Source organism: Anabrus simplex, chromosome 3, assembly GCF_040414725.1.
Source record: "Anabrus simplex isolate iqAnaSimp1 chromosome 3, ASM4041472v1, whole genome shotgun sequence".
Classification (NCBI taxonomy): Eukaryota; Metazoa; Arthropoda; class Insecta; order Orthoptera; family Tettigoniidae; genus Anabrus; species Anabrus simplex.
In genome coordinates, this window is record NC_090267.1 from 343005461 (window position 1) to 343077549 (window position 72089).

General features: G+C 41.0%; 1 protein-coding gene across 2 annotated transcripts; it reads right to left on the reverse strand.

Moving 5' to 3' along the window:
- Positions 1–19815: 19815 nt before the first annotated feature.
- Positions 19816–42845, reverse strand: LOC137498911 (uncharacterized). Of its 2 annotated transcripts, XM_068226707.1 has the most exons (6): positions 42763–42845; positions 37987–38068; positions 34625–34677; positions 26050–26206; positions 24239–24306; positions 19816–19991 (listed from the first exon to the last, which is right to left on the reverse strand). In XM_068226707.1, the coding sequence occupies exons 1-6, from the start codon at positions 42838–42840 to the stop codon at positions 19959–19961; spliced, it is 471 nt and encodes a 156-aa protein (XP_068082808.1). In that variant the 5' UTR covers positions 42841–42845; the 3' UTR covers positions 19816–19958. The 2 variants fall into 2 exon arrangements, with proteins under 2 accessions (XP_068082808.1, XP_068082809.1); XM_068226708.1 differs by lacking the exon at positions 24239–24306.
- Between the last annotated feature and the right edge of the window lie 29244 nt (positions 42846–72089).

Below are 72089 nucleotides of genomic sequence, written 5' to 3' on the forward strand. Positions count from 1 at the left end.
TTAGGAACATCCCGAGTGTCACTATTCATCCCAGCGACTCGCAAAAATATGGATTAGACACTATTTTGGTTTTGTATTACTGACCTCCTCGCCCCCCGGCCCTAAGGGTTCCTAGGCTGTCTTGCCCCCAGGCGGTTTGTCTCCTGATACTAATTGATAAGTGTACCAAGCTTGGTGAAATTGCTCCGGTGGTTTAGGAGGAGATGTGTCATTTATACACCCACGCACACAAATACATCCATTGTATATATAGTAAGAAGCAGAAAAAGGAGATAAGGTTTTTATATATAGTTTTTCGATTATTTTCATATATCTGGCCCCACTTGGACCTGTGAAAAATCCGGAGTATTACTATTCATCTCAGCGACCCCGAAAACTATGAATTCGACACTTCTCGATTATTTTTATAACTAACCCCTGACCCCCTCCCTTAAGGGTGCTATAGATGGCTTACCTCCACAGTGCTCGTCTCCCGATAGTAAGTAATACGTGTACAAAGTTTGGTTGAAATTGCTCCAGTGGTTTAGGAGGAGGTGTGTCATTGACTCACACACACACGCGCGCGCGCGCGCACACACGTCCATTTTTATATAGTAAGGTAAAATTTTTATACATCACCCCCTTTCCATGCCCACCCAAAGGAGTCCTATGAATGCCGTACACAACAGTATATTTCTTCCAGATAGTAAGTCTTACATGTACCAATTTTGGTTGGTAGCTATGCCCAAACGTACATTCATAATCTCGTTGCTCTAGAATCCTGGAGCTGACTTTGCCATGGTTACGGCAGTTCATTTCATTTATTCGACTCCTAGAGCAGGGGTAGTGTGGTGCCAGTATCTCCGTAACTGTTGGTATTACGGCCTTAAAACATGGTTTTCGGGCCCATCGGGCTTACCGAGTTTTGTTCTTTGCGTCAAGAGGATTAAATTGAGCTTTGTCTCGTCCTTATACGACAAAATCATTATTTTGTCTATATTAGCCTATTATTTTTGTATCTCACACAACCCCCCCCCCCGCCGTGCCACACGCCTCGAATTGTTTTTTTAATAAAATGCAGCTCATGTTACTCACTGGCAATGTAGCTTTCTATAGGTGAAGACATTTTTAAAATCTGTTGCGTAGTTTTTGAGTCTATTCGTTACAAACAAACATACAAATTTTTCCTCTTTATAATGTTAGTATAGATTTATTATTATTATTATTATTATTATTATTATTATTATATTATTATTATATTATTATTATTATTAGTAGTAGTAGTAGTAGTAGTAGTAGTATTAGTATTATTGAAAATATTTTACGAAGGCTATCATTGCTTTCGTCACATTTTACTGCCATATCTTAAGGTACGTATTAAACATATTGTAATATATTTTACGGTCTCATTAGACAGTAGTAATGTCATAATTAACATGCCATACATTTTAAATGACATTTTACAGTCGCATACTCAGCGATGTTTTAACGTATAGAGTGACATTATAACGTATACAGTGTCAAATCTAATGTCAGTTTTTTTGTCATATTTAACATTACATATTTTAATGTCACATTACACAGCCATGTTTTAACGTATACAGTGTCATAGTATGATGTCATATTTTCTTGTTACATTTTACTGCCAAATGTACACAATGTCATGTTCCGTCATGAGATATTATTAACTGTCATATTTTACTGTAAATTTTCGAAGAATACAATGTTAGGTGTTATTGTCATATTCTGTGGTTACATTTAATACGACATATTGCTATCACATTTTACTGTCACGTTTTAAGGTACCTATACAATGATATACCAGGCAGTCTAATTCTTCATATTTTTTTACGGCTTTTACCCACACCTGTGGGATCGTGGTTGCGAACTGTGTAGCATATGTGATTTGGCCCTGTTTTCCGGCCGGACGCCCTTCCTAACGCCAACCCTATATTGAGGGATGGAATCACTATTGAGTGTTTCCTGGGTGGTTGGTAGTGTGGTATGTTGCCTGAATATGATGAGGAGAATGTTGGAATGGGTACCCAATCCCCGAGATAGAAGAATTAATCAGAAGCGATTAAAATATCCGACCCGACCGGGAATCGAATCGGGGACTCTCTGAATCGAAGGCCAGTACGCTGAGCATTCAACCAACGAGTCGGATATCTAGTTTTATGCAACCTGCAGCTTTTATTGCATGTCTGGAACATATCGGTCCCTATCTTTAAATCGAGGTGATATTACGAGATGTGTGGTTGCCGGCGAGAATACAGCAGGTATAATGAGCGCCACTATTAATTCATTATGGGTACCTCGAATGAAACCGTAAAACTAGAACAGATACGAGGAACACGTACCATGTAACATGTGGTGCACACATAGACCTGAAACAGGTATCGTATACGCCGGTAACTCACCGTTGCATGTCAAGCTGCGCAATAGCTAACTTTTCGAGGACGCGTTCAGAGATGTGATAATGGAGAGCGCCCGAGGTTCGAATCCAAGGTAAGTAATTTTTCTTTTACCGCCTATTACCTGGGATGTGGCAACATTGCATACTTAATAGTTTCCACGGACTGATTTTTTTATTTAGCCCTGTAAAGGGCCGTTGGTATCCTGCCATAGGGTGTGGAGCAGGGGCGGAGGAGGATGAGGAGGTGATGGATTCCTTTCGTCACTTTTTTAGAGCCATGTTTTAATGTAGACAATGTGATATTTGATTGTCATATTAAACTAAACCTAATTTTATTGAAACGCTTTATTGCCATGTTTTAATGTATGCAATGTCCGACTCATTGGCTGAATGGTCAGCGTACTGGCCTTCGGTTCAGAGGGTCCCGGGTTCGATTCCCGGCCGGGTCGGGGATTTTAACCTTCATTGGTTAATTCCAGTGGCCCGGGGGCTGGGTGTTTGTGGCGTCCCCAACATCCCTGCAACTCAAACACCACACATAACACTATCCTCCACCACAATTACACGCAGTTACCTTCACATGGCAGATGCCGCCCACCCTCGTCGGAGGATCTGCCTTACAAGGACTGCACTCGGCTAGAAATAGCCATACGAAATTATTATTATTAATGTATACAATGTCATAGTGTGATATCATATTTTTTTACTTAATCCGTTCACCCTACAGGGTTTGTTTTTCCCTCGGGCTCAGAGTGGGTTTCCACCTCTACAGCCTGAAGGGGAGTATTTTAGAGCGTGAGAATTTTGGGACGGGGAATTAAACTGGAAAGGAGAACCAGTAACTCGCCGAGGCGGCCTCATTTGGTATGCTGAACAGGGCCCTTTTGGAAGGATGGGAAGAATGGAAGGAAAGAGAAGGAAGAAGGAAGGAAGCGGTCGTGGCCTTAAATTAGGTACCATCCCGATATTTGCCTGGCGCGGAAGTGGAAAACCACGGAAAAACCCCTCTACTCAGTTGAACTCCCGAGGCTGAGTGTACCCCGTTCCAGCCCTCTTAAAACTTTCCAAATATTGTGGCAGAGCCCGGAATCGAACCAAGGCCTCCGTGGGTGGCAGCTAATCACACTAACCACACAACACAGAGCTGGAGCATATTTTATTGTCGTGTTCAAAATGATATATTTTACTGGCATATTTTATTGCCTTGTTTAACATGCAAGCACACGTTTGATTGTTATAATCAGCGCCATATTTTCTGTCAGTTGCCTTGTATTGCCATTATTGCTGTGGTTCATTGTCAATCTCTACTTGATATATTTACGTCACGTTTAACTTCCATTTTTAAAGTATATTACGTCAGATGTTTACTGAAATGCTGTACGAAGTCTCTTCGTATAAATGTATTCGTTGAATTCACACATTGTGATCGTGGAATCTTTTGATTCTCAGAGCCACAGAGGATGGTTGCCTAGTTGTACTTCCTCTTAAAACAATAATCACCACCATGACTAATCTCTCAGAGCCACAGCTGGGTCAGGCATTGCTTACACTTACAGTACTTGAACCGTGTACCTGTCTTTCATCTTCCCTTTCCGCCCTCTCCAGGGTCATCATGTCTTGTTTCCCACACCTTTCAACGCTCTTCCTCTTCTTTTAGCTGCAACATTCATTCCACAAATAATCTGACTTCCTACTTATGCTTACCGCTAAGAGAAGCTGAATACGGTATTGTTTTTGAATTTCCAACAGTCACCAACGTGACCACTCATTATCACTATCCTATATGCCATGTCACATTGCTTCTTGGTAATTATCTCCTTTTTTAAAATTCTAAACTGCATTTCCGCTATCCGGTCTATTGTTTCTGCGTTTTATCGATACGAGTATTGTCTTTAGTTATGTTAATGTTGTTATCTTTGACGGCCACGTCGTAAATTGCTTTTGTAACTCGTGAGACATCAGACCTATCTTTTGAGTTAATGTCGTATGAGTCCACTATCTCTCTCTCTCTTCTCTCTCTTTCTCTCTCTCTCTCTCTCTCTCTCTACCTCGGATCAAGGAAGGGTGCATCAGTTCTCTTGGTGTGTATTCGAAACGTCGGTAACCGGTACATCGAGTACAAAAACTAACCAGTCGGTCGAATCAGAAGGAAGAAAGTGGAATTGGCAAAAGACCAAGGATCACCATCTCTACGCTCTGTCCTCATTTCACCTACAACTTCCTTTTATTCCTGGTGGTGGCTAGGACCAAGAGTAGTTCCTGCCACTAATCACTGAGTGTGTATGTCGATTAATACAGTGCCAAGTGCCTATCTCGTTGCAATATGGATCGACTTAATTTATACTAAACCATATCCGATTGAAGGTGTCAATATTTTGAGCTAAACACCTTTGAATCTCTAATAGTTTAACATTATAATTAGTATGGTTCGTATGGTATGGTAAACGCTATGTAAATTGTATTATGTAATATTTGGCACGAACGATAAAACGTAACTTCATTCAGAACGTACCATCTTATCCTATATAGTTCGTTCGCCATATTATTTTACAAAGCGTACCAACCGAGATAATTCGAAAAGTAGTATTCCAAGTATATGCGTAGTCAAACGTCGCATAATGATATTGATTTTTACTTTTTTTAATAGAAAATTTGGTGGTAGCGGTGGTGGCTATGTAAGATGAAAGTGAGGAGTCCGGTACAAGCAAATGGAAGCAACGCCAGGCTGCGCTATGGACTGCGTATCGCCAGTCCACATTCGCAATTTGAGAATCGTTGGGAGTTCACCATTTTAGTCGTCTCTTATGACAGGCCAGGGATACCGTAGGTGTATTCTGCAGACCCCACCAACAGTGGAAATAATAAGGTTAAAAAGACGGGATAATCGGCACCTATTGCCAGTAATCGTGATGGAAACATGAAGAAGTTCGATGAACGAAGATACCGGGCAAAGAAACTCGAAAGGTAATGAGAGGTGCGAAAGTGAAAGATACTCCCGACTTCGCAAACTTTGTACCTTTAGGGTTGTAGGAGAGGAACAGTGGACCAAGGAAGTTCGTGAGGATACTAACAAAAGAACTGGAAGCATTTCAGCAAGATATTTTATGGTCGCTATCTCACTCCCTCAGATTGAAAGAGCGGGACTGAGTGGCTCAGGAGGTAGGCACTGGCTTTCTGAGCCCAAGTTGGCAGGTTCAAGGCTAACATAGAAAGCAAACTTTGTGCCTTTGTAATCAACTGAGGTGACGTAGATCGCTAACCCTGTAATTCCCTGTGTGCACCATCTCACCCCGTGGGACCGTGGCTTCCTCACCGAGGCGCCGCTCTGTGGAATAGTACGAAATGTCCTCCTTTTTTTCCTTCATTTTCCTGAGCAATGCAATAGAATGTCTCATACAGCAGTTCTGTCATCGCCCAGTGATTCAAATTGTGAATGACTCTCCTAAAGCCGCTACTAGATGGCTTTCTTCAATAATTGTATATATTTCTGTTTTCTTCCAGAAGCTTACCAAACATCCGCTGTACGGTTTATTTGTAGAAACATAGTTATTTCCACGTGGTGCAGAGTTAGTGTTCAAAACAGTAAGTCATTGATGATTAATCCGGCACTATGGCTAAATGGTTAGCGTGCTTGCTTTTGGTCACAGTAGTCCCGGGTTCGATTCACGGAGGGGTCAGGAATTTTACCCATAATTGTTTAATTTCGCTGACACGGGGCCAGGGTGTATGTGTAGTCTTCATCATCATGTCATTCTCATTACGACGCGCAGGTCGCCTACGGGGGTCAAATCAAAAGACCTGCATCTGGCGAGCCGAACTTGTCCTCGGACTCTCCCGGCACTAAGAGCCATACGCATTTTCATTTTTTTTTTCATTAGTGATTAGAGAGGCTTAACAAAACTTTTAGTCAATTAAGTGGTGTTCTGATTAAACATATTGCAAAGTCAGCTAATATTACAGATAACCATTGTTGGATTTTTAAAACGGAATGGCCTTCATTGGACAATAATAAAATCCACAGTTCTAGCCCTTCAGACAAGCAACTCGATGTTAAAAACATCCCCAACTATGTTGGTACTTATATTATCTTGCCTTACGTTGTTGGTACTATCGTGAAACACTACCACTTTCTCCTTACCCTCCTCCTTCTCTTCTACATTTCTCAGCATCTGCCTCAGCCTAATTCCTGGATAACTTTCTACCCTGGTTTCCTTTCCTCAACACACTTTCCCCACGTGTCTAACGATGGAATCCCCCATGATCAGAGCCTCAACACTACCCAACTCATTTGATCCCCTCCCTTGCTGGTCAGCCCTATGTTTCCTGATAGCTGCAGAAGCTACTTCCTCCTCCTTATTCTCCCTCCCATGACCCTGTTCCACCTGTCTTTTCCTACCCTCTACTGTACATTTCCCTTTCCTACCTTTTCTCTTCCTTCTTACTTGCGCGAAGCTTGATATTTGCGGTCGCAAGTGTTAAACAGTATCAAGTGAGTTAGTTGATTACTTGTTTCGAGAACTTAAAGAGACAACAAGGAAATCAACACGACATGTTCTGGGCGATTTCCGACAAACAAGTAAAGTTACGAAAATGTTACAACCATTGGGTTGGGAATACTCGGGGGTAAGGGGACTAGCTGCTCGACTAAGCGGTTTAACGTCGCACTAACACATCGAAGGTATTCGGCGACGCAAAAAATGGGAGAGGGCAGGAATATGGAAGGAAGCGTCCGTAGCCTTAATTAAGGTACAGCCCCAGCATTTGGCTGGTGTGGAAACAGGAAACCACTGATCTTCAGGGCTGCAGATGGTAGGTTTCCAACTCGCCATCCACCGAATGCAAGCTCAAGCCACGCGGCACTAGCGGCAGGGCCAATTAACTTATTAAAGAGAAAAGGAAATGCTGGGGAAGTTTCACATATATATTGCAGAAGGATATTAAAGGGAAGTAAGAAGACCTGTGGATTGATTAACAGGTAAAAATGAAAGAGTATACATAATTTGTAGAGACAAAAGCAGGGCAAATTTTGACATAGAAACAGGAAATACCATTACTTTCGGACGAAAAATGTTTTCTTCAACATTACCAAATATTAGATTCACAGAACTAGCTGGGGGGAAGATAGCATGAAAATATGAAGTTCGAAGAAGAACTAGAGCAAAACAGAACGATGCTAGATATAGAAACAGTTGCAAGGAAGACAAGATGCGGTAAAGCACCCTAACTAGATAAGGCAGTGGGCCCATTGGGAGTACTGTACTGTAGTTGTATAGTCTATTAATTGGGATATGGATGAAGAAAGATTTCCTAGAAGATTGGAGTACGTGTCTAATAAACTCATTGTGCAAAACAGGTGACAGCAATGAATGAAATAACTGCAGATAAATATCCTTACTTCACATGTAGTCAGGATATTCGAGAGGATACTAGAAGTCTTAGGATGGAATTATATAAGAAAATGTAAGAAGTACAGTATGAATAACATTACATCCCGCTTTTCATATTCAAAAAGCCAATATATTTTATTTACCCCGTCTGTCTGTTGCTACGTGAGCATCCATGTTTCCCGTTATAACCACTTCCTTGTCCGACCCGTTGGCTGAATGGTCAGCGTACTGGCCTTCGGTTCAAAGGGTCTTGGGCTCAATTCCCCGCCGGGTCGGCGATTTTAACCTTCATTGGTTAATTCCAGTGGCTCGGGGGCTGGGTGTGTGAGTGCTGTCCCCAACATCCCTGCAACTCACACATACCACACATAACACTATCCACCACCACAATAGCGCGCAGTTACTTACCCATGGCAGATGCCGCCCACACTCATTGGATGGTCTGCCTTACAGAGGCTGCACCCGGCTAGAAATAGCCACACGATAAAAGAAACACCACTTCCGTGCCCTCCATGCGCCGCTCTATTTCCTCCAAAAACACTCTTGAACACTCTGTTGCAGTAGCCATCTACGGTGCATACACCTGTAAGAAATATGTTCCACTCCCAAATTGAAGTCTGATTTTACGTAATTATTATGTCGTTTATCGGGTTAATTTTACAACATACCACACTAGGTTTTCTCTCAGAATAACACTACTATCACCGTTGCCTCCACACTTCTACTCCAGTACATACTACATCCTTTCTTCAAACGTTTTTCATCCCCTCCTCTCCGCTTAGTCTCGCTCACTCCCATCATATATTTATTGTACGTATCTTTCTTTTCCGCATAATCCATCAATTTCTCTGCCTTGTCCGTGAGAGGCGATACATTAACTATTGCAGTTGTTGTGGGATCTGGTCACAGTTCCCTCAGGACGCCGCGAACTGCGCGTCGCCTTCTGGGGACGTCATAGCATTTTCCGAGTCCTTGGTTCACCAACATTCCATCATATAGGCTATTAGTTCGATGGGCCCAACACACCTAAACATATTTTAGCGACCGCTAGCAGCTGATCAGGCTGCTCCTAACACGGAGGACAGAAGCTACTCGAAGCTGCCGCTAACAGATGCTGCTTCGTGGGTTCCAGAGGTATTTCCTACAATTAGGAGACCATCACTCCACGTATTGCAACTCGACCTCATACGCCCAAAGCCGTTGGTCTCCTCATGTGGTTGGGTTATTTACCGCTGCCCAGCATTCAACGATGAGACGCTGACAGAACGGTCTAATAAATTACCATAGCGGGGTAACTGGCCAGATCACCCTAGGCTTCGCATATCTAATAGGTCAGCTGGAAGAGAACAGTAATTGACCAAGGAAGGTCGGAAAAAGCTGATATCGAGGAACATGGCACAAGTAAGCACAAGCAATTCCAGAGTAAGGCAAGGCTCCTTTAGTGGATAACTCAGGCTCCCAGTTTCCTCTTCGCATCACCTCTTACGAGAGGCAGAATACCAATATTGTGAACATATACTATAAATCCCTTCCACGGAGTAGGAGTTAAGGAGAATCCGACACAAGAGAATAATGCACTCGACCATGCATAGTAAGAGAAGCAGAGGAAGACCAAGCTAAGGATGGTTATACTCAGTTTTTTTATCATCGACAGTTTACAGTTGTGTGACTAAACGAGAGGGAGCGTTAGTTGCGAGCACATGATGGGGAAAACAGATAATTCACGAAGGATCGTCGACTGAACACTGAAATGCTTAGCAGCCAATAATAAAAATGAATATCACACAGGATCCCCGCACAGTTCTCAGAGTCATCAGACTCGGAATCATTCATCATTTCTCGGAAAACACAATTTCTGTAATCTGTACTGAAAGGAAAACTCAAACCCGTGCCATACAACCTGAAGTCAACAGCAAAGATTCCTGTGTATCACTTCTGTACACTTCCAGTCCATTACGTTTGCAGAGTACACAGGACTGGAATCTCGTGCACTTCCCTTGTAAGTCGCGGAACGTTGTATTATCACCGGTCCTCTCGTAAACTCATTTCAGGTTTGAGAGCGATGGAGACATGAACTCAGCCCACGTGCTGCTACAGACAACACAAAGAGCAATAGTTTTCTTACTTATTTAGTTCATATTACCAGATGATAATAGAAATCAAGGGCTATGACTAAGGACGAATTATCCAAAAAATTATAAGTCAGGGCTATACTTCGTCTCCACCCCACCCCATTCTTTTCAATATTCTATTTTGAACAGGCGGTCAAGGAATCAAAGATGAATTTGTAAATGAAATCAAAATTTAACGTTGAAAAGTCAAAACGAGCGGATTTGTCGATCATATTTTTTTATTCTACCGAAGATATCTAAAAAATTTTTTTGGTATGGGCAGAATCTTTGATAATAAGCACATTAAAAGAAATAAACCAAAAACAGAAGTAATAGAACGCAGGAAATTGTGGATTAGGAAGTAAATAAATACTGTCACTTGGGTATCAGAGTAACTGACGGTAGCAGAAATAAAGTGGACATAGAATGCAGAGTAACGCAAGCCCGGAAAACGTTTATTTGTTCTTTCAAAGCTGTAAATCAGGAAGATCTTTGTGTAGAACGTGACATTGTATGAAAATGAAGCATGTACAATAACTAGTACGGAAAGAAAGGGAATAGAATATTTTGAAATGTGGTGTTACTAAACAATGTTGAAGATGAGACGGGCTTATGGAATCACAAATGAGATATGGAATCAAGTTAGTCAGAGGATAATGATTTGTGGAAATTTAAGTTTAGTCTAATTCTAGGAAGTGGGAGTAATGTAGAAGAGTAACGAAGGCTGGTCTGGCTCAGAAGTTAAAAGTTTATCTATTACGATAATGGAGGAGCCATTCTTCATCATATGTGAGCCAGACAAGCCCTTGGATACAGAAGACACCTCAGATGTTGTAAGTGTTGCTAAATAGTCTTCAATTCGAAGAGTGGAATCTATTATTTCAGCTGAAACTTTGTTGCGGTTGGTGATTGTGTCTATGCGACGATTGCTGCCATCATCTGCTATGCAATGGACTTCCCCCGTGTCTCCAGCCCGCTTGACGCTCAATTGTCACGCGCTGGACACTGACAAGATGTATGTTTGGGCTGGCATAAAGCACGTACATTTTCACTTCACCATATCAGTTCAGGGATCTGCATGTCTAACACAAACGTAGGCACTTTTTACTTGTTTTTACATAAATATTAGAATGCCCCAAGACCAGTTTTAAACCTTAACATTCAACACAGCTCAAAAATTAGAATTCTGCACTCAGTGAATAGTACTCTATTTGCATAATGTGATAGGATTTTAACACTGTAAAATTTTCCTCAAGAAAGAAAAGGAAAAAGTTTTTTAGCCAACAACAAGAAATAGAACTATTGAGATTTATATTTGTTTTAAGGTAGATATTTTATTTTAAGGTATTATGTATTGTAAATTCGATCAGTACGCCTCTGGGTGTAGTGGTTTGTGGGGATTAGCTGCCACACCCGGAGCCCCAGTTCGATTCCCGGCTCAGACACAAATTTTGAAAAATGGTACGAGAGCTGGAACAGGGTCAACTCAGCTTCGGGAGGTCAACTGAGTAGAAGGGGTGTTCGATTCCCACCTCAGCTATTATCGAAGTGGTTTTCCGTGTTTTCCCACTATCTCTCCAGGCAAATGCCAGTATGGCTCCTAACTAAAGGCCCGATCAGCTTCCTTCCCTTTTCCTTTTGTCTATCCCTTCCGATCTTCCCATCCCCGTACAAGCTCCCTGTTCAGAATAGCAGGTGAAACCGCCAGAGGCCTCCCCAGTTTTATGCCTCCGACCCAAAGTCTCACCCTCCAGGACACTGCCCTTGAGGTGGTATAGGTGGGGTCCTTAGCTGAGTCCGAAGAAAAGACTAACCCTGGAAGGTAATCGTATAAGAGAGAAAGAAAGAAATTTATGCATCTCCGTAGGGATTTTGATTTTTTTCAATTATCGCTGAAGACGAGAATTTGCGATGGTTTATTAGTTAAATTATTAAACAGTGTATACTAATTGGATTATAAATTGTACTGGCAGACGGAACTTTCTTAGCCCTGTTTTTCACAGGTTGGTGATTCATTAATAGTCAATGCGGATGTAATAAAAACCGAAAATGGTCAAGTTCATTCATAGTAATAATCATTATCACATCTGTTGAATCTCTTGTCAAAATAGTGCAGTAAGCAGAAGATTGTTTCAGTTTTCGACAATTGTATGACAAGAGACTTGAGATAGGGACGGGTAATTTCGTCGAAAAAGACGTTTTGGAATGTCTTTGAGATGTTATAGGTATGTGAGTAATATTTTTCTGTTTCGTTATTGATTTTAAAGGGAATTATCAGAGGAAACAGCATGAGTTTGTGTAGGCAAAGTTTCTATAGTTTAATCATCGTTTAAAGGGAACTGAATTATCAGAGGAATAGCCAAAATTTGTACAGTTGAATCATCGTATTCAGAATTGTGAAGCTTATTTGAATTAATTGTTTTTGAATAATGCATGATTATTTATATTTTTATTTATATTTTGTACCCATTTCAGATCAGTCAGTTTGTATTTTCATTATAGAAAAGGGAAAACTTCTGTGGACTTGATAATTTGAGGGTAGGAACTGATGAATTTCAGTTATTTTATGGATAGACTTTGTGTAGGTTTGGTGAAAGGAATGGCTGTATTGTTAATGTGTGGACGGGTGTTATTTTTTTTGCTAGTTGTTTTACGTCGCACTGACACAGATAGGTCTTATGGCGACGATGGGGTAGGAAAGGGCTAGGAGTAGGAAGGAAGCGGCCGTGGCCTTAATTAAGGAACAGCCCCAGCATTTGCCTGGTGTGAAAATGGGAAACCACCGAAAACCATCTTCAGGGCTGCCGACAGTCGGGTTCGAACCTACTATCTCCCGAATACTGGATACTGCCCGCACTTAAGCGACTGCAGCTATCGAGCTCGGTACGAGTGTTATTAGATATACATATATTGTTTTGGATTCATATTCACTTCGGGTTTTGTGTTGTTAATTTTGTAACAGAATAGGTACATATTTATAGTAACAGGAAGGACAATCTGGAACGATTGATGAAAAGTAGAATAAGGGGTAACATTGTGGACTTCCGATAAGTCCGTAGTTGACGGATGGAAGTGATTTAGTATAAAACGAACAAACCCCACGGCACAACAGCCCGGTAGGTCCATGGTTAACCAAGCGACCACTGCTCAGCCAGAAGGCCTGCAGATTTTGAGGTGTCGTGTGGTCAGCACACCTTATCCCCACGGCCGTTATTCTGGGCTTTCTAGAACGGGGCCACCATCTCACCGTCAGATAGCTTCTCAATTGTAATCACGTAAGCTGAGTTGACATCGAATCAGCCTTCATATCCAGATAAAAATCCGTAATCTGGCCGAATATGGAACACGGACCCTCCGGGTTGGGAGCAGGCACGCTACCCCTACACCGCGGGGCCGGCGGTGATTTAGTATAGTAAAAACATATTCTTTTTAATCTTTGTCGGTAGGTTTTGGATGATTAATGCTTTACTGTATCTTCAATTTAATTATTTTGATCCAAAACTGGTCCAGGAATATAAAGAAAAATTTGCATTCTTTCATTGAATTATCAGGAATTGGAGTCGGTGGTAAAATCATAAAAGCGTTTGCGTTAGTGGTACATGAGGCAGTGTAGAATGGTTTGTCTATAAGGGATACACTTAAATGTTCAGAAAGAAGGCAAAGGGGACTGGAGCCTGTAATTTCAAGAATAGATTTATAAGAAGGAGACTTAAGTTTGAACATGACATTTCCGGGTGTTTTCCCAGCTAGGAACGTAAGAGTCGTCACTGGACATTTATGGAATAAATATTAGGAATGTGATGGAATATATTTATGTTTATTGCGAAATAATAATAGTACCATCTGCCATCTGTGGCAAAGGTTGTAGTGAAGTTGTGCTGCATAATATATCGAACTAAATGCAAGAAGTATGCTTCTGTTGTGATTTCTGTTGGCTGTTTATGGCTTATTTTGATGTGCTGACCTAGTGTTGGTGTTATTTAGTAGTTTTACGATCTCTATTTGCTGTTATTAGGGTTATATTTGTGAAAGTTTTACGCCCTAAGTGACAGCCATATTGGATTTCCCACAATCATTCCATAGATAACACTAGATAGAACGGCAATTTATTAAATCTATCTATAGTCTCTTGCCCTAAGTGTCAGCCATCTTGTCCGATTCAGCATAATTGCCATAGAAACCACGATTCACACAGGAACTTCACACTACATATCCGGTGTTACCTAGACCACAGAATCTGTTATGATATATGGAGTAGACCGTACAGCTAGTGTCTCAACGCCGAATGTTGGGCGGCGGGAAATAACCCGACCTTTAGGGAGGGATATGGCCCTCAGTGGAGGAAATGCCACTGGAATCCATAATGACGGAGGGCAGCAGCTTCGCCATTAGTGCACGTTGGCGTCAGCCAAGGTACCGGCTGATACGGTGATGTGACACACATTTGGGAGCGTAACCATAGTGGTGTAAGCGGTCTCAAAACTGCGCGAGGAAGGCAACGGGAAACCACCTCGTATTTAATCCCCAGGAAAATCTTTAGCATGACTGGAAAACATGAAACCAAGGCCCCCAGTCTCCGGCAGCCCTTCAGTGGGCAGGGGGTGCTAAGAATCTCCGGGCCAGTCATGAGAAGGATAGCAACGTGGAATGTTCGCAGCTTGTTTCAAAGTGGAAAGACTCATAACGCCATCAGAGAGATGGAGAGACTCAAGATCGACGTTCTTGGCATTAGCGAAATGCGTTGGCCTCATTCAGGAAAGTGTGTGGTCAGTGGTTATCAAGTATACTATTCTGGTAATGACGATCCTCGCCATCTTAATGGCGTGGGTTTCATTGTACATCGAGATATCAGTAAGTCTGTGAAAAATTTTATTCCAGTATCAGATAGGGTATGTTTAATACAGCTTAATGCACGACCAATTTTAGTGAATATCATCCAAGTATATGCTCCAACATGTGATGCGTCAGACGTTGATGTCGAAGATTTTTACACGAAAATCGAAGCAGCCCTGTCATATACCAAACCATCTGAGATAAACATTGTGATGGGCGATTTCAATGCTAAAGTCGGCCATGGTCGACGGGCTGATGTAGTCGGTGACTACGGATTAGGAACAAGCAATACTCGAGGTGATCGACTGGTCCAGATGTGCCAAGAGCAGAGCCTTATTATAGCAAACACGTATTTTCAGCTACCTCCACGTCGCCTCTATACGTGGACCTCTAATGCTGACAACAGTATTAGGAACCAGATTGATTCCATCACAATTAACAAGCGGTTCAGAAATTCCATCAAATGTGTGAAAACATATCCAGGTGCTGATATCAACTCAGACCATAGCCTACTGTTTGCTTCCATGAATCTCAGGCTGAAGAAATGTCATTTAAAGGGGAGTTTTAGTCGGATTGAGATTCAGAAGCTTCAAGATCAAGCACTGAAGGATGAAGTTCAGTCAGCTCTACGTGTAAAACTTGCGGAAGTTCAAAACAGCGTTAATATAAATGATGTTGAAGGCACTTGGAATCACATCAAATGTGCAATTAACGACGTAAGTCAAGTAAAATTAATGAATGCTGGAAGAAGGAAAAACAAGCCATGGATGACAGAAGAAATCCTGAAACTGATGGACCAGAAAAGGTCTTTTAAAAACAAAGATCCTGTAAAGTACAAAAGTTTGCAGAATTTAATACGACAAAGAATAAGGAACGCAAAAGAACAACAATTCTCTGAGGAATGCAACGAAATAGAATTAATGAATTCCAAACATGATTTTTTTAACATGTACAAGAAAGTGAAACAAGTAACTGGTGCATATAACAGGAAGGGTAGTGGAGTCCTCCTTAATAAGAATGGTGACATCTTAGCGAGCACAGAAGAGAAACTTAAGGAATGGATGGAATATGTACAAAATCTCTTCTTGGATCGCAGAAATGTGGATCATGGTGTTTGGGCAGACGATGGTGTGGAAATCACACGTGCAGAAGTAGAATATGCCATAAGAACAGCGAAGAATGGGAAGGCTCCAGGCCCTGATGAGATGTATGCCGAGATACTGAAACTCCTTGAGAAAGAAAAATCCCTTTCATTATTAGTTGACCTATTCAACAGTATCCACCGCAGTGGAACCATTCCTCGAGACTGGCTCAAATCGACTTTCGTAATATTGCCTAAGAGAGCCAATGCAAAATTCTGCAATGAATATAGAACAATTAGTTTGATGAGCCACGTTCTGAAAGTATTCCTAAAAGTCTTGCATGCGAGAATTTATCATAAATGTGAGGAGAATATCGGAACCTCGCAGTTTGGCTTCAGGCATGGTTTTGGTACTAGAGAGGCATTATTCAGTCTGCAGATATTAGTCCAACGGTGCCGAGATGTCAATGTCGATGTTTTTGCTTGTTTCATCGATTACGAGAAGGCTTTCGATACAGTCCGCCATGATGAACTTATGAACATTCTTCGGGAATTAGGACTTGATGGACGGGACATTCGTATTATTGGTAATCTCTACTGGAACCAGTGTGCTGGCATAAGAGTTGATGGTCGTGTCTCGGAAGAAGTCTCAATTATGAAAGGAGTTCGCCAAGGCTGTATTCTTTCCCCCATGCTTTTCAACATCTATTCAGAAAAGATTTTTCGAGATGCTCTTTACGGAAAGACTCAAGGAATTGTGGTTAATGGTTTCATCATAAATAACATCAGGTACGCCGATGACACTGTGCTACTTGCAACCAATCTCCAGGATCTACAGGAACTACTTAATGCTGTCACTGAAGCCAGCAGCGCAATGGGCTTGAAGCTTAATGTAAAGAAGACCAAGTGGATGGTTATAAGTAGGAATGAAGATGGCATTCGAGGTAATCTCACAACAGCGAAGGAACAGATCGCGAGAGTGGCAACATTTAAATACCTGGGATGTCACATCAATGATGACTGGGACCTTACTCACGAGATCCGATGCAGAATTGAGCAGGCCAGAACTTCTTTTCAGAGACTTAGGAAACTTTTGACAAGCCGTGACCTTTCCATTTCACTACGGACACGACTACTCCGGTGCTACGTTTTCAGCATTCTGTTGTACGGCGTTGAGGCATGGACACTAACTGAGACCATGTGCAAGAGATTGCAAGCATTTGAAATGTGGACGTACCGAAGGATGCTTAAGATACCTTGGACAGCTAAAATGACCAATATAGACGTTTTGCACCGTATGAACAAAGAACCAGAAATTCTCACTACCATCAAGAGAAGGAAACTAGAATACTTTGGTCATATGATGCGGAACTCTAAATACCACCTTCTGCAAGTAATACTCCAAGGGAAAATTAATGGAAAACGTGGTCCGGGGAGAAGTAGGACATCATGGCTCGGCAACTTGAGCCAGTGGTTTGGGGTGACAAAGCTTACTCTGTTCAGAACAGCTATGAACAAACAATAGATCATGCTACTGATCGCCAACGTTCTGCGAGGACATGGCACATGAAGAAGAAGAATAGTAATAATTCTTATTGCATTAAACTCAATGGCTGGGGTGGGGATATTTGTCAATGAAAACTATTTGAAAGGAAAAGACTGGTAAATTTGTCTTTAGCAGAAGGAGATAAGGTTGTAGTGAAGGCACGATATACCAGTTTACCAAGTAGGCCTATTGCGAAATTAAATAATTTTTATATTAATGATTGGCTGAGTAAATCTGCTCTGGCTGGCTTGCTGGGCTCGCTCAGTGTTGTAGCTGTTAGCCGTGCGACACGACGATTACAGTACCTCAAGATGGCAGCATTACTGCATCTCCTGATACCGAGGTCACACAATGGTTTTTCCTCTTGGTAATGAGGTATTGAACACTGTCATCTCGTGTGTTGTGTAGATATATATTTTGTACTTACCTTCATGGTTTTGCTAAGCACCCCGGTCCAAGTACGGTACCGAAACTACAGGCTTATGCTTCTTCAAAACAATAAAACATAACATGAACACATGTGCTACTTACCCAATCGTGTAAGTGAGCTCACTGCTGGTAGAGTGAATAATTATACCTCAGAAAGCTGCTGCATCAGTCTATTGGAGAATGAGACAGATGAAAGCAACTTGAGGAGAATCCTACAACTCTGCGAACATTGCACTTGCGGTTACCAAAGGTTTTAATGAGAATACTGTTAAAACTTTTTTTTAAAGGAAGTAAATTAGAACTACATCAAGTTTAGGAATTCTAGAAAAGAAAACATAATAATATTTGAATTAAATAAAAGTGGAAATGTGGAGGAATCTCGGTTGTAACTAGCTTTTTATTCAATTCCAATATTATAGCTACTTTTTCGCATAAAAGGGAAAAAGAACAGAGTTGTTTAAGCTACAAATGCAATTCATTAAAACAATTTAAAATTCCTTACATCCATTTGATGCTTGTTACTTTTCTGTCGTAAGGACTGTAAATTCGATGTATTTACTGATCAACTCGTTTACCCATTCCTAGCAGCAGGTTTTGAGGTGTGAGTGAAGTAGGTCTAGCATGAGACTCAACCTGCGATCTGTTAACGTAAACTGTGGCTTCGTTTTATTCTTTAATACTTTCGCTGCTATTGTTACACTGTTGACATTAAGTGTGAGTGCGTCACGCGTCACCGATGTCTCATACCGTACTTCGCTGGGGTGCGTCACGAGGCACATGTGATTCGTCCTACGGAAGAAGTTTTGCGGGCTGACGGTGGATGGCGAAAGTATGATATTACTTCGAAATAATTTGATTGCCAGCTGGAAGTCATGTTAAGTTCTCACGTTCCTCAGCAGGAGGATCCACCAGCGCTCAGTTTAGCGGCAATAATTATTTTAGTCCACGAGTCACCCGTGCCTAGCGTAACAAGGAGCAGAGCGTTAACACCCCTTTCTGCATGCTGGTAAAGGTTGATTTACATGAGCATAAATGCATTTTTACACAAACAATAATTGTATATCCTGTGGTTACCTCAAAGATGTCTTTGCTGGCGAGATGTAGTGTTTATAGTTTTCTGGTATTGGCTATATCAAATTAGTTACTTTCATTGACCTGTCACAGTCTCATCCTTGGCTTTGACAATATGGAAGTGACTGAGGTAGGAGAGATGCTAGTAATACCATTGCTTATGCAGCCACTCCCCGCTATGAATGGTGTGAAAATATATCTCATAGTGTCGTTTCGTGCATACATTTCAGTGGGCTTGGCAGACATATGTAATAGCAAGAGCTGGCTCAGTGAGAAAGCAACGGGAAACTACCTCACTCCTCATTTCCCTAGTAGGCTTCTTCAGTGACGCCTTGGCTATGTATGACAGCTGTTGCCGGAGCTGCAGGTGATCAAACCAGCCTTGGGGCTGAATACCCAATATATAAACACCTCACAAGATGACAAGGTTATCCACACGCTGTCACAACAGATTTCCACCAGCCTACAATGACGGCTACAGCACGATAATACTTGTTCAACAATGTATACAATGTATAGCCGCTATTGTCCACTTCAGTTGAGCGGGACGTCTAGTAAAACTGCGAGGCACTGGTGACTTGTATACCAAATAGTAAAAGCGGCATCACATCCATGCGTCATGACTCACCCGTGCCTCGTGGTGTAAGGTAGTTGTTAAACGTACACCTATGCCATAGAACAACATAGATACCACCTGTGACTCGATGACGTACTGTTACGCAAAATTTATCATGGTAGCAGCATAGGAATAAAATGTGTAATTTTGTCCAGCACCACATTTATGTGCTGTACGAGTCACATGCGACTCGCAAAGCAGGGAACGTGTTAATTCTATTTATTTGGTAGTTCACCGTCCGGGCACCAACATTTATTGTACATTTTGTAGGGTCACACCGTCTACCTGCAGTTGTACTTACAACTTTATGTTACAGGAATCTGAATAATCAGTAATGACAGACTCGTTTCACAATTCAATCACAAAAATATTTATTCATATTTAGGATACATTGGTTTTAGTTAATTAAAAGTGTTCACAAGAATTAAGGTGTCTTGCCAGGATCTCTTCAATATTTTCTTCTCAGGATGCACGTTCATATTCGGGCATTTAACTTCTGGAGTCGTACACAAGGTTGAAGCTCTAAAACATCAAAAATTACATATAAAACTTAGTTTTTCAATTTTGGATTTCTTATACACTGAAGATCAATGTTTACAGAAATGGATTATCGTTGGGAATAATAAAATAGGATTTTGAACATAAATAATACAATCACAATCCACTGACGAACAATTGGTGTAATATTTTAATATGCAGTGTTACTGTAGGTTATACACCATGTACACCTGTGGTTGGTTTCCATAAATGCTGAGGACATAATACTGTTGAGGTCCTATTACTGGAACTGAATATAATATTCCTGAGTTTTGAATTTGAAGACATTCTTGAGATCATCAATAATAATAATTATCATTATTATAACGTGTGGCCTCTAGAGAGTCCAGGTGTAGGTTTTTCGACTAGACGCCCTGTAGGTGAACTGTTAATCTATGAGGATGAGGCCCTACCTCCGAGCCATCGGAATTAACCAATGAAAGTTAAAATCCTTCAACCGGTCATGAATCGAACCCAGAACCGTTTGGACTCAATTTAATCATGGAGCCGAACTGTAAGATAGTTATTCTTTACAATTTGACCTCAGATACTAGGACTCAGAGATTCCATTTACATAAAACATACCGACGGAGTTGGCCGCGCAGATAGGTGCGCGCAGCTGAGAGCTTGCATTCGGGAGATAGTGGGTTCGAACCCCAATGTCGGAAGCCCTTAAGTGGTTTTCTGTGATTCCCCATTTTCACACGAGGCAAATGCATGGGATGTACTGTAATTAATGACACGGCCGTTTCCTTCCCACTCCAAGCCCTGTCCTCTACTAGATGGGCTACTACTTCCGCTTCACAAATTCACACATTTTTCTATCAGTATGCCATAGCCTTTAGCGTTCATTTCATACCCTACTGAAAACTCATAATTGGCACGTACATTTTACATAACCGTATGGCATCTTGATGCATTGTGTAAATGCCTGTCGCATACGGTACATGTTTTTGCAAACGTAATGTTGCGGTGAGTGATTAAAGGCGACTGCTGCTTGGTGTACGGAAAAATAGATAGACCTTAACGACGCCTATCAGCATAAGAGGTCAGGCGTGGCTGATTCACCAGAAAAATGCTACGAGAACAATAGACACTTATGCTTAAGTTCTATAGACCTAGGAAGACATAAGAGAGAATACCAAGAAAAACTATGTTTGCCATATCGCGACATTATAAGTTAATGATAGGTTATTACGAGCAGACAAAAGTACTTACATTGACACATAGGTTACGGTAGAATGAACTCCTGTTTCAATGTAGTTATAAAGGTTTAAGGAGATGGTAAAAACTACACTCTTGTAAAATAGCAAAGAAGGATTTAGCTCGGTGTGAATTGTAGTAATCAGCTTGGCCTACGCCTACGACTTGGTCAATTGTAAACTGTGCTGAAAGCTATCTAATATCTTGGATACTGAGAAGAGCAGCAGCGAGAATGACACGAAACTTAATAACTTATATTCAATACTAAAGCGAAATCAGTTGAGAGGAAACTCAGGTAATTGAATATCAGGTAGGAAATACAAAGCAAGAACAGGTGGGCCTTTTCAAATAAGATTTGCATTCTCCCAGGATTGTAGTGTACTAAGTAAAATAAAAACACGGAGCGAGATGGATTCTCGGTTTGAGTCGTGTTGCTGTTAGCTCGAATGCGGGAGATGGTGGGTTCAAATCCTATCATTGGCTGCCCTGAAAATGATTTTCCGTGGTTGCACATTTTCACACCAATGCTGTGTGTTAAATAAAGTCACGGGCAACTACCTTCCTAATCCTAATGCAGTGAGTTCGCAGTTGAGTTATCCTCTGTGGTGTAGTGGTTAGTGTGATTAGCTGCCACCCCCGGGGGCCCGGGATCGATTCATGGCTCTGCCATGAAATTTGAAAAGTGGTACGAGGGCTGGATCGAGATCCACTCAACCTCGGGAAGTCAACTGAGTAGATAGAGGAGGGTTCGATTCCCACTTCAACCAGGCAAATGCCGAGATGGTACCTGACTTAAGGCCTCTTCCTTGTCTATCCCTTCCAATCTCCCCCAGTATTCGGGAGATAGTGTGTTCGAACCTCACTGCCGGCAGCCATGAATGTGGTTTTCCGTTGTTTCCCATTTTCACACCAGGCAATTGCTGGAGCTGTACCTTAATTAAAGTCTCGGCCACTTCCTTCCGATTCCTAGGCCTTTACTGTCCCATCGTCGCCATAAGACCTATCTGTGTCGGTGCGACGTAAAGACAAAAACCAATCTTCCCAAACCCCAGCAAGGCCTCTGATCAGCATATCAGGTGAGGCCGCCTGGGCGAGGTACTGGTCATCCTCCCCAGTTTTATCCCCCGACCCAGAGTAGTCCGAAGTTCCAGGACACTGCCCTTGAGGGGGCAGAGGTGGGATCCCTCAGTGAGTACGAGGGAAAACCGACCCTGGAGGGTAAAGAGATAAAGAAGAAAAAGAGTTCGCAGTTGCGATCAACGCTGTTCTATTCAACATGCAGGTGAGAATAATGGCAGGCGGGCAGGCAGGCAGGTACACGTATTGATGAGGTAAAGATTACGTTAGGAATAAATTTGATAGATGAATCTGTTCACATAACCAGCTACGTGGTAGGGCATGTGAGGCGGATGTCGGAGAATAGGCTACCTAGAATAATAATGGAGAGTGATGATGATGATGATGATATGAAGACGTAACGACGTGCTACTAAATGCTGTATCGCTAACTCAAGAAGAACAGAGTAAGCTGATCCATGAATGTTAAATATGTCATAATAAAGCGCCGAGACGATGTAAAGACGTTTAAATTAACGTCCATCAGTTTCCATGTGTCCTCTTGTGACAGGCCGTCAGGGTAGGCAGAAGGTGTCACATAATTGAGAAGAATCATACTAGTAACAGTACACAAACATATTCCAGACATCAAATATTGTAGAATTTTAAAGCTCATCTATAATGTATATGACATCCGGATCATAGAGGCAACAGTAACAGAAATTATGGATACATACTGAAAATGTCCTTCAATGAACGTAAAAATTAAATTAAAATCGCGGGTTGTCATATTATAATTATAATTTTCAGCCAGTTTTAAAGTGCTTTCAGGTAACGAAAGTTGTGGTACAACATATTAGGGTCTATATTGGTTATTATTCCACGGTTTTTCATCATTTTGAAATGTAACAGGCCAGTTCAAATTCATATCAAGGAAGCTAAAGTATTTCCGTTCGGTCGAATTCGGGTGGATGAGCTGAGAGACAGGGTAGATCATGGGAGATTATTGACGAAAATACGAGCTACTGGAATAGAAAAAATGAGTGGTTCTATGGTTGGCTACATTTGCAGAAAATACAATTCAGAGAATTAGAGTGGGTGAAACATTATCGTAATATATATATCTATGTATATGAAAAATAATGTTATTGGCTTTACGTCCAACTGACTACTTTTACGGTTTCAGAGACACCGAAGTGCCAGAATTTAGTCCCGCAGGAGTTCTCTAAGTGACAGTAAATCGACCGGCACGAGATTGATGTATTTGAGCACCTTCAAATATCACCGGACTGAGCCAGGGTCGAACCTGCCAAGTTTTAATTATGGTATTGACGGTGTGATAGTACCTTGTTGGGAACGATGTAAGTGCCTGGGTGTTAATATAAGGAATGACCTCCATTGGGGTAATCATACCAACGAGGTTGTTGAGAAACGTTACAGGGTAAGGAGACGAGATGCTCGACTACGTGGTATATTTCGAGCTGGCGGTGGTGAATTGGCGTGGAGTGATATTAGTATTAGAATAAATTTGAGTGGTGCTTTCAAAAGTAGGAAATATAATTTTATGAAGATAAAGTTCGAATTCAAGAGAACAGATTGGGACAGGATTAAACGATTGTGATAAATTACCAAGGGATATATTCGATAAATTTCCAAGTTCATTGAAAATATTTAAGAAAATGCTCGATGAGCAATTGATAGTGAATCTGCTACCCGGGCGACAACCCTAAATGCATGATTGATTGATTGATTGATTGATTGATTGATTGATTGATTGATTGATTGATTGATTGATTGATTGATTGATTGATTGGGGGTACTTGCTATGCAAACAATATGCTACCACTTGTTTACTAATTGCGCATATCTTGTGCACTAGTATACAAAACGATCATTACACACGAAATTGTAAAAAAATATTGAATTGTCCTTCTGTGTTTGTTTTCCAAGACTACAAAATGAATTCGTACTCACCTTATCAAGGACACATTGCCTCAAGAAGTAGGCCAAGAAGCAGGAATCATCTGTCTTCAGTTTTGAAGCTGAAATGCAATAAGTCAGACAGCATAATAAGACCATATTGTCACACGGCGTTGAATTCATTTAATATTTTCATAAAATGAAGAGTAAATTGATTTCTACAGGCCATAAGGGATAGAGAAATCCTTTCATGGAAAGAGTCAAACTGTTTTTGCTATTACAATTTATTATGATACAGGGAACTCTTTCTATGACATACTTCAGAAGATATTTCTCTTAATTCAAAGTAATGTTGTCGTTATTGTCAATTTAAGAGGATGAGATTATTATTACCTTTCTTAACACTAATCTTACAGGGGAAGGCTCTCACCTTCCATGCCAAAACCTAACCTGAATGGTGTCATAACCAATATCCTAGGAGAAGAACAGATGCACAGATTTGTCCTTCTGTTTCTACTGTAAGGCCACGGACTAAACCTATGAATTACGGGTATACGTAACAGGAAAGTGGAATTCGTCACCGCAGTTTTGATTGGGCAAGCCAGCAGCGGCTCGGCGAGCAGAAAACCGTGAGTCACGATTCGGACCGCTCGCCAGTAATGCAAAGATGACCATCTGCGCCGTGTCACCGTCTGGAAACGTAGGATTCCAGCACTGATTTCAGGGCCCTGCCGTGAAAAGTCAGCTAATTCTTTGCATGTGAACTTTTCGTAGGACACTGGTTCAAGGCTCGTTTCGGCACTAAATGTGTGACAATTCCCCAGCTAGGAAAAAGAAGAGTTGTGATTCGTCGCTGAATGTATCATTGAATGAGACATGCCCTTCTTCCTTTTCTACCGATTTGCACCACACCCGTGGGGTGTTGGGTGCGAACAGTGTCACACATGTGATTTGTCCCTGTTTTACGACCGGATGCCCCCCCTAACGCAATCTTATAGAGGGTTGTCATCCCTACTGCGTGTTTCTGTGATGGTTTGTACCGTTATGTGTTGCCCGCATATAAAGAGGGATGTGTTGGTACAAATACAAACACTTAGTCCCCGAGCCAGAAGAAGGAATTAATCAGATGCGTTTAAAATCGCCGACTCAGTCGGGATTCGAAACCGGGACTCTCTGAACCGAACGCTTCAACGCTCACCATTCAACCAGTGAGTCGGACGAATGAGAAAGTCATTTAAATGTGTAAAAACGGGTCCAGGTCGAAGTAAAACTCTCTTCCCTTAACAGCTAAAGGGGCGTATATTTTATGGTTTTTCGGAGACACCGAGCATTCCTGACCTTATATGAAGCGGAGGTCTTGCTATCATTCGAATTATCCTCCGGCTAACGTGACACTTTTATTCTTTGTATTTAATTTTTGGCTTTGGGGTTCAATGATCCATGCATACAGCAATCAGTGAGTATTTTGTAGATTCGAATCACTGCAATATCCTTCCTTGTCTCCCAAATACCGTGTCTCAATCAACTAAGCTATTAGATACTCTCTCGAAGCCGGTTGCATAACATACACTTAGCGATGAGGCATATTAACGTACAGTATTTACAGGAGAAATAGCTACTCCTCTACCTTCTAGAAACAATTTCCTGCGATATTTGTTGTTTACGTGTTATGCGTTGATTGGAAATCGGATCTCAGTGATGTCTACAAGCCAGTTACTATGTATACTTCCGTTTCAAGGCCAGTACTGTACATGTGTACCCTGATCTCCGATGTGACGGATGTTTCGGTTTTAGCCAGCGACCAAATATTATGCAGTTGAGTGTACGTGTACTGCAAAACAATGAATACAGAGTTCAAAACCTACCTTCATCTAAACATTCGTTGACAGCTTTCGGACCCTGGGCGATGAACTCGTCATCACCTTCATGAGCAGAGTTGTAAACTTTCAAAATGTCGTCCGCGGAAGCGAAAGTGGTTCCATCTATAATCCCCGCCTTGCTAAAGACGCAGTACTGCAAACACTGTAAAACAATTTTTCAAAATCAAAATATCTTTACTTGAAAATGAGGTGCCTACCTCGCTGGCAAATGGTACACTAAAATACATTATTGTCAAGCACTAAATATTAAATTGACAAGAGAATAAAATTTTCGTATAATACAATATTATATAATTTACGCTAACAATTTTTTCTATTAAACAAACAGCTCATCATTAATAAATTTACATTCTTTACAAAATTATACTTAAAATATCTCCTGTACTACTTACAAATATAGTCAACTGATATACAATATGTGGAATTACTTCAAATGATACTGTACAACTGGTATAAGATTAAAATTTACATTGCATTTATTTACTTTTTCTTTTCTTTACCCATTCTGGAACCTAAGCAGCATAACGACCTGCTGCGTCTTAACCAAACTGTCCCAAGGCCAAGAACAGAAAACATGATAGTCGTCTGGATTTTAGTCGCATAAGACGAAACTAACTACGATCCACAAGTACATCTTTTACAAACACAAAAAAGGAAATCATGACAATGCTAATGAAGCGTCGTTAGAGGTTTATTAATTTTATTTATACGACAAATCAGTGGTAATAAATCATTGCACTCTGCCTACCTTATGCATTAACAAACATTTTCGGTTCATTTTAATGGAAAGGAGTCGATTTTACGGTAGGAAGTCGAAAAGATTTGGAACCAATACATTCAGCTCAAGGCAAAGACACAGCTTTGTAACCACTCCATCTCACTTATTATTACTGCAAGGGGCCGATGACATTAGATGTTAGGGCCCTTTAAACAACAAGCATCTTCCTCATCATCAGTCATTATTGGGGTTACACAAATAATAATAATAATAATAATAATAATAATAATAATAATAATAATAATAATAATAATAATAATAATAATAATAATGCTTTTACGACCCACGAACTACTTTTTCAGTTCACGGAGACACCAAAGTGCTGGTAATTTCTCCCACAGTAGTTCGTTTAAGTGCCGATAAATCTATCGACGCGAGGCTGGCATATATAAACATCTTCAAATGCTACGGCCTGATTCTGATCCGAGGTCTAAATAGGGCTCAGGAAGCAACGTCTCTACCGTCTGAGCTACTCAACCAAACAGGCCATAGAAAGTATAAACCTTTAATTTTCACAACTACACGGGTATTGATGAACTGTGCGGACGTTACTTTAATTCAAGTAGTCGATTAGTCATCAATTTAGATTATATTAAAGAACTCAAGCTGCAGCACAAGTTAATTCTGAACAGAGACCTGTTGATCCACCAGAGCAGGTCTTTGGCCAGTAAATGCTACTTTCAACTGCTTGGTGACCACTTGCAACCCTTTGTGTGCTTCACGTAACCCTACAAAGATGATATATTCCAGCAGGATGACGCAGCGTTTAACTGGGCCCAAGGTGTCTTGAATTGGTTCAAGGAATATTCTGGATAGTTTCAACGACTGCTACAGCCCCTCGTATACCTGATATGGGGCAGGTCTAGCATTTATGCAACATGGTGGTGAGGTCCATTCACACCCAAGTCTGTGCAGCTAAAAATACCAGAGAGCTGTGGGTAGCTATCCAAATGGCATGGGTCAGAATCTCACCTCACGCGTTTTTCCATTTGTAGAACGCGACGGCGAGTTTCAGCATTTGACAGACCTAGAGGAAACATTATACGATATTAGGATATAATTGCTTGTACCCAGAAAAGTTGCTGTAAATGGCAGCAGCTAGAAAATATAGAACAGTGCTCCTTTACTTGCTCGATTGTTGTGGATCGTCATACTGCAGTGTCTTGATGGAGGAGATTATTCGTCTCTGTATCCTATATATATTTCATGGCCTTCGACGTCCAATTCCATATTATATAACGATTCACATATCTAGTTCTCCTGGGAGCCAACGTACCTACAAAATTACATATAGGACATCTGTCATCCACCAGTTGTTCGTCTCTCCTCAATTTTTCACCAAGAGCACGATCCGATTTACATAGCTATATAACGAAACTATCCATTCTATGGGTAACCATTGGTTGCATGTATTTTGACAGATTAGTTGCCAGTTCCTGGTGGGGTGCTTTAGTTGAATGATTGGTTCGAAATTCCTTCTTTGAAGCGGGAAGTTGTAAAGCTTCATAACTTGGTCAAATGAGCCATCTAAAATTTCGTTACGCGGAAGATGTTCAATAATAGCTACAGCTGTCCTGCAACAAATTTACTGGGTTCTCGAATTTTGGGATATTCTTCCACTTTACTGAACTCATGAAAAAATATCCTCCTTTCACATGTATTTCCTTGATGATGTGTTTGAAAAAGGGAGAACTGCATTTCAGTTCAACTGCATAGAGCCCCAATCTGTCAAGGTGTCAAATGTTGCCTTCTCACTCTGAGCCGAAATCTTTCCCTATGTGTTGACAGGTATCATGCAAAGCAGCTAATATTGTGTTTTGTACAATATTTCACATAAGGCGTGTTACAAGCCAAATGTTAAACGCTATTTCGCCTTCGTGAGAGGTTTTCTGTAAACCGTAAGCGATACGGTTCAATTTAGTTCCATAATGTCACATAGGCTATGTTTTTCCAGAATGTCATACATAAGGTTCTTACTCTTGTTTGTCGTGGGGTTACCGATATCCTCTGCTCGAATAGTTCCTCGATCAGATCCTAGAAACAGCATCGATGACTTAACCTTGCCCCTGACGCATTTAAATGATGAACAGCTGATAGGTCATCACCATCGGTTAGGAGTAACGTCAAATCATCCGCAAAAGCACACAGCGTAAGACGTTCAGTGTTTACATGAAGACCATTTAGACTTCTGGACAGTCTCCGAATGAATGGTTCCACGGTTAAGATATAAAGAGCAACAACTATAGTGGATAACCTTGAGGTACAGGCATGATAATTGGACTACGACGTGGCTAATGGCAATTGATCAAAGGCCGTAATGTAACCGAAAGTTGCATGTGTTTGAAAGTCGTTTGAAGTCGTTCAAGAAATCGAAAATGATTGAAATTCTCATAAGATATCTATGCGAAATTCTGTCAAAAGAGTTGTTGAAATCTATGCTCACAATTATAGCGAGCTCTTCAGGACAAACAGAACAGCAAGGATTGAAATCTCGACATGCCCGAATGTCTTTCCTGTTATTCGGGACTTTTTTTATGAAAGTCCCAACACAGGGTCAATCTGGATTCGAACCTCGGCCTTCCGAGTGGGAAACCAGCAGCGAAACCACTGAGATTTTAACGCGATCCGACAAATTGTCTTCTCAGTAATTATTACAATAATATATTCCATAAATGTGGGCTTAGATCCATCTTTGAATAGCTGAATACAAAAGTTAAGGACTTGGGTAAAGTCGACTCCTATCACACACCAGAAGCGTTTGCTCAAGTCATGTGGGAAGACATCCATCCCGGGCGTATTATTAGGAGCAGCGTTTTCTGAGAACCTGTTCTATTTCCGCTCTCGTGATAGGCATTGTGAGGAAGGAAATATATTCTGGATCCAGGTATGTTTCATATGGAAAGCATGTTATCATCCTAATGTTAGGCATATTATCTTCTGCAAGCATTTAGTGAAAATATTGCTTATCCTCACGGAGAAGCTCATCTTTGGAGTTTGAATGTCCCATTTAATCCCTATGCACTGGTGTATAAATTGTTGATTAACAGAATCGGCGCACGTAGCAGTGAGTTTGCTTTCGGGAAATGGTGATGCAAAACTCATTCTCAGCAGCACTCAAGATGTTTCCTGTACTTTCCCATTTTCACAGCAGGTAAATGATAGGACAGTACCTTACTTAAGCCCACAGGAGCTTCTTTCGTTGTCCGGCAATATAGGACCTACATAAGTTGGAATGATATTAAACAAATATTTAAAAATTATTCTTTCGTCGAGGGAATGAATAGATCTATCTAAATATGAAGCTCTAACATTGTTCCTCAGGATATCAAATTCCCGGCTAACTGTGGGGAAACTGAACATGCAGAAGTTGTTGTGAACGCGATGGTTGGAAACCACTAAAGTTCCCTGTTCCATAGGGGAAACTTAATTCTACTGCTCGTCTCTAAGGTTGGATCTATCTGCCACCCTCCCAATTCGTTCTAGACACTGTGGGGTTTATCGGAAAGCCACGAAAGTTATAGGCTATCGTCCGATGCCAGCCTTGAGCGGCGAGACTGAATGATGTTATCCTCTGATCGCACAGTTCAATAGTGTGTGAGCTAGATTGAAAAATTGGAGTTGGTCAGACGGCGACCTAACACTAACGAGATAATGAGCGAAAATCACTCGCGTTTACTGAGTTGCGATTTATGTGGACTCGATCGTCGTGTAGAATACAATACGTGGAAATCGTCAATTTTACTGTACGGTCCAGTATATTCATGTTGAATCATAGATTTCAAAAATGAGCTTCTGATTGCTCTTGGTAGGAGATTAGGATCTGCATCTGTCCAAGAAGTATGGAAACTTGGAAACAGAGTTCCTTACCACAGCGTGCACTCTTCAAGAATGCCTGTTGTGGAAATCTTCCTAATCACATTGTTTTTCAACGTCAAACATCCGCTGGGGTGGTGTCTGAAACCTCTCTGGTCTGACGGTGAAATCTTCATATCCAGCTACAGTTCGCAACAATGTAACGAAGTATATGAAGACAGGAGTAGAGAATTGTTTGTGTATTCTACACATTAGTAGTTAAACCGTCGATGTCGTGAAATTAACTTTGTTAAGGATATCGTTACTTTCAGTCCATTTCTGCAACGCCTTGACCTGCCGAAAATATACAATAATATCGCATTACTGAAGGTCTTGTGTGCTTCCAGGCGCGATGATCCTCAACGCATCGGTTGACATCTAGGGTAGGTTCTATCACGGTATCTTCCAAACGGGTCAACCAGAAGAAGAAAATCCGCCGGTGCGTCACGGAAAAATACATCTCGAAGAAAATGTGCCCTGATTTGTTTCGCGATTAGGCCTGGTTTTCGAGACCACTCGATACAGATTTTGAGACTACTTCGTCAAGTGACCTATGTTGACCACAACAAACATATTCACAGTGTCTAAACGGGCTGAAGTTATGATATGTTGTTAGGCTACTCGCTTGTAACATGTACATCAAGTGCTTGAAATTGACACTGGCACATACACTTTGTGTGTTTGTATTCTGCACGTTAATTCCTTCACATGAACAGGAGATTACTTAATGAACGAGTTACGCCCCACTAACCACTTATAGTGTTACCGGAGTCGCCGAGGTGCCGGAATTTTGTCCCGAAGGAGTTCTTCTACATGCCGCTAAATCTACCGACTAAAGGCTGACGTATTTGAGCACCTTCAAATACCACCGGACTGAGTCAGGATCTAACCTGCCAACTTGGAGACAAAAGGCCAGCGCTCTACGGTCTGAGCTACTCAGCACGGCACAGCTTATTCCGAATCGTAATTTGCACTAACAACCTCCTACACGCAGGAGGTTATTCCTTTGACCTCTTACGTTCGAGAACCTGCGCCTCGTAGTTTCCTAATGTAGTAGATTACTTTGTCACTCATTACATACTTTGACAGTCATACGATGAGTGTGAAAATAGCTAGAAGTGGGAAGGAAGCGACCATGGCCGTAATTAAGATACAGCACCAGATTTGCCCGGTGTGAAAACGGAAATACCACGGAGTAGCCCGGGAAACAATCTTCAGAGCTGCCGACAGTGGGGTTCGAACCTAGGATCTCCCGAAAGCAAACTGATGGCTACCTGCCCCAAACCGCGCAGCCACTTTTTCGTTGCATTCCTTGTACAATTGCATTCGGCACTCTTGCAAGTTTATAATACCGCTCTCTTGTCATTGCAACATTTATGTGGCCATGCCTGAAAAATGGCTGAGGTAAATAGAGACCTTCACATCCCTTAAAGTATATTGATCGTGATACAAAAGGCGAATCGAATTGGAAGATGATGCCTCTTGGAAGAAAATGGGTATGATGTTACGTCAATTCGAGTGTATTAAAGCTACCTGCCCGGTTTAATCTCCACTATCTTACTATTTCCAAATCCAAACTTCTTACAATAAGGCCCTAATCAGGTTCCGTTTAGGAGCCGTTGGGAAACATTCAGATTTTTATGGCTCCATGTGTACTGTAGAATATGAATATGTGAAGGCAAACTATTAATTCCAATGGATTCAAGAATTATGTAGGAATTTTAAGCAGCTAACTTTCATCTTTAGTATTAATCCGTTGACGGAAGTGTATGGTATTGAACTTCCGGGTATAATCCCAACGGTTTTCAAATTAATTAATTAAGACTGCTAACTTTCTAGAAAATTATGACAACTTTCGGGGATATGAACGTTTTGCTTTACATTACAATCACGATATCATCATGTGCTAAAATTCTGGCTGGTAGTTCAATAACATTTAATCCATCACCATCTACAGAGGGGTAGACCATGTAACCGATCTCCTGCAAAGAAATCAACGAATACCATTTATTTCTTTTTTGTGGGTTTGAAAGCATATTTGTATGTAAGCGGCGTATTTTTAAGAAGGGTCAAAGTGGGTATTTAATACAAATATAAATAAATAATTATTCGGATCAAAGAATGGTTGCAACACAGCAAAACATTTATGAAATCTACCATAAGAATATTAATTTCCCCAACAGAATGAACGAAATTCGATACCTATGATATTTCCGAAGACGATCCACACACGTTAAAGAATGACTGTTTTCCATTGGGGTTTCATGCCATATTGAGCCGTACTAATCGAATATTGTCCGCTGCTTTGGGACTTAAATGAGACATCGAACTCTCATTTAACTCTAGAAGAATCTTGAATATAATGTGCACTGCTCAAATGCTGGTTAGCAAAACGACTATTTCTGCCCACGTTACTCATTTAGCATTAAGTCCTAAATTAAAGAACTTTCCTACTACATATCCTAATATTTTTCTGGTGCCCCGGGATTATCGACGAAAAATTCCTTTTTGACATTTGTGTTATTATATTGCAGGACGTCAATGATTTCATTAATAATTGAAAGTTGTTCCTTGTTTATTATGAGTAACATGTCAGGAAAATCAAAATTGTAAATTAACACATTAGTATGACTCGGATGATCGCCACACTTCGCTAATAACTGGAATGATATTTCATTAATAATTAAACGTTGTTCCTGGTTTTGTTATCAGTAACATGTCACCCAAACGAAAATTGAAATTTAGCTCAGTAGTATGACACGGAGGGTCGACTCACTTCGCTAACTACCTGAGTGGAAGAAGTTCACAGCCTCAGTGTTTAAATTGCGACACGCAGAAAATGCCTTTTACGTTTCTCCATCATCATTTCAAGCTATCAAACATAGGTAGAGCTACACAGAGACAGTAACATTGCGACGAGTATATTCTTGTCGACTAAATGATTCTGCAACTGAACACAACGCAGACTGGAGCAGCTGACCAGAGACACGTCCGACTGCACATGCCTGCTTTCCCACTTCCAACTCCTCTCTCACATCGTATTTCTCAGTGCTAGTATATTCCAGGTGGCCTTGAATTACTGGCGAGCGCATTGGAGAATAAGGATGCTACATTATTCTTTAATAATTTTAAAATATCCGGCAAGAAGTATTTACGCTTTTAAGGACATATTGTAACTCAACAGGCCATGTAGTTTCGTCAGAATGCTTTACGATGTCAATCGATTCAGCCGTTCTCACATGATCGACGTAACACAAAACAGGTTAGTGTTTTAAATATTTAGATGATAATAATAAAAAATAATGATAATAAATAAGCAACATCCCCGGTTTTGGAGATCTTGTACTCTACCGAGGTAGTAATTTAGTGACGTCGTCCTCCAATAGCGGACACACAAATAAAGTGTACAGGAGAAGCCTGATTTCTGTTGCGAGGCTATTTTCACTGTGTAATATGAGGGGGAATAGGTTGTAGAATATATGTGCGGGTGATGGTTGAACTTCTTCTTCTTTTTTTTTTTTTTTTTTTTTTTTTTTTTTTTTTTTTTTTTTTTTTTTTTTTTTTAGGTGATATATGAGTCTTCGGTCAAGAGTGACACTCGGGACCATCCGATGACTTCTTCCATGTATCTGCCCCTGTCGAGCCTGCCTTGTCTCGTTCCCAATAATGTCACAGGACACTTATTAACATATTAACATATGTTTGATTGTCCACTGTTGGAACAAAGGTTCAAGTGTGCAGAGGCTGTTCTAATGGTATCACGGGTGCTCCAAAAGGGTCGCGTTTCAGGCGGCAACAACAAGATGCAACATTCGGGGTTTGGCATGTAAAATTGAAACACCGTACAGACACATACTGTATTGCTGAATAGCACGAGGAATATTCAAATCAGGTAACAAGTGATAGAAAGTACAACTCTGCTCTACTTACATTCTGGCTCTGGGTAGTCAACACCTTCAGCATGGTCATCTTCTCCACATCCGCTAAAACAGACAAGAACTTGACGTTTATATCGAGTAGAACTTACAGGGTTTTATCGCTAGTGGATATATGTCGTCCCATCTCAGATAGATATTTTGGCGGTGATGAGATAGGAAATGGAGAGTAGTGGGAAGGAAGAGTATGTGGTCTTAAATACAGTTCAGCCTCTACATTTGCCTCATGTAAAAATGGGAAAGGGCTTGGTTCTTAAAATGGACGGCGATGCATGCTCTACAACGTGTCCCCATCCTGGCCAAAAGATTCGTCAGGGGTGATTTTGGTAAGGTGTTCCGTTCTTCCACCAGCGCGGTTGAGAACTTCTGGATGGTCGTTGGTGCATGTATGTCTGCACAACATGTTCACCACGATGGGATTTAAGTTGGGCAACGGGCAGGCCAATCCATTCGCCGAATATCCACTCGCTCCAGGAGTTCCTACGATGCGGTCGTGCATTGTTATGAATAAAAATGAATCAGGTACGAATGCCCCCAGGAAAGACGCACATGGGGAAGGAGTTCACTGCACACAATAACGTTGACTGGTGAGTGTATCCCGTTCAAATATTTGGAAGTCGGTACGCCCATGCAACATTATGCCTCCTCACACCGTAACATTTGTACCACCAAAATGATAATGTTTGACAATGTTCCTGGGTGCATTACGTGTTTCCACCACTCACCAGATGAGGGTTCGTCTGGAATCACTACCCAGACTGAATCTGCACTCATCTCCTATGCTATCCAGACCTGATGCTCTTCGCACCATCGCAAACGGTGCCGCTGATAGGCGGGTGTCAAGGGAACACAACGTAATGGTCGTCGGGCAAACAGACCACCCATATGTAGTCACCGTGCCACTGTGGAGTGAGACTGGGTACGTTGCAGTCCTGTTAAATATGGTTGCAATGCACCCGCTGTTTGACCTGAGTCTTTTGTGCCTGTATCACAATGTAGCGGTCAACTGCTGCTGTATTTGAACGTGATCGGCCCTCGGCCCTCTCCTCTCCTTCCGGCACCAGTGCCTGTAGTTCGGAATGCTCTCCATGCACGTGAAATAATATTGTGGACAATACCAACTCCTGGGCTACACTCGTCCCACTTCGTCCTCCTTCCAGTTTCCCCGATGATTCTTCACCGCGTAAAGTCACCGAAATGTTGTCTCCGTGCCATGTTGTAATGAATAACACACTTTCTTCACCCGTTCCTTCACAAGCTTCATTTTGTGGGGGCAGGCCCAATTGCGCTATAGTCGCGATGACCTCACGCCAGGCTTCTATGCACGTGTAGAGACCTCTGGCAACATGTTACCTCCCTCCCATTCATTTCCACCATGTGGTTGACATGTTATGTTGATTTATCTATCTCGACCTTAAGTTTTGCTCAGCAGTGTATTTACCATTTCAAGTTATGGTGTTTTGATTTTTTGGACCACTAAAACAAATTTAAAAAAACTAAACTACAGTAGCACAGTAAACATTCGTCATCCGTTGAAGATTGTAACTACTTTTCAATCCCATACACTTATTAGCGTATACTATTTTAAATGTTGTGTCACGTTGATATGAAATGTTAGTAGGGTAATCTATTTACGTCTATGGTATGATCCTGCCACAGTAAATAACTTCATAGACGGGTGCCCAGAGTATAGACAGCGGCACAACACAGTATTCACTTACACATCTCCCCATCGTCCCTCAAAATAGTCTCCGTTGTCCACCAAACCATTTTTGACAACATTTGTACAGCATTTCAAAGCACTGCTGAGTGATATTGGCAGAAACACACCTAACGGATGTTCTTGGGGCAGTGATGACATAATCGGCGGAATGAAATCTTTGCTTTCAATTCCGTTCCTCTTGAACAAGCACAAAGCGAAGTGCAGGGGCCTTGTCGTGTAGCAATACCCAGTTCTTCCCAATAGTGGTGGGATATTCGATTCACTTAAGGGAATCGATCCTGCAGCTACTTGTTCGAAAAAAAGTCTTGTTGTTTCAAGGCCTCGCCTCACAGTGACAACTCCATTAAACAGTGTACAGAATTAGAAGAAGAATACCCGTCCACGGGCAATCAGTGATCTCGTGATTCTATGACTTAATTATGATGCGATGTACGAACTGAGAGAGTGCAGGGCAGTTCCTACCAATATAAAACAGATATTTCAGAATGATCATGATCATGACTCGTACTTATAGTGGAGGCTATAAAGTTGAGTTGAATTAACTCTCGAATGTCAACTAAGTTATAATACCAAGATTCATTAACCCAATAAATAGAAGATCCTATAATTAGACTATCTACTTCGGAATTTTCGTTTGTAACACTGCAAAAGAATCCAACTTTTATTTAAACCTCCTTGTCACTGGATACCCAGGTGAGAGTACTATTTGCTGAGTCCGTAATAAAGCCACAAGCGAACGATTCTTTCAGTTAGCCATGACTCTTTATGTCTCGCTTGCGGCGAAACATCGCCTCCTCGCCAATGTCCAGGGTTCCCATAGTAACCGTGTGTGTGTATTGGCTCACTGATCCGAGAGTGCGCCACTCGGCACTCGCGTACCGTGAGCTCGCCGCTGCTGTGATACGATTCACTCGGACTGTTGAATGAATCGATGCACTAGTTCGAAGCATACACTGAGTAGCCAACACTATTCCCCACACCACGGCTTAGGACGTCTAAGACGGATTCAATTGTGTAGACGGTCGTTCTTCTTTACAGTCGCTCCTTGTGAATGAACTCGATCAGCTCAATTTCCTGTTAGTCGAACGGTTCAATCATCAGCATGCTTTTTGCTCTATGATGGCGATACGCGCGATTTTTATTGTATCACCTGAAACAGTACGCTTTGCGGACATGTCTAATTGTTTTCAGACTGCGAAATAGTTGCATTCTGCTGGTCGTGTTTTTAACCACACTTCACAACAAGCACAGAGCGAAGTGTAGCGTCGTCCTCGTCTTGTAACTCTAGACATTTCTTCCCACGACACTCAGTCGCGTAGACGATGACTGATCGCCTTCTTGCTGTCCTATTTTACACTTGATCATTATTTCTGCTTGTGCTATATGAACGCAACTGCCTCTTACTCGGACGAGCGAAGTACTATCAGCGCACCATCCCACAGATCACCACAGCGACACTGTGTCTAATGACAGTACTACATATTTAATATCAGCTTGATATAATGAAACGCACTGAGGAAGCCCTTCACGGGGGAGAAACATAGCTTAACTGATGAAGTTATCTGTTCATCGACAAAATAAGGATTAAGTTGCTGATGTTAAAATTATGTTACAGTATTAACAATATAACTTACCATCGCTTGCTCCTACGTACTTCCTACAGTCCTCCGCAAGTGGCCGCATTGCTTGCGCGAAGTTCTCCACATAGTCAGCAGCCTGTGAAATTATATCAACATCTGTAAATGTTCTCCTTCTGCGGTAATATTACAGTACAGGATTGGTTATTACATCTATTTTTTCTCAGCAGTGTGAAATGTACAAACTGCGGAAAGGAGGTAACTTCAATATTGATTACAAAACCTAGAAAATTCGTGACTACTCAATTCTATAATCTAGTGCTTTGCCGGACAATTGACACAACACGATTAGAAATTCGTTTGAGTGACTCGCAAATCTAGTAAGTATTATTGTTAAACTTGCATTTGATATAATTAATGGTTATTTATTACAAAGAGAATGTTTCATTGTTGATCAGAAAGACGACTCACATTTGAAGTCAGAATATGACAACGCTTTGTGAGTTCTTAATAGGTTCCCATTTGCTTGACGTCTCACCGACACAGATAGGTCTACCAGATCGCCATCGCATTACGGAATCAGCCCGCTCCCATACCTACGGGACGCGATCACCACGATGCAGCAACCACTCTCTGGGCTCTATCAGCATGGCCTCACCTCGACCGTGCCCAACAGAAGTACTTTTTCAACAGGGCCAACCTGTTGTACCTAGCCATATCCCGGGGTGGAACGTGGCCGCACAGGTAGACCGAGCCACAGGAGTTCATGTCTTATGGCGACAATGGGATGGGAAAGGTCTACGAATTGGAAGGAAGAGGCCATGGCCTTAATTAAGGTACAGCCCCAGCATTTGCCTGGTGTGAAAATGGTTTAACGTGGAAGAACATCTTCAGGGCTGCCGACAGTGGGGTTCGAACCCACTATCTCCCGGATGCAAGCTCACAGTTGCGCGTCTCTGACCGCACGACTAACTCAACAGGTGTTCTAAATAGGAACAAGGCAGCAGCAGATTAATGCGCTAGAGTTAGAATTGCTGTCTACCGTGGGACAAACAGTCATATCAAAGTAATTGAGCATATAATAGATATGAGAAGGGAATTTCCTACGCTCGGATTCGAAACATCCAGTCATTGGGTAATTACCCTCTGTCACCTCAGGGTCTACGTCAAGCCATTGAACTGATAAATAGAAGAAGCCTTTACTCAGCATACACAACCCAGCACAATGTATGGTCGCCTATGTTGTGTCCTGCTTAGCTGCCATACTGCCAGGTATTTAAGGGCTGGTATGTGATTAAACTGGTACATACACATCGCCTCCATTTCGGGGAGAGCATGAAAAGAGATGCACCACGAGGATTGATGACATGAGTATAATTTCTTAGCAATGTTTATTTACATATTTATTTATTTATTTATTTATTTATTTATTTATTTATTTATTTATTTATTTATTTATTTATTTATTTATTTATTTATTTATTTATTTATTTATTTTATTTTATTTATTTACTGAGACATCACTCTAAGAGGAACAATTCTATTTTAACTAATGTCCTGGTGCTTTTGAAGATTAGACTGAAGAGTAAGCCACCTAGCGAATTCTCGTAATTTTCTGTATATTACGGAGTTATACATGAGAACCATGTGAACCATGTGACATTGCCGCGGTCGGGGAGCCTTCGCAGTCCAAATCAAGTAGATAGCCGAACCTTAGTTGCAACCATTTCGAATGGGTATCTGTCGAGATACGCCTCATTGAAAGGGGAATCGCAGCATTTCGGAATCTGCAAGGACCGCATTCTGGATTATTGATTGGCATGGCTTTATAATAATATTTAACATGGCTTGGCTGTGTTGATACTGCTACATGGTTAAAGCAACGGGAAACTACAGCCGTAACTAACTCCCGAGGACATGCGGCTGTTGCTGTATGAAAGAACGATGTACTGATGAAGGGCTTCACCCGCGTAAGATATTCCGGAAGTAAAATAGACCCCCGTTTGTATCTCCGAGTGGAGACCACATGGGATGTGTCAATCATCACGAAGATGAATATTGACATTCTGCGAGTCGAAGCGTGGAATGTTAGAAGTTTTTATGGCTGTTGTTGGTAAGAGAATATGAAAACGGAAATGAATAGACTATTACAGAAGATGCAGTTGGTGTAAGTGAAATGCATTGGCAGGAAGAGCAGATTCTTGGTCAGGCAACTAGGGAATTATCAACATAAAACCAAACATGGGAAATGCAAGAGTTAGTTTAATACTGAAGTAGGGGACTCGTGCTCCTCCGCAACATTCGTTATTAATAGGTCAGATAACTTGTCTTGATATGCCTTTCGTAGTCATATTTTTCTGCCGCCCTTTCAATGGCTTTATGAACGTTTAATAAGCGTGTTATGGTGTACCGCAGTTCGCAGTCAGAATTCATCCATTCTGTCGTGCCATTTTTGGTAAAAATCTATCCATATATATCCTGCATTTCTTGATGTAAAGCTTGGTAGTGTGAAGTAAAAATCAATTGTATTCTTAATCGCTGTTCTGTATAGAATAGTTGCCTAGTGAGTTCATCAGTTAGTCTCGAAGTAGCGTTTTTTTTTTTTTTTTTTTCCAGGCAGAAATCTTTTAAGGAAACATGGCTTTCATTCTAATGCAGCTATGTTTTCCTTCGATAGGTGTTCCTGGATAATATCTAAGGCGTAAGCTATTTTACTATATAGATAGACAGATAATAAAAGAGGGCTGGCGGTAAGTTACTATGACCAGAATAGTGAGCGAATTCTTGCTTTCAATGCAGACACCACGCCTGTTTCCCTATCGGGCCAAGGTGGCGGATTCGGGGGCTCCGGGCTTGTCTGGAGGGTCTGAGGGATATAAAATACCCTCTCGCTTACAAAAAACAGATATTGCAGAAACATCTTGAGGCGGTGTCTTTTTTACTAGCCCAAGCGATGTCTTGGAAGTGGAAACCTCGCCCACACATGCTTTGAGAGGCATCCTAGTTATCTCTGCATGGGTGATATGGTGGTTAGGTGAAGTGGCTGCTGGTGATTGAGGTGAAAGCTCACTGCGTTGTGCTGGAACCAACACATCACTTTGCCCTACGTAGCCTGAACGAGCCGTGGGTTCGGAACGGGGCGAACCTATGACTGCCAAGTGAGAACCACCTGAGTAGGTCTACTGAAGGTGGAACAAACCTGGTCGGGTTCGGGCAAGGGGCGGACTGTTGGATGGACGGTTGAGGAGCGTGGCGCCTGCTACGGAGGTAATGCCTCACCACGAATGGTGAGAACGCCGCTCAGGAGCCTAGAAGGGGCAAAAACCCTTGAGCACCTTCAAATACCACCGGACTGAGCCAGGACTGAACCTGCCAAATTGGGGTCAGAAGACCAGCTCCTCTACTGTCTGAGCCGCTCAGCCCGGCATAAAAAAATGTGATAATGTGTAGAGTGATATCAACACTATTAGCGTTTAATACTGAGTGTAGTTATAGGGACATAGTCCACCTCTGTGGTGTAGTGGTTACTGTGATTAGCTGCCACCCCTGGAGGCCCGGGCTCGATTCCCATCTCTGCCACGATTTTTGGAACGTGGTACGAGGACTGGAACGGGGTCCACTCAGCCTCGGGGGGTCAAATGAGTAGGGAAGGGGGGTTTTCGATTCCAAATTCAGCCATCCTCGAAGAGGTTTTCTGAGGTTTTCCAATTCTCTTCCTGTCTAACGCCAGGATGGTACCGAACTCCAGCCCACGGCCGCTTCCTTCCCCCTTCCCTGCCCACCACTTCCAATGTTCCCATCCTCAACAAGGTCCCTGTTCAGCATATCAGGTGAGACGGCCAAAGGACTCCCCCAGTTGTATCCCCGCTCAATGTCTCACGCTCCAGGACACTGCCCTTGAGGCACTAGAGGTGGGATGGGATATCTTGCCTAGACCGAGGAAAGCCAACCCTGGACCGTGAACGTATTAAGAAAGAAAGAAATAGAGACATACCTGTAACAAGGAAAATCCAATGAATGAATCAAGTAAATGCCCTCTCCCCAGTTGCAGGTGATCCGGAGGTGGGGGATCAGAGTGTTCTATGAAGGTTTTTGTACCGTTTAGCAGCCCAAGTATGATTCCGAAACAATACCCGTATTCTAGGTCAAAAGATGACTTTAACATTGCCCAGTGCACTAGTAGCTGCAGGCAAGACTCAACACCGCGCGTCAGAGAACTCATTACTTCAGGTTCTCACAACAGAGCAGACAACATAAAGAAATTGAGGGGTTTGGATCAGCCGAAAGTCTATAAAAGATATCGTATGCCTGGCTAAAATGCTCACAAACTGTAATATATTGAATAAAATAATAAGAATAATAATAAGAAGAAGAATGCAGATGTTTCAAGTTAACGCCCTCTAGGCGACTAGCGTGTCTATGAAGATGAGGCCCTGCCGAAGATGAAAAGAACTGAAGACAACTGAAAAACCCAGCCCCCAAACAAAAGGAAAGTTTAATGGAAGTTAAAATCTCCAACCCGGCCGGGAATACATCCAGGAACCGCTTGGACCAAAGACCAGCACGCTAACCATTCAGCCATGTAGACGGAAATATTATTATTATTATTATTATTATTATTATTATTATTATTATTATTATTATTATTATTATTATTATTATTATTATTATTATTATTATTATTATTATTATTTAAGGTAAGTATAATCCTCTAAATTTTTAAATATTCCCGATTCTCATCTTTTGTTCTCCTTTCGAATTCTTGTGAGTGCTACTCATAAAAGCTGTTGCTTTAACCACAACAATAATATATAACACAATGAAATCACTTACAGCGTACTGGCACAGGAGTGCCAAGAATATGGAAAGTGTCCCTGCGTTCACCATTATTGACGACGTGTCGGACTTCATAGAAAGAACCTGGAGTACACCTTCTACAGCGTTGTTCATTTATACTAACAGTAATAGGAGATAAAATTAGTGGGGGAAAGGAATAATTATTCATAGTATCTTAAAGATATCACTACAGTACTAAAGTACTGCATATGTAAATTATACCATGTCATTTTACGATAAGGATGGTGATATGCACGGATAAACAATCTCATTCTTATTACGTATTTTTTTCTTATGTTCCTACTTGCGTCATTTAAATGCGATTATATTATCATATTTTAGCATAACCATGTCATGTATAATAGCCATGCCTTACATATCACATTTTATTCTCAATTTTATAGCCATTGTTAATGTACAAAAGAATACTTTAATCAGATTTCATTTCTTACTAGCATGTACTCGCGGCTTCACTCGCGTTTATTAATTTTTTAAACAGAAATTAAATTATTAACACACTTCGTTTTTAATATAGCATTAATTATATTATTTAATTTTACAAACAATTGTTACATCCAATGCTTCAGAAGTACCGGGTTGGTGGATGGTACAAATAATACTAACACAAACTACAGAGCTTCAGGATAAACTATATTTTTGACCTTCCATTTGGAGCTGATATGTACAGTGTGTTTGTCTTTCCAACCCACGTACAGTTGACCATAAGATAAGCACCGTTTCCGATGATCGAGTCCTACAACTCCATGCGACTGCCCTTGTGCCTTGTTGATGCACAAATCTAAACTCACACAAATGGGTGAAATGCAGATGTCTAAATTGAAACGGGATATCCGAGGAGATCATTTGAATCCTAGAATTGAATACTACGCCCGCGGTATGTCCAATCATAATGGTGTCTTCAATAATATTCGGCATCAGTTTCTTGACTGTGGGTCATATTCCGTCGCAGAGGGAAGGAGGATTCATATTCCTCGGAAGGTTAATCGGTGCCACAAACATCCACTCCAAGATGTTCGGGGGTACTACACGTGACTCCAAGTTGTTCAGAAGATTTGGCATGTAGTTGACAGCCTCATCTGTATGACATGTTGTGTCGATACACTTTGAAATTTGTAAAACACCGGGTAATTCTAGTAAAAGTCGCTTGTTGATGACGTCAACAACTTCATTTCTAGGAGCAAGGATTGCTCTTTGACACTACCATGCGTGATCGGTGAAATGCTGTACCCACCTATGACAAACGCTTCTGATCTCTGCGTGCCGTAGATTTGTCTGGGCATCACACACATACACACATATTATGAACTGTATTTGGCTCCTCGTGTCGTTGACAGAAAATGGCTTCCTACACCGTGGACTTAAAATGGCTCCTTGACTTGCATTACCTATCTTATGTACGTTACCTAGCGACAGTGAATCTACACATTTAGTCCTGGTGACACCACATTGGATGCCAACACACCACGTTTTCCAAAATTAAAATTCCCGCCCCGAGGTGCTTTCGGACCTTATTCAGTCTACCTATGTTAAACATTCCATATCTCTGCTTGCACTCCCCCCCCCCCGCCACACACACACACAGGGCGGCTGTTTATCTGGCATCAGCAAGTTCATACAGGGTAGAACAACTAATAATAATAATATTAATAATAATAATAATAAGAAGAAGAAGAATAAAAATCGTCATCAACATCACTACATGAAGGATTCATTAATAGCCTTGTGATGAGCATTTTATGACTGAGCCAACAGAGGCGGTTGGCGCGAGAACATATATTATCATCTGACAGGGACATTGTGCGTGACGATTCGATGTCGTAAGTTTTAAGACGTGAAAAGTTAGATTCTCATCTTAAAGAATGCCAGCCGTATGCTCAGCGTAAGGCTTCACTAATCGGAGTAAGGTCACAGTCTAATATACACAGTCTTGAAGCTCCTTAGTGATGGAATGGCATCCTGTTGACAAGGCGGAACGACACCAGCGATCGTAGCGGCCAGCAAGCTCTAACTGTCCGGAACAATTCTCTACCCAACAGCTGATTGCACTTTCCCATGTAAATTATAAACTGTAACCACCTCGACAACTATATTAATCGTACATTTTAATAAAATACGTTGATACACCAGACTACTTATTGTTACAGCGTGGTAATAAGGAAAATAACAATAGTTTATTTTCGAAGGAAAAACTGATCATACCACTGTAGTTAAGGTCTTAGCCAATTTCGAAGTCCCATTATTGAACTGAATTTGATACTTTCACATAAATCATACAAATAGAAATGAACTACAAAACAATTCAAATAATATTCAAAGATCTCAGGAACTTAAATGGCTGAATTTTGACCTTTTTTTGTTTTATGACACTGAAAACTTTCATTGCAAAATATCACAATGTAATCTAATCTTAGTTTCACAAATAATTTCCACACTAATGACTTAGTACCTTCAGAGCATTAATGTGGAAAATCAGGTATTTACATTAGGGAATTAATAGTATAGCACATACAGGAAATTCCTGAAAACAGCCCATGTTCTCTCGGCTCCTCCGAGCAAGTGGCCGCGCGGTTTAGGTCGCGTACCTATCAGCTTACATTTCAAGATAGTGGGTTCGAACTCCACTGTCGCCAGGTCTGAAGATGGTTTTTCGTGGTTTCCCATTGTCAAAACAGCCTGTACCATAATTAAGGTCATGGTCGCTTCCTTCTCGCTCAAGCCCTTTCTTATCCCCCCGTTGCCAAAAGACCTATCTATGTCAGTGCAACGTATGACTGTGTGGTGTGCTCCTTTGAGACGAGCTAATCATCTCTTATCAATTACTTGCGGTTCGAAGAAATCTACGGAGATTCCATACAATTTCTTCTTCTCTGCTGACATGAACTGGCTGTCTCCAAAATGATTCGAACATAACGTTATGTTATTGTACAAATAGTCCACATGTTTCTCCAATAAATCAGCCCTCCAACTATGTACAAGCAATTTTCTTGCCTTTCTTAATCCGTTTACCCTCCAGGGTTGGTTTTTCCTTCGGACTGAGTGAGGGATCCCACCTCTACCGCCTCAAGGGCAGTGTCCTGGAGCGTGAGACTTTGGGTTGGGGGATACAACTGGGGAGGAGGGCCAGTAGCTCGCCCAGGCGGCCTGACCTGCTATGCTGAAGAGGGGCCTTGTGGGGAATGGAAAGATCGGAAGGGATAGACAAGGGAGAGGGAAGGAAGCGACGGTGGCTTTATGTTAGGTACCATCCCGGCATTTGCCTGGAGAAGAGGGAAACCACGGAAAACGACTTCGAAGACGACTGAGGTGGGAATCGAACTCCCTTATATTCAGTTAACCTCCCGAGGCTGAGTGGACCCGGTTCCACCCCTCTACCACTTTTTTCAAATTTCGTGGTAGAGCTGGGAATCAAACCCGGGCCTCCGGGGGGTGGCAGTTAATCACACTAACCACTACACAGAGGCGACAAGCAATTTTATACACATTGAAAATTACAACACCACTACGTGTTAGAGGTTACGGTTGTGTTAAAACGTTATTTAAGTTCATATAATTATAATTGGATGGATTTCACTATGAGTTACATTCCTGAATAACTGATGAACGAAATGCCTACTTATCTGAAGTTAAATTTATGAATCTTCACAATATTGTTCTATTATCCGAAAATGTAAACAGTAATTCAGGCTTTACTGTAGAGGATCTTTAGAAAACCTAAAGAATGATAGCTCTGGTGTCTTCTTGTAATTGAGCAATTTATTGTGCCACACACACATCTTTTCGTAAATACCATGTCAATTTAATAGAAAACCGATCACCTATAATGCAATTGCCTCACAAAACGTATACAACTTACACATCCCAGAAGACCGGTGGCTTGCTGGCCGCGTGGAGCGCTGCAGTCGCATGGATGAAAAAAATGTGCCGAGCTTCGCGACTGTGTATATTAGACTGTGGTAAGGTGTTCCGTATGTGTGGTGATTGATAATGTACCCTTTCTGCGACTTATCATAAGTCGCTCATGGGATGCAATAGTGGGACAACTCAAAAAATACAAATGGAATTTATTACAGGCTCCAGCGTTGTTCGTAAATTTATTTCATTGCTATAAGCTGTAAACTCGCAAGACAGTCAAATATAATATATTTAAAAAATTCCAACAATAGTGACACATCTCAAAATATCTAGGTTATGGCTGCGGCAAGGGGAATGAAGGAGCAATTTTTAAGTAACCTTTTTAAATAACTGAACTCTGTCGAGACGTCTAGAACCGCTCACTCTTTATTTCATAAATCAATCATAAGATTTCGCCATTTCACTACTAAGGGACACTTTCTACAGCTACACATTTATCTCAGAACTTGATTTTCTGAGTTGCGATGGGATGGGGAGATTGGAAGGGATCGACGAGGAAGAGGGAAGGAAGAGGCCGTGGCCCGAAGTTACGTACCATCCCGGCAATTGCCTGGAGGAGAAGTGGGAAACAAAACGGAAAACCACTTATAGGATGGCTGAGGGAATCGAACCCACCTCTACTCAGTTGATCTCCAGAGGCTAAGTGGACCCAGTTCAAGCCTTCGTACTACTTTTCAAATTTCGTGGCAGAGCCGAGAATCGAACCTAGGCCTCAGGGGTGGCAGCTGATCACACTAACCACTACACCTCAGAGGAGGGCTTATTTATTTATTTATTTATTTATTTATTTATTTATTTATTTATTTATTTATTTACCTTTATTTATGCAACTTATTAACCTTGTACGCCTTCTCGAAGACCATGTTCCAGTACATAGCAACTTTTTCAGATGCTTTGTACGATAGATTCACAGATAATAAGGGTTTTTTAGCGTTCAGATATTATATAGAGAGAGAGCAGTAGTTTTACGTCCCAGTAAATGTACCGCCTTGAGGCTTCGCACATGAGCGCATTGAAATATCGCTTTTACTGTTTGGGCTAATCAGCCCGACACACAGCTAAGGACCGTTACGCTGGATACTCAGTCATAAAATGCTCATCACAAGGCTATTAATGAATCCTTCATGTAATGATGTTGATGACGATTTTTATTATTATTGATATTATTATTATTATTATTATTATTATTATTATTATTATTATTATTATTATTATTATTATTATTAGTTGTACTGTTTTTTCACTGCTCGTGTTATGGTCTCTCTCTTCTATGGTAATCTCTTAACACGTCCTTTTAATGCGATGTATCACGAATTGCCTAATTGTTGTTTTTAAAATTCTTTTTACCGTTATTTATGCTCCATTTCCACCTTGTACGCTTTCTCAAAGACCATATTTCAGAAAAAAGCAACCTCTCCACATTTTGTATACAGTAGATTAACGGAAAATAAGCGTTTGTTTACCTATATTTTTCATAACGTTGTGGCAACACATCTTTATTTTTCTCCGTTCCATGGATTTGGCCGCGCATAGCACACGTACAAACACTTCCGGATATCACTGACTGACTGAATAATGCCCCTCGTGTCTGGAACAGAAAATGGCTTCCTACACCGTGGACTTAAAATGGCTCCTTGACTTGTATTACCTATCTTATGTATGTTGCCTAGCGACAGCGAATCTATGCATTTAATTTTGGTGGTAGCAACACACGTTTTCCGATGGTTTTTCGTTCGTAACTCACAAACGAAAGCGAAAATGAAAAATGCCGTTTCGAATCGCATTAGAACCCTCTTCCATGTACCTATGTTCAAAATATCAGATCTCTGCGTGTCGTAGATTTCTCTGGGCATCGCAAATACACACACAGACAAACACTTCTTTTATACTAGCATCTACCCGAAGCTCAATCGCGTTTATTAATTCAACAGCCATATGTTTTAAAAATCATTTAATTAAAATCAGATTTAAATCTTTATTATCACACATCGTTTTTACATAAATCGCATTAATTACATTATTTTATTTTTTAACATATTATAACTCCAATGCATGGGACGTACCGGGTTGGTGGATTGTACAAATAATATTAACCAACAAAACAGAGCTTCCGGAGAAACTATATTAATTGCTCTTCCAATTGGAGCTAAGATAAATAGTGTGTTTGCCATTCGAACTCTTGAACGACCCAAATACATTTGACCATAAGAGAAGTACAGTTTCCGATGATCCAGTCCTACTACTTCAAGCGATTGCCCTTGTGCCTTGTTAATGTGGATATCGAAACTCAAACAAATGGGAGAACTGCAGATGTCTAAATTGGTTCGGTATATCCGAAGGCATAATTTGAATCAGAGAAATGAATGTCATGAGAGTCATGAGGTGCCTTCAATATATTCGGCATCAGTTTTTTTTTTTTTTTTGCTCTACGTCGCACCAACACAGATATGTCTTATTGCGACGATGGGATAGGAAAGGCCAAGGAATGGGAAGAAAGCGGTCGTGGCCTTAATTAAGGTACAGCCTCAGCATTTGCCTGGTGTGAAAATGGGGAAAACGGAAGTAAGGAGAAATTGAAGGAATTTACTAGGAAACACTATCTAGCAAAGAAGTCAGCTAAGGATAACATGATGGCAAGGATAATAATTGACAGTCATACAAAATTTTAGTGAAAAATGGAAGAATATGTACAGCTACTTAGGTAGGAACCGGTTCCAAGAAGGACATTCCAGGAATCATTAATGAACAAGGATAGTGTGTACGTGAGGATCTTCAAAAGATAGAAGTATTCAGTCAGCAGTTTGTAAAGATTGTTGGTTACAAGGATAATGTCCAGATAGAGAAGGTGACTAATACTAAAGGAGTATTAACATTTACATATGATAACAATGACATTTGCAGTAAGATACAAAAGTTGAAAACTACAAAAGCGGCTGGAATTGATAAGATTTCTGGGGTACACTAAGGACAATGGATACCATATCAGAAGTACTTACTTGATTATTGGTTGCATGAAGGAGCTATACCAAATGAATGGAGAATTGCCATACTAACCCCCGTGTAAAAAGGCAAGGGTGATAAACATAAAGCTGATAATTACAGGCCAGTAAGTTTCACATGCGTTGCATGTAAGCTTTTGGAAAGCATTCTTTCCGATTATACTAGACATGTTCTCGAAATTAATAACTGGTTCGATAGAAGGAAATTTGGGTTTAGGAAAGGTTATTCCACTGAAGCTCAACTGGTAGGATTCCAGCAGGATATAGCAGATATGTTGTATTCAGGAGGTCAAATGGACTCTATCGCGGTTGACTTGTCTTGTCTAAAGCATTTGATACGGTGGATCATGGCAGACTAATGGCAAAAATGAGTGCGCGCGGCTGTGAGCTTGCATCCGGGAGATAGTAGGTTCGAATCCCACTATCGGCAGCCCTGAAGATGGTTTTCTGTGGTTTCCCATTTTCACACCAGACAAATGCTGGGGCTGTACCTTAATTAAGGCCACGGCCGCTTCCTTTCAACTCCTAGGCTTTTCCTATCCCATCGTCGCCATAAAACCTATCTGTGTCGGTGCGACGTAAAGCCCCTAGCAAAAAAAAAAAAAAGTGCAATTGGACTAGACAACAGAGTGACTGAATGGGTTGCTACATTTCTAGAAAATAGGTCTCAGAGAATTAGAGTAGGAGAAAGTTCTTATGACCCTGTAATATTTAAGAGGGAATTCCTCTAGGCAATATTGTTGGACCTTTCTGTATTCTTATATATATAAATGGTATGAGGAAAAATGTGGAATCAGAGAAAAGGCTTTTTGCAGATAATGATATTCTGTATAGAGTAATAAATAAGTTACAAATTGTGAGCAACTGCAAAATGACCTCGACAATGTTGTGAGATGGACGGCAGGCAATGATATGATGATAAACGGGGGGAAAAGTCAGGTTGTGAGTTTCACAAATAGGAAAAGTCCTCTCAGTTTTAATTACTGTGTTGGTGGGGTGGAAGTTCCTTATGGGGATCACTGCAAGTACCTAGGTGTTAATGTAAGGTTAGATCTTCATCGGGGTAATTACATAAATGGGATTTTAAGTAAAGGGTACAGAACTCTGCACATGGTTATGAGAGTGTTTAGGGGTTGTAGGAAGGATATAAAGGAGAGGGCATGTAAGTCTCTGGTAAGACCTCAACTACAGTATAGTTCAAGTGCATGGGACCCACGCCAGGATTACTTGATACAAGAACTGGAAAATTCCAAAGAACAGCAGCTCGATTTGTTCTGGGTGACTTCCGATAAAAGAGTAGCGTTACAAAATGTTGCAAAGTTTGGGCTGGGAAGCCTTGGGAGAAAGAAGACTAGCTGTTCGACTAAGTGGTATGTTCGGAGCTGTCAGTGGAGAGATGGCGTGGAATGACATTAGTAGGCGAATAGGTTTGAGTGGTGTCTTTAAAAGTAGGAAAGATCACAATATGAAGATAAAGTTGGAATTCAAGAGGACAAACTGGGGCAAATATTCGTTTATAGGAAGGGGAGTTAGGGACTGGAATAACTTACCAAGGAAGATGTTTAATATTTATCCAAATGTCTTTGAAATCATTTAAGAAAAGGCTAGAAAAGCAACAGATCGGTAATCTGCCACCTGAGCGACTCTCCTAAATGCAGATTAGTATTGATTGTTTGCCTGTCTCCAAGTGGCTCATTGTTGTGGTTTGGCAATAACACGTAGAGCAGCTCAATGAGAAATTCACACACGTGTAGACAAGGATACCACAGCCTTTTAAATGTGCTATAATTTGTGAATTTTCTTCTTGCAGTAGTTTCTCAGATGTTACGCTTTTCGTTACTTATGGCTGTAATTTTTGTTACCTTCTGAGAGTACCTGTGGACCAACCGGCGCCCGTTGTTTGCGGCGTAGAATATGTCTACGGTATTCGGTGCCTGTTTTGTGAGGCCACTAAAAGGGGGTAAACCTATACTCTAAACTTGAGACCGCAGGGCTCCTAGCCGTGTCTGACATTGCTTCCATGTACTTCTACCAGCTTCACCACATTCATCATTCTATCGGACCTCACCTCACTTAGTCAATCCTTGTAGTCTTCCGATCCAGACAGTATTTAGCTTGCGAGACCTAGCAAAATTTTAATTTTCATACCTCCCTAAACACAGTATATATGCCCATTTCTTATTCTGATCCGAGCCCAACGTTGTTAGGTTTGTGAGACTTAGGGAGTAGACTAGGCCCGGTTTTACGACCGAATGCCCTTCATGACACCAACCCTGTGTGGAATGGTGTATTGAATAATTATGTGTTTCTGCAGTGGTTGGCAGTGTGCTGTGCTGTGTGCGTAATTTGAAGGTCTGAAACCGAACGCCATGAACTAAATAATACAATTGTAGTTTTTTGCCCCAATATATACTTTTAGTGTTTTCGGTGAAGCCGAAGTTTCGTAATTTTGTCCCGCAGCAATTGCTTTAGGTGCCAGTAAATCTACTGCCTTGGGGCTTCATACCTGAGCACATTGAAATATCGCTTTTACTGTTTGGGCTAATCAACCCGACACACAGCTGAAAGCCATTACGCTGGTTACTCAGTCATAAACTGCTCATCTTAACGGTATTATTTAATTACATGTATTTATTATTATTATTATTATTATTATTATTATTATTATTATTATTTGATCTGTTTTTCACTGCTCATATCTTGTTTTTTCTCTTCTATTGTAATCCCTTAACAGTCTTTTTAATGTGACGCATCACGAATCGCTTTATTTATTTATTTATTTATTTATTTATTTATTTATTTATTTATTTATTTATTTATTTATGCATTTTAACTCTTCTAGCCGCACGAGATTGAGCAATAACAGGTCTGTGATGCCTTACATGTTCTGGGCCGCACGCGCGCTACTCTGAAGGAATCAGCGTGTCCTCCTAGTCCGAAAGGACCGGGCAACACGTTGAACCTCCTTCGTGCTAGGGATTGGGGCTTGCAATTGTTCCCCATGAACGAGGAATTCCCAGTAAGCGCGAGTCATAAGCTCCTGTTGATTACGTCCCTGCCCTTTGTACACACCGCCCGTCACTACTACCGATTGAATGATTTAGTGAGGTCTTCGGACCGGTCCGCGGGATCTGCTTCGCGCAGTTTCCGATGTGTCTGGAAAGATGACCAAACTTGTTTATTTAGAGGAACTCATCAATGAAAGCGAAAATGAAAAATTCGGCTTCGGGGTGCATTCGGACCGCTTTCCATCTACATATGTTCAAAAATTCAGATCTCTGCGTCCTGCAGATTTTGCTGGGCATCACACACACACACACACACACACACAAACACAAGCAAACACTTCTTTTTATTACCAGCTGTTACCCATGGCTTCGCTAGCGAGGATTTCGTAATTTTCTAAAAAATACTTGTTCCTCGGTATTGCATTAATACATTATATGTAAATCCCTAAAGTATAAAAACTCACCGAAAAATTGCATTTCATTTACCCCAGAACCTCTTTGTAAACCGCGTTTGTGGCATTGCCTTTTGGGGTAAGTTGACCAGGCTACTGGCAGACCTACATCTGGAACACGGGACATGGAATTCTATGTGTGAGAAACAGTCCTCTTTTATGTCGGAAAAAAGTTTTCTTTACTTTTAAAGGAGATTCCAAAGACCAAATTTCACGTCTGTAACATCTTATTTTTTGAGATATAAGTATCCTCTTAAAGAGAATTCAACTCCTTCTTAATTTATTTTCGACCTCCAGCTGAAATTGATTTTTCGAAAACAAAATGTACGTATTTCTTTATTTTTAAAGGAGACTAAAAATACCTGTTTTCACGTCTGTAACGCGTTACGTTTATGAGATATAATGTAGATATACTCATTATAAAAACTGCCCACTCCTTGGCTGAGTGGTCAGCGTTGTGGTATTCGGTTCACAGGGTTTCGGCTTCGATTCCGGTCTAGGTCGGGGTTTTTAATCACGTGTGATTAATTCTTCTGGCCCGGGGAAAGGTTGTTTGTGTTTGTCTCAACATTCTCCTCTTCATATTCACTCAACATATCAAATTACCAACCACAAAAGGAACACGCAATAGTAAATACATCCCTACACATACGGTTGCCGCCAGGAAGGGCATCCAGCCGTAAAACAGGGTGACGTTCACATGTTCGACACAGTTCGCACCCTCAAACCGACAGGTGTGGGTAAATCGGTAGAAGGAGAAGATACTCATTTTCAAACATCACCCGCTTTATGTTCTTTTCACCCCTTTAAGTGGATTTTCCAAAAATATGTGTTCATTTTTAAAAGAGATTCCAAATACCAATTCTAATGTCTGTAACATCTTAATTTTCTGAGATATATGTATCCTCAAATAAATAACTAGCAAATGTACCCATGCTTCGCTACGGTATTCCACACTGTATACGGATATCGAAGTAAATTACTGTACATGAAGAGAATAAAAATTTTTAAATTGCATGTCTCTTGGCGTTATCCTAGAAAGAAGCATAGGGATGTCCGCAGACGTAGTTTCCAATGTAAAGTGCGAGTTGCGGAGTTGTGACCATAACGACAGGTCCACTAGTCTGCCGCAATTCACTATGCGTAACGTCAGACACATATTGATGATTAAATTTGTTTATAACCGGGGGCACCCTTGCAAGGGGGCACCTATACCTAATGAAAAAAAAATCAGGTAAAAGGGTTTTGGAAAAAAAATCACGTTCCCTTGCCTTCTGCCAGTCAAATCGAGAAGGGAATTATTCATAACAATCGTACACAGGCGTTGGAGGAGGTCCCCATTCCTACTACCAGTTAAGGTGGATGTGGGGAGTACTGATTACAACAGCAGACGACCTCCTGCTGACAGTCACTATTGATTTATAAAGCATTAATTACAATGCCAGACACACCCCTTCCATATCGCTACAAATCGTCTTAAATGAATAAATGTAAATCAACATACGGATGTATATGCATGTTCACTTTCATTTACAGAATAACTAAATGGCTGGCCCTATGATATTTCCTTGTATCTCATCCATTTAAAGGTAAAATTGTTTAGAAACGTTGAACAGGGTGAAATTTGAGTAAATTTTTCACACAGTGAATTACTTTTCAGATAATTACGCGACAGCTTCAAACATAGAATTTGGCTCACATATGGCTACTGGGTGGGCCAATATTCGTGTAGAATATGATGATCCCATTTTTCCTATAAGTGAATCAAACCATCAATTATACGTGTACAAACTGCAAAATTTAGGTAAATCCAGAAATAGAGCCAAATATGACATAAGGGATAGAGATACGACAAAAAGTCATAGGACCAAAGTTGTAGATCACTCCGAATTGAACAGAGATTTTCCATCCGTTTTGTGATACGACTTACCGTTTAGCCACCAAATACCTCGAAAGGAAGGTCTGCACCGTCATTAAAATTGCCGCCATATTTCGATATTTTCCGGGAGTATAAAATAAAATGTTTAAACGTCTAAACTTTTCGTCGGTTACAGGCAAAAAAAGCTATAATTTTGACAAATTTCTATTTTCTAACTCGTTTTGGATATTGTGCTGGCATCTTGATATGGGGGAGGGGGTTAAATATTAGGACTTTCAGGAAACTTTTATGCCCATGAAACCTATAGGTTATCGTTTTGGATAAATATCACCGACTGTGTCCTTATGCAGATTTGAAAATCCCAGCGTGTACCTCTCAGAGAATTTTAAGAATTTTAGATTTTTCCAGAGAACCTGAAGTCATCAGGTTGTCTGGTACCAAGTTTTAAGTTTCTAGGATGCCTGGAATGGTCTCATTAATTCACGTCTGTTTTTATTTTTATTCCTTAATTTATATATATAGTACAGTATATATAGATCGCGCCAAACTGACTTCTAGTTATTAATAAGGATTATATTTTACCCGCTTCCGTAGTGGTTCTAGGGGCGTGTTACTCCACAGTATGTTTTCCAGGTAGTAAGTCATACTTGAAAGTTATACTGGAACATTGGACATTTTTGACAATTTATTTTTCAACCTTTCTAATCCACTATGCCAAACGGGGCTGAAGTTGGACTTTAAAAATCCGGAATGTTACGATTCACCTCAGCGACCCGGAAAACTATGGATTAGGCAGTATATTCGATTATTATTATTATTATATCTCATTCCCTCCTCCCCCCTAAAGGGGGTTAAACCTTGAGTTTTAAAAAATCGGGTGTGTTACTATTCATCTCAGCGACCCTGAAAACTATGACTTCGAAACTATTTTCGATTATTTTTAAATCTGATACCCCCTCGACCCCCACAAAAATGTTTTTTTTTTGTATTTTTGTTTTACGTCGCACCGACACAGATATGCCTTATGGCGAAGATGGGATAGGAAAGGCCTAGGAACTGGAAGGAAGGTGCCGTGGTTAATTTTAAGGCACAGCTCCGGCATTTGCCTGGTGTGAAAATGGGAAACCACGAAAAAATATCTTCAGGGGTGCTGACAGTGGGGCTCGAACCCACTATCTCCCAATTACTGCATTCTGCCGCACTTAAGCGACTCCAGCTATCGAGCTCGCTCCAACAGAAGAGGGGGATGGACATGGACTTATAAATTATCTGGGGTCTCACCATTCATCTCACCCACCTCGATAACTATGGATTCAACATTATTTTCATTTATTTTTATATATCACTCTCCCATTGCCACCCACCACGAAGAGGGCTGACTTAAAAAAATTCCGGACTGCCATTATTTATATCAGCGACCCTGAAAAACATGGATTCGACACTACTTTCGACGATTTTTATGTCTCTGCCCAATCGCCACCCCCTCCTCACACCCGTCCATAAGGGTTGCTGGGGTGTCCTATCCCCACGTGGTTTGTCTCGTGATACTAACATTTCGAAGTGTACAATTCACCTTGGCGGCTCCGAAAACTATGTATTCGACAATATTTTCGATCAATTTTATATATCACTCCCCCCTCCCCCGATCCCAAAGGGGAATGACATTGAATTTATAAAATAACCGGAGCCTCACTATTCATCTCAGTGACACCGACAACTATGGATTTGACACTATTTTCGATTATTTCTATATATTATTCTCCCATTCCCCCCTCATGATAGGGGCTGAAATTGGACTTTAACAGATTTCGGAGTGACACTATTCATCTCAGCGACCCCGAAAAATATGGATTCGACACTACTTTCAACGATTTTTATGTCTCTGCCCACTCGCCACCCCTCCCTTACCCCTGTCCATAAGGGTTGCTGGGGTGTCCTACCCACCACGTGGTTTGTCTCCTGATAACAAAATTTTCGAACTGTACAATTCACCTCGGCGGCTCCGAAAACTATGTATTCGACACTATTTTCGATTAATTTTATATATCACTCCCCCCTCCTCCGATCACAAAGGGGAATGACCTTGAATTTATAAAATAACCGGAGTCTTACTATTCATCTCAGTGACACCGATAACTATGGATTTGACACTATTTTCGATTATTTCTTTATATCATTCTCCCATTCCCCCATTATGATGGGGGCTGAAATTGGACTTTAAAAGATTGCGGAGTGTCACTATTCACCTCAGCGACCCCAAAAAGTATGGATTCGACACTACATTCGATGATTTGTATATCTCAGCCCCCTCGCCCTTCGCCCCTAATGTTTCCTGGGGTGTATTACCCCCACGTGGTTTGTCTCCTGATACTAAAATTCCGGAGTGTCACTGTTCATCTCAGCGACCCCGAAGACTACGTATTCGACAGTATTTTCTATTATTTCTATATATCACTCCCTTATCACCACCCCCGCCCCCCCCCCCAACAAAGAGAGCGGAACGTGGATATTAAAAAATTACGGAGTGTTGCTATTCATTTCAGCAAGCCCGAAAAGTATTGATTCGACACTATTTTCGATGATATTTATATCTCACCCCCTCGACCCTCCCTTCCTTGCGTTCCAGGGGTGTCCTACCTCCACGTGGTTTGTCTCCTGATACTAAAAATCCGGAGTGTACAATTCACCTCGGCGACCCGAAAACTATTTATTCGACACTATTTTTGATTAATTTTATATATCACAACCCCCTCGTCCCCCAAACAAAGGGCGGTGAACTTCGACTTTTAAAATATCCGAAGTCTCACTATTCATCTCGGCGACACCGACAACTATGGATTTGACACTCTCTTCGATTATTTTTATATATCACCCTCACATTGAACCTTACCACGAACGGGGGGTGAACTTGGGCTTAAAAAAATTCCGGAGTGTGACTATTCATCTCAGCGACCACGAAAAGTACGGATTCAACACTACTTTTGAAGATTTTTGTATCTCAGCCCCCTTGCCCCCCTGCCCCTAAGGTTTCTTGGAGTGTATTACACCCACGTGGTTTGTCTCCGGACACTAAAAGTCCTGATTGTCACTATTCATCTCAGTGACCCCGAAAACTGTGGATTCGACACTACTTTCTATAATTTATATATATATATTACGCCTACATCGCCCCCTTCCCCGAAAGGGGCTGAACATGGACATTTAAAACTTCCGGAGTGTCACTATTCGTTTCAGCGAGCCCGAAAAGTATGGATTCGACACTACCTTCGATGATTTTAATATCTCGCCCCCCCCTAAAGTTTCCTGGGCTGTCTTACCCCCACGACGTTAATTAATTTTATATATCACACCCCCTTCGCCCCCCACCAGAAAGGGGGATGACCTTCGACTTATAAAAATATCCGGAGTCTCACTATTCATCTCGGCGACACCGACAACAATGTATTCAACACTATTTTCGTTTAATTTAACATATTGCTCCCCCTCGCCTCCACTTGGACTTTAAAAAATCCAGAGTGTCACTATTCATCTCAGCGACCCCGAAAAGTATGGATTCGACACTATTTTCGTTAATTTGTATATCTGACCAACCTCACCCCCCTCGCCGCCGCCCCTAAAGGTTCCTGGGCTGTCAAACTCCCTCGTGGTTTATCTCCTGATACTAAGAATCCGAAGTGTACAATTCACCTCGGCGACCCCGAAAACTAGGTATTCGACAACTTTTAGTTTTATTTTATATATCAGTACCCCCCCCCCCATCGACCCCACCCCAAAGGGGGCTGAACTTGGACTTTAAAAAATCCGGAGTGTCACTATTCACCTCAGTGACCCCGAAAAGTATGGATTCGACACTAGTTTCGTTCATTTGTATATCAGACCCACCTCACACCCCGCCCCTAAGGGTTCCTGGGCTGTCTTACCCCCTCGTGGTTTATCTCCTGATACTAAGAATCCGAAGTGTACAATTCACCTCGGCGACCCCGAAAACTGGGTATTCGACAATTTTTTTTGTTTTACTTTATATATCAGTACCCCCCCCCGTCGACCCCACCCCAAAGGGGGCTGAACTTGGACTTTAAAAAATCCGGAGTGTCACTATTCACCTCATCGACCCCAAAACCATGGATTAGACACTATTTTCGAATATTTTTTTACCTGACCCCCCTAACCCCCCAACCCTACGGGGGCTTGAGGTGGCTCACCCCCACAGTGCTCGTCTCCAGATAGCAAATAATAAGTGTTCAATCTTTGATTCAAAAGTTCCAGTGGTTTAAGTGGAGATGTGTCATTTACATACATACATACATACATACATACATACATACATACATACATACATACATACATACATACATACATTTTTATGTATGGTACTAGCAAATGTACCCGTGCTTCGCTACGGTATTCTACAATGTATACGAATATTGAAGTAAATTGCTGTACACGAAGTGAATAAGAATTTTTTAATTGCATGCCCCTTGGCGTTATGCGAGAAAAAGTATAGGGAGGTCCGCAGACGTTGTTTCCAATGAAAAATGCGAGTTGCAGAGTTGTGATGATAACGACAGACCCACTTGTCTGCCGCAATTCACTATGCGTAACGTCAGTCACATTTAGATGGGTAAATTTGTTTATAATCGGGGGCACCTACACCTAATGATAAAGAGAAACAGGTAAAAGAGTTTTTTTAAAAAAATGCACGCTCCCTTGCCTTTTGTTAGTCAAATCAAGAAGGGAATTATACATTACAATGGTACACAGGCGTTGGAGAAGGCCCCATTACTATTGCTAGTTAAAGTCGATGTGGGGAGTACTGATTACAACAGCAGACGCAATCCTGCTAACAGTATTTATTGATTTGTAAAGTATTAATTACAATGTAAGACACACCCCCTTCTAGATCGCTACAAATCGATTTAAATTAATATATGTAGATCGACATACGGATGTATATGCATGTTCACCTTCATTTACAGAATAACTGCTGCTAAACGGTGCATTTATATTGAAAAACGGATTGTATAAAAAGACGCCTCTGGCCTCATTTAGCGATCTAAAGTGCCGGCCCTATGATATTTCCTCGTATCTCATCTATTTAAAGGCAAGATTATTTTAGAAACGTTGAATAGGGTGAAATTTGTGTAAGGTTCTCACACAGGAGATTACTTTTCAGGTACTTATGAGACAGCTTCAAACATAGATTTTGGCTGGGTGGGCCAATATTCGTGCAGAATTTGATGATCCCATCTTCCCTATAAGTGAATCAAACCATCAATTATACGTGTACAAACTGCAAAATTTAGGTAAATCCATAAATAGAGCCAAATTTGACATAAGGGATATAGATACGACAAAGAGTCATAGGACCAAAGTTGTAGATCACTCCAAATTGAGCTGATACCGTGCCATCTGTTTTGTGATACGACTTGCCGTTTAGCCAGCAAACACCTCGAAAGGAAGGTCTGCACCGTCATTAAAATTGCCGCCATATTTCGATATTTTCCGGGAGTCTAAAATAAAATGTTTAAACATCTTATAAATTTTTCATCGGTTACAGGCTAAAAGCTATAATTTTGCCAAATTTCAATTTTGAAACTCGTCAGGGAGATTGTGCTGCCATCTTGATATGGGAGGAGGGGGTTAAAAATTAGGACTTCCAGGAAACGTTTAAGCCCATGAAACCTATAGGTTATCGTTCCGGATAAATATCACCGACTGTGTTCTTATGCAGATTTGAAACTCCCGGCGTGTCCTTCTCAGAGAATTTTGAGAATTTTATTTTTTCTAGAGAACCTGAATTCATCAGGTTGTCTGGTACCAAGTCTTAAATTTCTAGGATGCCTAGAATGGTCTCATTAATTCACGTCTGTTTTCATTTTTATTCCTTAATATATATAGTATATATAGATCGCGCCTAATTGACTTCTATTTATTAATATGGATTATATTTCAGCCGCTTCCGTAGTGGTTCTAGGGACGTCTTACTCCCAGAGTATGTTTTCCAGGTAGTAAGTCATACTTGAAACTTATACTGGAACATACACACGTCCATTACCTTGGGCATTTTTGACAATGTATTTTTTTACCCTTTTTGACTCTCTATGCCAAAGGAGGCTGAAGTTGGACTTTAAAAACAATGGATTAGGCAGTATATTTGATTATTATTATTATATCTCATTCCCCCTCCCCACTAAACGGGGTTAAACTTTGAGTTTTTAAAAATCGGGATTACTATTCATCTCAGCGATCACGAAAGCTATGGCTTCGACACTATTTTCGATTATTTTAAAATCTGAATCCCCCTCAACCCCCACCAGAAAGGGGGATGAACTTGTAATTGTAAAATATCCGGGATCTCACCATTCATCTAAGCGACCCCGATAACTATGGATTCAACATTATTTTCGTTTATTTTTATATATCACTCTCTAAATGCCACACACCACGAATGGGGGCTGAACTTTAAAAAATTCCGGAGTGCCATTATTCTTAGCGACCCCGAAAAGTATGGATTCGACAATAATTTGGATGATTTTTATATCTCAGCCTCTCACCCCCCCACCTCTCCTAAGGGTTCCTGGGGTGTCCACCCACGTGGTTTGTCTCCTGATACTAAAATTTCGAAGTGTACAATTCACTTCGGCGAAATCGATTAATTTTATATATCAGTTCCCCCTCGCCCCCGATCCCAAAAGAGGATGAACATGGACTTATAAAATAACCGGAGTCTCACTATTCATCTCAGCGACCCCGACAACTATGGATTCGACACTATTTTCGATTAATGTTTTATATCATTCTCCCATCTCCCCCGCTACGATGAGGGCTGAAACTGTACTTTAAAAAATTCCGGACTGTCACTATTCATCTCAGCGACCCCCAAAAAGTATGGATTCGACACTACATTCGATGATTTGTATATCTCAGCACCTCGCCCCCAGGCCATAATGTTTCCTGCGGTGTATTACCCCCACGTGGTTTGTCTCCTGATACTAAAATTCCGGATAGTGTCACTATTCATCTCAGCGACCCCGAAGACTACGTATTCGACAGTATTTTATATTATTTCTATTTTTCATTCCCCCATTACCCCCCGTCCCCAACCAAAAGGGCTGAATTTGGACACTAAAAAATTACGGGGTGTTGCTATTCATTTCAGCGAGCCCGAAAAGTATTGATTCGACACTACTTTCGATTATATATATGTCTCACCCCCTCGCACACCCCCCAGCGCACCTAAGCGTTCTATTTTCGATGATATTTATATCTCACCCCCTTGTCTCGTCCTTATACGACAAATTCGATATTTTGCCTATATTAGCCTATTATTTTTATATCTTCCCCAACCCCCGTGTTCCCCCACCTCGAATTGTTTTGAAAATAAAATACACCCCTTGTTACTCACTGGCAATGTAGCTTTCTATAGGTGAAGTAATTTTTAAAATCGGTTCATTAGTTTTTGAGTCAATCCGTTACAAACAAATATACACATTTTTCTTCATAATATTAGTATAGACTAGTTGTAGTACCCGGCGTTGCCCGGATAGTTTCTGAATATTTCCCTTTAAGATTTGCATTACCAGTTATGTGTGAAGTGAATTTTTATAGAATTCCTTTTTGATTTGCAGAGTGATATGTTTCGATCTATTATGTAGTTTTAGAATTATTTAGATGTGTTTGATTTCAAGTTTTAGATTATTTAATTTTCAAGTAAAACTTCTTCCTTATGAAAGTTCGAATCGACTGGGAAATATTTGATCCTGTCAAAAATTAACAAGTGATAACTATATGTATTTAGCCGTCGCACTATAGATACGATTTCAACTGTCAATGTGACTGTCCCCCTCCCGCCACCACTCCTAAGGGATAAAAAATCTGGATTGTCACCATTCATCTCAGTGACCCCGAAAATTTTAGATTCGACACTATTTTCGATTATTTTTATATCTCACTCCCCCTCACCCCCACCGAAAAGGTGGTAGAACATGAACTTTAAAAATTTCGGAGTGTCACTATTCTTTTCAGCGACCACGAAAACTATGGATTCGATACTATACCAAATTATTTTTATTCCATCCCCCTCGCCACCTGCCCGTAAGGGTGATAGGGGTGTCTTACCCCCACGCGGTTTATCTCCTGATACTGTTTGATAAGTGTAACATGTTTGGTGAAATTGCTCGAGTGGTTTAGGAGGAGATGTGTCATTTACACACCCACAAACACCCACGCACCACATACATCCATTGTATACATGGTAAGGAGGAGGAGAAGAAGAAGAAGAAGAAGAAGAAGAAGAAGAAGAAGAAGAAGAAGAAAATATTTTATATATAGTTTTTCGATTATTTTTATATCTCGCCCCCTACTTGCACCTGTGAAAAATCCGGAGTAGTACTATTCATCTCAGAGACCCTGAAATCTATGGATTCGAAACTCTTTTTAATTATTTCTATATCTCACCCCGCCATTCGCTCCCCAAGTAAAAGGGGGCTGAACTTGGACTTTAAAATATTCTGGAGTGTTACTTTTCTACTCAGCGACACCGAAAACTATGAATTCGACACTATTCCCGATTATTTTTATAACTATCCCCCCTGACACCCCCAACACTTAAGGGTGCCATAGGTGGCTTACCCCCACAGTTCCTTACACAACAGTATATTTTTTACAGTTAGTAAGTCTTATGTGTACCAATTTTAGTTGGTAGCTATGCCCAAACGTACATGCACGCATGCATCCATTTTTATATAGGAAGTTAAGATTTTTATAATTCACCCCCTTTCAATCCCCACCCAAAGGAGTCCTATGAGTGCCTTACACAACAGTATATTTTTTACAGATAGTAAGTCTTATGTGTACCAAGTTTGGTTGGTAGCTATGCCCAAACGTACATACATAATCTCGCTGCTCTAGAATCCTGAAGCTGACGTTGTCATGGTTACGACAGTTCATTTCTTTTATCCGATTCCTAGAGCAGGGGTAGTGTAGTGCCAATATCTCCGTAACGGTTGATTTTACGGCCTTGAAACAAGGTTTTCGGGCCCGCAGGGCTTACCGAGTTTTGTTCTTTGCGTCAAGAGGATTAAATTGAGCTTTGTCTCGTCCTTATACGACAAATTCGATATTTTGCCTACATTAGCCTATTATTTTTATATCTCTCACCGACCCTGTTCTCCCACCTCGAAATGTTTTGAAAATAAAATACAGCCCATGTTACTCACTGGCAATGTAGCTTTCTATAGGTGAAGACATTTTTAAAATCGGTTCACTAGTTTTTTATTCTATTCGTTACAATCATACACATTTTTCCTCTTTATAATATTAGTATAGATATATTATTATTATTATTATTAATATGACTGTTGTTATTATTATTATTATTATTATTATTATTATTATTATTATTATTATTATTATTATTATTATTATTATTATTATTATTATTATTATTATTGAAAATATTTAACGAAGGCTATCATTGCTTTCGTCACATTTTACTACCATATCTTAAGGTACACATTAAACATATTGTAATATATTTTACTGTCTCAGTAGACAGTATTGTCATAATTAACATGTCATAAATTTTACATTACATTTTACAGTCATGTTTTAACGTATAGAGTGACATTATTTATATTTATATTTATTTATATTTGACGTATACAGTGTCATATCTCTTGTCAGTCTTCTTTGTCATATTTAACATTGCATATTTTAATGTCACATTACACAGCCATGTTTTAACGTATACAGTGTTATAGTATGATGTCATATTTTCTTTTACATTTTACTGCCAAGTTTAAATGCACACAATGTCATGTTCCGTCATATTTAACATGAGATATTATTAACTGTCATATTTTACTGCAAATTTTCGAAGAATACAATGTTAGATGTTAATGTCAAATTCTGCTGTCACATTTAACATGACATATTGCTATCACATTTTACTGTCATGGTTTAAGGTACCTATACAATGAAATACCAGGTGGCCTACCCGCACTTGCCATAAAGGTTTATGCAAATTCTTCTTCTTTTTCTACGGCTTTTACCCAAACCTGTGGGGTCGCGGTTGCAAACTGTGTCGCATTTGTGATTTGGCCCTGTTTTCCGGCCGGATGCCCTTCCTGACGCCAACCCTATATGGAGCGACGGAATCACTATTGAATGCTTCTGTGGTGGTTGGTAGTGTGGTATGTTGTCTGAATATGATGAGGAGAATTTTGGAATTGGTACCCAATCCCCGAGCCAGAAGAATTAATCAGAAGCGATTAAAATCTCCGAACCGGCCGGAAATCGAATCGGGGCCTCTCTGAACCGAAGGCCAGTACGCTGACCATTCAGCCAACGAGTCGGATATCTAGTTTTATGCAACCTGCAGCTTTTATTGCATGTCTGGAATACATCGGTCCCTTTCTATAAATCGAGGTGATATAACGAGATGTGTGGTTGCCGGCGAAAAGACAGCAGGTATCATGAGCGCCACTATTAATTCATTATATGTACCTCGATTGAAACCGTGAAACTAGAACAGATACCAAGAACACGTAACATGCAACATTTGGTGCACACACAGACCAGAAACAGGTATCGTATACGCCGGGAACTCACCGCTGCATGTCAAGCTGCGCATTAGCTCACTTTTCAAGGATCGGTCAGAGATGTGATAATGGAGCGTGCTCGAGGTTCGAATCCCGCGTAAGTAATTTTTCATTTACCACCTATTACATGGGATGTGGCAACATTGCATACTTAATAGTTTCAACGGACTGATTTTATTTATTTAGCCCTGTAAAGGGCCGTTGGTATCGTGCCATAGGGTGTGAAGCAGGGGTGGAGGAGGATGAGGTGGTGATGGATTTCTATCGTCACATTTTTAGAGCCATGTTTTAATGTAGACAATGTCATATTTGATTGTCATATTAAACAAAACATAATTTTATTTATACGCTTTATTGTCATGATTTAATGTAGACAATGTCATATTTGATTGTCATATCTTACAAAACCTAATTTTATTGATACGCTTTATTGCCATGGTTTAATGTATACAATGTCATAGTGTGATGTCATATTTTTTTCTTAATCCGTTTACACTCCAGGGTTTGTTTCTCCCTCGGGCTCAGTGAGGGTTTCCACCTCTACAGCCTGAAGGGGGGTGTCCTTAGAGCGTGAGAATTTTGGGACGCGGAATGAAACTGGGAAGGAGAACCAGTACCTCACCGATGAGGCCTCACCTGCCATGCTGAACAGGGGCCTTTTAGGAGGAAGGGAAGATTCGAAGAAATAGAGAAGGAAGAAGGAAGGATGCAGCCGTGGCTTTAAATTAGGTACCATCCCGATATTTGCCTGGCGGGGAAGTGGGAAACCACGGAAAACCACTTCGAGGATGGATGAGTTGGGAATCGAGCCCCCCTCTACTCAGTTGACCTCCCGAGGCTGAGTGGACCCCGTTCCTGCCCCCTTAAAACTTTTCAAACATTGTGGCAGAGCCGGGAATAGAACCAAGGCCTCCGGGGGTGGCAGCTAATCACACTAACCACACAACACAGAGGCGGAGCATATTTTATTGTCGTGTTTAAAATGACATATTTTACTGGCATATTTTATTGTCTTGTTTAACATACAAGCACACATTTGATTGTTATAATCAGCGCCATATTTTCTGTCAGTTGTCTTGTATTGCCATTATTGCTGTGTTTCATTGTCAATCGCTACTTGATATATTTATTTCACGTTTAACTTCCATTTTTTAAAGTATAATACGTCAGATGTTTACTGAACTGCTGTAGGAAGTCTCTTCGTACAAATGTATTCTTTGAATTCACACGTTGTGATCGTGGAATCTTTTGATTCTCAGAGCCACAGAGGATGGTTGCCTAGTTGTACTTCCTCTTAAAACAATAATCACCACCATGACTAATCTCTCAGAGCCACAGCTGGGTTAGGTATTGCTTACACTTACAGTACTTGACCCGTGTTCCTGTCTTTCATCTTCCCTTTCCGACCTTTCCAGGGTCATCATGTCTTGTTTCCCACACCTTCCATCACTCTTCCCATTCTTTTAGCTGCAACATTCATTCCACAAATAACCTGACTTCCTACTTATGCTTACCGCTAAGAGAGGCTGAATACGGTATTGTTTTTGAATTTCCAACAGTCACCAACGTGACCACTCATTATCACTATCCTATATGCCATGCCACATTGCTTCTTGGTACCTATCTCCGTTTTTTAAAATTCTAAACTGCATTTTCGCTATCCGGTCTATTGTTTCTGCGTTTTATCGATGCGAGTATTGTCTTTAGTTATGTTAATGTTGTTATCTCTGACGGCCACGTCGTAAATTGATTCTGTAACTCGTGAGACATCAGACCTATCTTTTGAGTTAATGTCGTATGAGTCCACTATCTCTCCCTCTCTCTCTCTCTCCCTCGGATTAAGGAAGCGTGCATCAGTTGTCTTGGTATGTATTCGAAGCGTCGGTAACCGGTACATCGAGTACAAAAACTAACCAGTCGGTCGAATCAGAAGGAAGAAGGTGGAAGTGGCAAAAGACCAAGGATCACCATCTCTACGCTCTGTCCTCATTTCACCTACAACTTCCTTTTATTCCTGGTGGTGGCTAGGACCAAGAGTAGTTCCTGCCACTAATCACTGAGTATGTATGTCGAGGAAGAGGCTGTATTCCACATTAATTACAGTGCCAAGTGCCTATCTCGTTGCAATATGAGACGACTTAATTTATACTAAACCATATCCGATTGAACGTGCCAATATTTTGAGCTAGACACCTTTGTATGGGTAATACTTTAACTTTATAATTCGTATGGTTCGTATGGTAAACGCTATGTAAATTGTATTCTGTTATATTTGGCCCGAAAGACAATACATAACTGTATTCAGAACGTACCATCTTATCCAATATAGTTCGTTCGCAATATTATTTTACTTTTTTTTTTTTTTGCTAGTTTCTTTACGTCGCACCGACACACATAGGTCGGGAAAAGGGCTAGGAGTGGAAGGAAGCGGCCGTGGCCTTAATTAAGGTACAGCCCCAGCATTTGCCTGATGTGAAAATGGGAAACCACAGAAAACATTTTCAGGGCTGCCGACACTGGGATTCGAACCCACCGTCGGCTGTTCTCCGAATTATTTTTTTGTGGTTTAATATTTTCACTTCCAGGTAAATGCCGGTACAGTTCCTATCCGTAGGCCAGAGCTGTGTCTTCCCACCCCGTACCTACTTTCATTCACCATAACACATTTCATTTTCAATAGCTCCTCAACTGAGGTTGGTGCCAGGAAGGGCATCCGGCCGTAGAAACATCCCGTATAAATTAATCTCATCTCATCCCGACCCAGTATCAAGAAACGAGACTAAGGGCCGGTTCTACCACCTACTGGTAAAGTAACGCATAACTTGCCCTCCGCGTAATTTAAGTGGTAGACATACATACAGATAGATGAAAGTAGGCTAATTATATTTTGAGCATCTGTTTACTTAACGTGTCAGTATGAATAATCGAACAGTTTAAGCATTATTTAAGCAGTAATTTAATAGTGCCCCCTATTGTATTAGAAAGTGTAAGTTAACTGTCAAGTTTAAGACAATTGCTTCAAAAAGGATAGCACAATCGAAGAAGCAAAATACTCTGTTTTGAAATTGGGAAGTGTAAAATTGAACGTTTTTTTTTTATTTGCAACTTGCTTTACGTCGCACCGACACAGATATGTCTTATGGCGACGCTGGGACAGGGAAGGGCTAGGAGTGAGAAGGAAGCGGCCGTGGCCTTAATTAAGGTACAGCCCCAGCATTTGCCTGGTGTGAAAATGGGAAACCACGGAAAACCATTTTCAGGGCTGCCGACAGTGGGGTTCGAACCTACTATCTCCCGAATACTAGATACTGGCCGCCCTTAAGCGACTGCAGCTATCGGTTTGAACGGTTTTAATACCCAATTTTTGTCCTACTTCTTAAAACTCATTAAACCACTTTACTTCCACAGCCATCTGGTAACTCTAAATAAAAGGTTCATTCGTTCATTTGAATCCTGTTTATTCTCTGTTAGTCCCGATATTAACGCATCGGTCCCAAACGGTACGTATAAGTAATTTAATGAGTTCCAACATACGATTCGTAGGAATCTTAGTATGTACTGTAGTTTAGCCAGTTACTAGAGGGTTTTTTTTTTTGCTAGTGGCCTTACGTCCCACCGACACCGACAGGGCTTATGGCGACGATGGGATAGGAACGGGCTAGCAGTGGGAAGGAAGAGGCCGTTGCCTTTAATTAAGGTACAGCCTGGTGTGAAAATGGGAAACAACGGAAAACCATATTCAGGGCTGCCGATAGTGGGATTCGAGCCCACAAGCTCACAGCTGCGCGCACCTAACCGCACGGCCAACTTGAGGGATGTCTTCCTGTACCAGTTCTTCAGTACGGAATTCCCTCACAGCAACCTGACTCTTGTAGGTCAATGATAAGGGTGATCGCAAATGGGACAATGTTTAACTCGTCAAAAATAAACTGGTCTTGAATTCTACCTGAGTGATCGCAAATGGGACTGATCGCAAATGGGACGACACCGTTAGATATAGAAACAGTTGCAAGGAAGATAAGATCCGGTAAAGCACGTTAACTAGATCAGGCAGTGGGCCCATTGGGAATACTGTAGTTTTATAGTCTATTAATTTGGATATGGATGAAAAAATATCTCCTAGAAGATTGGAGTACGTGTCTAATAATCGCATTATGCAAGACAGGTGACAGCAATGAATGTAATAACTGCAGGTAAATACCCTTACTTCGCATGTAGTCAAGATATTCGAGAGGATACTAGAAGTCTAAGGATGGAATTATATAAGAAAATGCAAGAAGTACCGTATGAATAACATTACATCCCGCTTTTCATATTCAAAGAACCAATATATTTTCTTTACCCCGTCTGTCTGTTGCTACGTGAGCATCCATGTTTCCCGTTATAACCACTTCCTTGTCCGACCCGTTGGCTGAATGGTCAGCGTACTGGCTTTCGGTTCAAAGGGTCTTGGGTTCAATTTCCCGCCGGGTCGGGGATTTTAACCTTCATCGGTTAATTCCAGTGGCTCGGGGTTCTGGGTTTGTGTGTGCTGTCCTCAACATCCCTGCAACTCACACATACCACACATAACACTATCCTCCACCACAATAGCGCGCAGTTACCTACACCACATCCGTGCCCTCCATGCGCCGCTCTATTTCCTCCGAAAACACTCTTGAACATTCTGTTGTAGTACTCGTCTAAGGTGCATACACTTGTATGAAATATGTTCCACTCCCAAGTTGAAGTCTGATTTTACGTAGTTATTCTGTCGTTTATCGGGTTAATTTTACAACATACCACACTAGCTTTTCTCTCAGAATAACACTACTATCACCGTTACCTCCACACTTCTACTCCAGTACATACTACATCCTTTCTTCAAACCTTTCTCATCCTCTCCTCTTCACTTAGTCTCGCTCACTCCCATCATATATTCTACGTACCTTTCTTTTCCACATAATCCACCAATTTCTCTGCCTTGTCAGTGGGAGGCAATATATTAACTATTGCAGTTGTCGTGGGATCTGGTCACAGTTCCCTCAGGACGCCGGGACCTGACCGTCCCCTTTTGGGGACGTCATAGCATTTTCCGAGTCGTTGGTTCACCAACATTCCATCATATAGGCTATTAGTTCGATGGGCCCAACACACCTAAACGTATTTTAGAGCTACTGCTAGCAGTTGATCAGGCTGCTCCTAACATGGAGGACAGAAGCCACTCGAAGCTGCCGCTAACAGATGCTGCTTCATGGGTTCCAGAGGCATTTCCTACAATTAGTGGATCATCACTCTACGTATGGCAACTCGACCTCATACGCCCGAAGCCGTTGGTCTCCTCATGTGGTAGGGTTATTTACCGCTGCCCAACATTCGACGTTGAGACGCTGACTGAACGGTCTAAAAAATTATCATAGCGGGGTAACTGGCAGATCACCCTAGGCTTCGCAAGTCGGCTGGAAGAGAACAGTAATTGACCAAGGAAGGTCGGATAAAAAGCTAAGATCGAGGAACATGGCAATAGTAAGCACAAGCAGTGCCAGAGTAAGGTAAGGCCACTTTAGTGGATAACTCAGGCCTCCAGTTTCCGAGTCCATGAGGGTTTCCTCTTCGCATCACCTCTTACGAGAGGAAGAATACTTATATTGTGCCACGGAGGAGGAGTTTAGGAGAATCCGACACATGAGAATAATGCACTCGGCCATGGAGGGTAAGAGAAGCAGAGGAAGACTAAGGTAATGATAGTTATACTCAGTTTTTTAACGATCGACAGTTTACAGTTGTGTGACTAAACGAGGTGAAGTGTTAGTTGCGAGCACATGATTGAGGACACAGATAATTCACGAAAGTTCGTTGCCTGAACACTGAAATGCGTAGCAGCCTATAATAAAGATGAATATCACACAGGATCCCCGCACAGTTCTCAGAGTGATCAAACTCGGAGTCACTCATCATTTCTCGGAAGACACGATTTTTGTAATCTGTGCTGCTCAAACCCGTGCCATACAACCTGAAGTCAACAGCAAAGATTCCTGCGTCTCACTTCTGTACACTTCCAGTCCATTACGCTTGCAGGGTACACAGGACTGAGATCTCTTGTACTCTCCTGTACGCAGCACGTTCTATTATCACCGGTCCTCTCGTAAACTCAGTTAAGGTTTGAGAGCGATGGAGACATGAACCCAGCCCACATGCTGGTACAGACAACACAAAGAGCAATAGTTTCCTTACTTATTTAGTTCATATTACCAGATGATAATAGAAATCAAGGGCTAGGACTAAGGAGGAGTTAACCAAAAAATTATACACCCCACCCCATCCTTTTCAATATTCTATTTAGAACAGGCGGTCAAGAAATCAAAGATGAATTTGTAAATGAAATCAAAATTTAACGTTGAAAAGTCAAAACGAGCGGATTTTTTATCATATTTTTTTGGATTCTATGGAAGATCTAAAGAAAATTTTATTGG

Coding starts and splice junctions, on each gene's coding strand:
- LOC137498911 (XM_068226707.1), bottom strand. CDS start 42,840: ATGAAGTCCGACACGTCGTCAATAATGGTGAACGCAGGGACACTTTCC. Junction 38,069..42,762: donor CACTCCTGTGCCAGTACGCT/GTAAGTGATTTC, acceptor ATAATTTCACAG/GCTGCTGACTATGTGGAGAA. Junction 24,307..26,049: donor CAACGAATGTTTAGATGAAG/GTAGGTTTTGAA, acceptor ATTGCATTTCAG/CTTCAAAACTGAAGACAGAT.